This window comes from Morus notabilis, unplaced genomic scaffold (genome assembly GCF_000414095.1).
Source record: "Morus notabilis unplaced genomic scaffold, ASM41409v2 Scaffold43, whole genome shotgun sequence".
NCBI classification, from domain to species: domain Eukaryota; kingdom Viridiplantae; phylum Streptophyta; class Magnoliopsida; order Rosales; family Moraceae; genus Morus; species Morus notabilis.
Genome location: NW_010360031.1, coordinates 158187 through 219960, shown reverse-complemented (window position 1 = coordinate 219960; position 61774 = coordinate 158187). Strand labels below are relative to the sequence as shown.

Genomic DNA, 61774 nt, shown 5'->3' with positions numbered 1-61774 from the left:
AATTTTAGAATTACGGAATTCTAAAATTAAATACTCGAAAATAATTAATTGAGAATTAATTATTATTTAAATAATGTGATTATTTAAATTTGAATTTGAACACATCTAGATTTATCTATTTAAACTTATTTGATAAGTTGTTCAATTTAGAATTCAAATTAATTTAAGTGTGACTTAAATTAAAATTTGAATTTGAGTCACAATTGGACAACATGATAAAGGATGATTTTCTCTTCCTTCCCTATCTGAAAATTAGCGCCACACATGGATGAAAATCCTCTAAGGTGACCGGCCACAATGGATAAGGGATAGAGGAGATTTTGTTCCAAAATTCAAATATGAGATAATTAACAAGCTTTATCTTGGAGATAGAGATTGGATTCCTTCTAGAAGTTTGACTTCAACTCTATAAATAAAAGGATAATAGAAAATTGCGAGTGACAATTTTTGAAATAATTTTTCAGCCCTAATTGTTAAGGCTGGCCGAAATTCCCTTGGTAGAAAGAAGGAAAAAAATTTTCTCCAAAAATTTCACATCATGCATGCGTTGGTGTTTGTGAAAATTCGAGTGTTTATTGTAACCCATTTTGTCTCATGTGTGCCCACACACACGTCTTCGTGGATTCTAGGAATTGACGTGGAAGACATTGGTTTTCTAAACACAAAGCTTTGGAGCAAGGATTGTTCGAGGTCAAAGAACTCAAGTTCTCAACCGAGTCGGCCTTCAGGTATTTTTTCTAATTGAGTTCTTAATAAATGAATTAATGAGATTAATTTATTCGTGCATAAATTAATATAATCTATAGAGTATCTCAAAGGTTTTATGAAAATTTTTGTTATACACGATCCGACTCCCCGCCACGCTTCCGCATCCGAATTCGATTCGGAGACCAACATCTTATGCGTCAGAAATGCTGAGTAGAAAATGTGGGTTACTCTTAAATAAGAAATCACCTATGTGAGAGAGAAGAGGGGCCGCTTCAAAAGATAATTGTGTAGGCTCAATTATTTAAAATCTCTTGCAGAACCAGGGAAATGTTATGGCTAAATCAAACAGAAAGTAAGAATTGAAATGTGCCACAAAAGATTCATGTGTGAGTTATATCATCATTTACAATAACGGTAGAAAAGTTGAAGGACATTGCATCAATACTGTTTAGCCAGTAAAATAAATATATTCTCATAAGGGAAGATTCAAAGCTTAACACCTGCTAAATTTATGCAGGTTTCGACCGTTGAACTCTATCACCAATTTAAAAGTTTGATTTGCTTGCTTTGATTTGTGTCTTTTGTCAATTTCATTCATGTGGGGGATTGTTGGAAGAATATGGTTTATAGACCATGTTAAGTGTACATTTTGAGGCTAAATTTTAAGTGGGCTCCACTTGGTCTTTGTGGAAGATCAAAGTGGATTCAAATTCTTCTACGCGAGATCTTGAAAACGGTATATTATATCCTAAAAATGATGATTGGATGAATGAAAATTTAACGTTCAAAAGTGCATAAAAACTCAATATTTCTCTTCCAAAGGCACACACCCCCCGATTAAAGCATAAGCGACTTTCTTAATATTTCTCTATAAAACCGTGCTATAGAGTAAGTTAGAATGCGGCATTTAAATAAAGCTTCTTAGGCCTCTCGAGAATCTCTTCAAATCAATCTCCACGATTCTCTCAATAACATCTAACACCTTTTCTCTTTATCTTCTCAAATATTTCTACTAAAATCTCACGTGCATCTCACATGCATACCACCAATTACATATCCAAATCATATAACTGGATCTCCTTTTGAATTTTAAACGATTGCATATTAACCACTCTTTCTTCACAATATTTTTCTCACGCAAGGCACATATAGCAACCAATCCGTTTGCTCTAAAAGGTGTAATCAAAGTCAAACTTTTATCTCTATTACCTCACGTTGGCATATTCTAAAAGTAGCTATCCACTATATTATCTTCACCGCATTTGAATTTCAAACTCCTGGGCACCTCACTTCACGCACATACCTCTACGCACTATCTTTTCTTATTCGGATTAGATTCTTTTACTAGAACGTTCTCTCTCAAATCCGAATCATACAGCCATTTAAATGACCCATATGAGGAATATTTTTATGTGGACTTCCATAATCATAATAATTTACTCTATAATTAATTAAAATATCTTAAAGACAACTGTGTTAATGTGAATTAATAAATACATGTATATTAAATATTAGTCCATAAAGATGGAAACTTATTTTATTGACTCGCTTGAGGCATATGAACTCACTCTTTCTAAATATTTGGTCAGCTCATTAGGCTAAATTTCCTCTCTATCAATAATTTTGGTTGAGGTCTAACAAAGCCCAATTGCCTAAGGTTGCAGCAGAAAACCAGAGGGAAAAAATTTTTCCCCTGCCGTATATGTGTGTGCCCGTAGGAGTGGAGAGAGGCAGAGAAGAGAAAGAGTTCAAGAACTATTCAAGCCCATTTGATTTTTCAGGCCATTCAAGCACCAATTCCGGCCGGTCTTGAATGTTTACCGACAACCATGAACGACCCCGTTCTTATGCCATGTGGAGGAGGTAATCCTAGAACCATAGACTTTCTATATGCTTCAAAATCTATATGACAATGTATTTTTAGGTTTGATTGTTGTTTGATCTCATTTATGAGTATTGAGAACCCATTAGTTCCAGCAAATGGTATCAGACCATATCTCATTGAATTTGAGGCTGTAGCTTTTTTTCTTTTTTTGGGTTTGCTATGCACGTTCGTGCCATCCATGGGGCTGTGTTCTTAGTGGGCTTTTTTGATTGAAATTGATGTTTGAAAGCCGAAGAGAATGAAATTTGGAGCAAAACCCATCTAAAACGTCAAAAATGGACCACCGGAGCTCAATTTTCCGGCGGGTTAAGTCACGGATCCGATCGAATCTTTTCTGCAAAAACCAGAGCTCGGGGAAGCTCCAAACGACATGTCATTTCATCCTTGCAAAAAATAACATGTCATTTGCAACATTTAACAGTGGGTGTCGTATTGATGAATGACATGTCATTTCCTATAAGCCCAAAACGACATGTCATTTTTGGGGACCAAAAAAAAAAAAGGATGCGCTAAGGCGTCAGCGCGTGTGTCAGTCACGTGTCAGCGTCTAGGTGGCGCACATGGGACCCATTTTTAGGCCAAATTCTGCCCTATTTTGTGATTTTAACTCCGTTTTGACCGCTGTTTTTGCCGTTGTACTCCGTTTTTCATTTTCTACTCAATTAAATTATTTATTTTGGGTTTGGGCCACCATAAAATCATGTTTTTTTAATATTTCTTTTATAGTATTGATTGTATATTTTTTTATGGGTGGCCAATTCTCAGAATTTTTCCAAACAAATTTTTCCTGGGCTTTTTGTATACAATTTGTTTGATGATTGATGCCATAAAATTTACATTGTGTTGTTATTATTGTATGACATATTTAATTATGAGAATTCGATGATAGTGAATGTTTATGTACTCGTCCATCGTGAATCTAAACATGTCAAATTGTCTGCGTATGTTACGGAGTTCTCCCACAAAATTTAACATTTCCTTTTAAAAAAAGGCATTGGGATACACACACTCCTTACATGGATGCACATGAGCTACTAGAAAATATTTTTATTTAAATATTTTTTTATTTTAATAATTTTCATATATTTTCTGGGTAGTTTTAATTCTCATTATTTTGAGACCTAAAATTTTGGGGCATGTTTGTTACTCCATATTATATGGTCATATTTTATTTGTTCTCTCACATAATTTGATATTATAAAGCTTAAGCTATAAGTTAATCCATAATTTATTTATTATTACTTTCATTATTATTTGATATCTTGTTTTATGTGAGTATCATGTTTTTTGATTATGCTATCCAAGTAGGAGAAAATTAGAAACATTTTTTTAGGGATTAGCATAATCACTAATTCACATACTATTATCAAATAATAAATTGTGGGATTATATGGATAAACTTAATTTGTTGATTATGTTCTGAAAGTCCATACACGTAATGGAATTATCCTATCGATAGTTTTATTACTTAGAAGAACGCTTGAGTCTTGTTGGAGCGTAAGCTTGTTTACATATTATTATTTGACATTTTGTATTATATGAGTATTGTCGTCATTGATTATGCAGTCCAAGTGGGAGAATATTGTGAATGATTATGAGTCGACTTGCATAATCACTAAACTCATATTACGGTCAAATAATATATTGGAGTGTTAAGGATAAAGGTATGTATTTACCATATTGCTAAGATCCATACGGGCAATTAAATGATCCTATCGATAATTAATTGTTTGGTAGGATGCTTAGACCGGTGAAGGAAGTTTGTTGGATGTCATGAACCACATAATCTTTACTACCCTATTGGTGGTGGATTGATGCATTTGGTTGTAATGTTTGATGAATTGTCCTTACCTACAAAAGAGTTCTATCCTTGCTCAACAGACTCTAGCACACAATGATCATATTGGTTTGGATCATTGGGAAGGCTAAGTAAAGGGCAAATTACATGATCCTATTTTACATGCCTATTGTTGGTTGCCCATGTTGTTTTCTTTAGCCTTGAGCAATCCTTGCATCTCCGCTATCTTGACGTTAAATGGGACAAGTTATTATATATGGTATGAATCTCTTTATGAATCTGTTAATGATGAAATGGACATAGCCTTGAGAGTGGATGTGTTTCCTAGCTCCACTAATGTGTTGAGAAACTCTATGATGAGTGGGAGTGTATGGATAACATTGAGGCAGTAGCATCTCAATTTTATGATGAGACAGTCACTAAAATTAGCTTTATGGAGAATGTTGTTGAGAAATGAATATGTGTAAGGTCAGTGGGAGCAGTTGCATATTTATGTTTTCTATGTTGGTGACAACTTGCTCGCGCCTAATGATTCTGACCTGTTGGTTAAGACAAATAGCATGTTGCCTAGTCACTTCAGTTTAAGAATCTTATAAAAGCCTCTTATGTTCTAGGCATGTAGATTATCCATGACAAGGATACATGCATTTTCTGTTCGTCTCAGAGAACCTATATTGTTCTTGTTTTGAACAGGTTCAGTATACATCTTGTTCTCCTAGTAAGCATTGTTAGTTAAAGTGACAAACTCTCGAAGGTGTAATGTCCTTATGGTGAAGTAAGAGAGATCATATAAAATTGTCCCTTATGCTTACGTGTTTAGCATCTTGATGTATGCTCAAGTATGCACACGTCTTATTATTGTATTTGTTGTTGACGTGCAGATTCAGTACTTGAGTGATTGTTGTTGTTATTACTAAATTAACTGGGAATGAAGTACCAGATAGTTGTGGATCGGCGAACCAACACTTTTATTGTAGTTGGATCTCATGTTGCCGATTATGTAGGCTGCATAAATGATAAAAGGAGGAGCTACTTTGTTGAAAAGTGTCAAATAGACACTCGTCGCATCCTTGACTGTGATGCGGAGTATGTGGTGTATCATGAGGCTATTTGTGTGATGTGATTGTGGAACCTTGTTTTAGCACTAGAAATAGTTCACTCCATTTCTGGACCGGCTGAAACTGTGTTGTAAAAGTTCCATAATAGTATATTTCTCTTAGAACACAAGGAGTATTGTTTGCTCAAGCATAATGATAGTGTGTTCTATTTTGTTAAGAGAAACTGTAAAAGGCCTCATTGTTATTGAAAAGACGCATATAAACAACATGTTGGCAGTTCCCCTAAGGGCTTACCTATTAGGTGTTTTAAGAATACGCATCCCACTTGGTACTATAAGGAGCCTATAGTTCTATTGAGTTAGTGGGAGTTTACTGCCATTTATGTGTGACATGTTGTTATTGATAAGGATTGCTTATGCCTCAAATAATACATGCATATTCATGGATCTGTCACTTTATGTGTGATGTTGTGTTGACACACTTTTGTAGTCGGCAAAGTGATGAGTTGAAAAGAGACATCTAGTTGTTAGTCTCTATCATTGTTTTTGATCCATATATTAAAGTTGTCGTCATGCTTTGATGAATCTCTAGCGCCAGATTATGTATAATGATTGTATCATGTCGATACGTTATTATGCATGATTGTTTTGGGCTTGTGTTTATTATGTGAGATTCTTAGTTGATGCTTATGTTGTGATGAGTGAATTTTTGTTGTATGATTATGTCGTCCAAGTGGGAGACTATTGGAATATTTTTATGTGGACTTCCATAATCATAATAATTCACTATGTAATTAATTAAAGCATGTTATGGACAATTGTGTTAATGTGAATTAATAAATGCATGTATGTTAAATATTAGTCCATAATGGGATGGAAACTTATTTTATTCACTCGTTTGAAGTATATGAACTCACTCTCTTTAAATATTTAGTCAGCCTATTGGGCCAAATTTCCTCTCTATCAATAATTTTGTTTGAGGCCCAATAAGGCCCAATTGCCTAAGGTTGCAGCACAAAACCACAGTGTATGTGTGTGCCCGTGGGAGTGGAGAGAGGCAGAGAAGAGAAAGAGTTCAAGAACTCTTCAAGCCCCTTTGATTTTTCAAGTCATTCAAGCATCAATTCTGGCCGGTCTTGAATGTTTTCCGACAACCATGAACAACCCCGTTTTTATGCCATGTGGAGGAGGTAATCCTAAAACCATAGACTTTCTATATGCTTCAAAATTCATATGACAATGTTTTTTTAGATTTAATTGTTGTTTTATATCATTTATGAGTAGTGAGAACCCATTAATTCCAGCACCATAAAGCTATCAAATTATCCACAAAATATGCACATAAACTATATTTAAACTTGCCTCGAATTCCGAAGATAATCTGCCTGATATCTGATTCACATATCCCACGAAATCTTCACCAATGCGGATTCAAAGTTGTCCTAAATGCGGCAATAATTCCGGATCTGCATCCACGTGAAATATGATCTTGTTTTTCCATTTTATAACCAGTTGCCAACTTATTGCCAACTAAGCAAAAAACCTAACACATTCTTTCTAAAATAATTTAAAAAAAAAAACTTGATATTCATTATAATGATATTATCATCAAGATATTGAAAATTCTTTCTTTTTTTTTTTCGTTTTTGATCTTCGCTGGCTTTAGTATATTGATTACCATCACGTTTATTATGTATTATAGTCTTGATGTTCTTTTTTTCCCGTTTTCTATCTTCGCTGGCTTTAGTATATTGATTACTATCGCGTTTATTATGTATTATAGTATTGATGTTCATTATAAAAGTAAGAAATATAAATCCGAATCATACAGCCATTTAAATGCCCCATAAAGTTATTAAAATTATCCAGAAAATATGCACCTAAACCAGATTAAAACTTGACTCAAATTCCGAAGATAATCTGCATGAGATCTGATTCACATATCCCACGAAATCTTCACCAAAGCTTATTCAAAGTTGTCCCAAATGCTGCAATAATTCCGGATCTGCATCAACGTGAAATCTGATCTTGTTTTTGAATTTTACAATCAGTTGTCAACTTATTGCCGACTAAGCAAAAAACCTAACACATTCTTTCTAAAAATAAAAAATAAAAATAAAAACTTGATATTCATTATACTGATATCATCATCAAGATAATGATAATTCTTTTTTTTTTTCCGTTTCTGATCTTCGCTGGCTTGAGTATATTGATTACTATCACGTTTATTATGTATTATAGTATTGATGTTTATTATAAAAGTAAGAATTATATGACAGATTGTAACTTTATTTCTGATGTATTGAATGTTTCAGATTGCTAACGATCAACATGCACGTATGCAATACATAAAAGATTGTTTCATAATTGTTACCGCAAGAAATTCTAGCTTTAGTTACAAAACTTTTAGCTAAAAATTTTTAGTAATTTTTTGTAAAAAAAAAAAAAAGAAAAAACTTGTAGCTAAATGTTAATTATTATTTACAAATTATAATTTGTAGCTAAAATTTTGACACTAAATAATTAAAATTAGAATTTTAATTGAAAAAAATTATAAAATTTAGTTACAAAATCTTAACATATAGCTACAAAAGTGCTTGTAGTAAATCCAAGTTTTCTTGTAGTCTGTAATGAATGACTACAGCGTTATGAAATAGAATGAATATAAAGTTCACTAATACAATTTGGGCTATTTGCGACGACAATTGTCGTCGTAAATAAATAAATATTTACGGTAACATGTCGCCGCAAATATTTTTGTAAAACTGAAAAAATAATGTCATCGCTAAAAACTCACTCGTCGTCGCAATTTGCTTGGTGGCAGATCTTGTCTGGGGCGAACTTTTAGCGCCAAAATAACATTATTTGCGATAACATGTCGTCACAAATAATTAACTATTTGCGACGACACATGTCGGCGCAAATAAATTTTAATTTATTTATTTTACCCCGAGCAAAAAGGATTATTTTGGCGGGTGACAATATTTTTGCGACGACATTAATGTGTGTCGTCACAATAAGTGATTTTGTATTCCCTCAGTAAAATAAAAGGCGGAGAAATTGGGCGGGTCCCCAAAAATTATTTACAACGACATTATAAGTGTCGTCACAAATAATAATTCCAAAACCTTCCTTCTAAACCCTAAATAATTTAGTTATATTTGCGACAACATGTGTCGTCGTAAATAATTTTAAGTTATTTTTGTGACAACTAGTCATTCTTTTCTGTCGTCACAAAAAACTCTGTTATATGTCCACGAGCAGAGCCTCCTCCTCCATTTTTTTCTGATCGGCTTCTCTCTCTCTCTCTCTCTCTCTCTCTCGGCCTCTCACAGTTTTCTCCAATTTTCTGACCCCAAACTCTCAAAATCGCCTTGTATTCTCTTCAAAATCAACAATATTATAAGTTTTATTTGTTTTTTCATCCAAAAAATCCTAAAATCTCACCGTCAAAGTCCGCCACCGCCGCCCTTTGCCCCTGTTTATCTTGCCGTTCTCAACCCCTATTTCAGTCGGTTTGAATTTTGTAAGTTTTTCCATAGTTATTGCATTTTTTAGTTTAAAATGTATGAGTTTTTTGTTATTTGAATTGTGTATAATTATGGATTATAAATTTTGAAGTTTGATTTATAGATTTTAGAATTAGTATATAATTTGAAATTTGGATTATCGATTGAATTTTAGATTATGAATTTTGAGATTATTGAAATTTGATATTAAGATTGTTGAAATTTTAAGATTATAATTTCATTTAGGTTGAAATTAAAAGTTTTGGTAATTGTTCTGGGTGGCACATCTTGCAGTTATGGTGTGCCGAAATCTTTTAAAAGCTGTTTTTTTTTTTTTTTTGCAGGTTTGAATTTTTAGATAATAAGAAAAATATGTCGTTATGATACCGAAATTTTGTTAAAACCTATTAATTTTAAGAATTTATTTAATAAGAATTAATTTTATTAATAGAAAGAAAATTAAAAATTAATTATAAACATTATTAATTTTAACAATAATAAAATAACTTGTTCATAAAATTTGATAAAACTTATGAAATTGAAACATGAAATGTTAAACTTTCTTTATGAACGTGATTATATAGTCACAAGAAAACATGAGGTATGATTAGATGTGTTATTATTTTTCAGGAGAAGTACACCATGCTAATGTGCCTTGGATGATCCACATCTCAGGGTCAGGCGCTGATGAGCACATTGAACTGTCCATGTGGCTGAGAGCCCTCACAGCCCAGGCACAATGACGTAATTATCAGGGGCGCGCTCTACCACTGAGCTAATAGCTCGTCGTGCGGGCCTCCTGCTGGGGGCCTGCTATGCCAAAAGTGAGCGAAACCCCATCCCCCTCTTTCCTTTTTTACGACCCCATGTCGCCACACGGGAGGGACATGGGGGCGTCCTCCAAATGGGATGATGCCGGAAAGAATTTTTATCCAAACATTGATTGGCTGTGTATTAGTAGATTATATATATATATATATAGGATCACGATGCATTGCCGTTCGAAATCAAGATATTGGTATTGGACTTGTCAATTGATACATAACCTTTCAAACACAAACCATCTCTATTTGAACTCCCTTTACTTGTAAGAGTACATCTTGGATCTGTCGATTATGTTAGTCAAGATGCCAATTGACAAGAGTTGGATACATCTAAAAAATCGATTGTCTGATCAATATTGGGAAGGGTTGTCTGCGTTTATCAACCTTGCCAAAGACTATGTTGATGAAAGCGGTTGTACAAGTTGTCCGTGTCGGAGGTGTTTAAACCATAAGTGTTTTCTAATAGAAACAGTTAGAGCACACATACACCAATATGGTTTCAATACTTTATATACGACGTGGTATTATCATGGCGAAGATGATGTTGCAACCAATCCAATAAATGAATCAGTTGACAAGATGGTTGCAATTATACATGATGTTGTTGGAAATAAATCTGATCAAGATATGCCGGACGAAGTAGAAGTTGAGGTGTTAGGTGATGCACAGCACGATGAATTTAAAGAGTTGTTATATGAGCTTGAATCGGCATTGTATCCAGGGTGTACTAAGTATTCGTCATTAAATTTTTTGGTGAAACTCATGCATTTAAAGGTGATGTACAAATGGCCTAATGAGTGTATGAACTCTGTTTTGAAGCTGTTAAAAGATGTATTTCCTGAAGGGATTAAACTTCTAGATTCGTATTACGAGGCGAAGACGAAATTGGATAAACTCAGTTTGGGCTACAAAATAATACATATCTGTAAGTATGATTGTGCGTTATTCTGGAAGGAGAATGTAGATCTACAGGTTTGTCCAGTATGTAACACCAGTCATTGCAAGAGTAAAAAACCAAAAGGTAAAAGAGTACCTCAGAAAGTATTACGATATTTTCCTTTGAAGGATCGATTGAGGCGTCTGTATAGCTTGCGTCACACTGCAAAGGAAATGACGTGGCACATGCGGGGGCGTTCGAATGATCCAGACTTAATGTGTCATCCAGTTGATGGTAGGGAGTGGAGAGATTTAGATATGAAGTATCCTGAATTCGCTCGTGAACTAAGAAACGTTCGATTAGGTTTAGCTACTGATGGTTTTAATCCTTTCGACAGCATGAGCTTATCATATAGTAAGTGGCCGGTGGTTATTATTGCTTACAATTTACCTCCTTGGTTATGCACTAAGGATCCGTACAATATGTTGACACTATTGATTCCCGGCCGAACTGCCCCTGGAAAGGATATTGATGTATTTTTGCGACCACTTGTTGATGTATTTTTACTTAATCATTCACTGATATTACTACACTACAATAGTGACCACATTAAAGTTTTAGAGGAAAGTGGTCGTGGGCAGTCGTTTGATGTAATTCAGGCGAGGGAATTTTCAAGTTGGTTTTCTGACAAGGTATGCACATCTAACAAGGTTGAATTCCATTCCGAATTTAAATAACAAGTCTAATTTATGTGTTTCTTTTTTACAGATATACAATCTTCAACGACGTAACGTTTCAGAAGCCACCGATCAACTGGTTTCACTATCATCTGGTTCAAGCTTCTCTGTTCAATCCTATTCTGGTTGTGTAGTCAACGGAGTTAAGTTTCTAACATACAACTGGGACAAGGACTGGACCACTCAGAATAGTGACATTTGTGTTCGCAGGGCAAATAATCAGGTTTTCTACGGAGTTTTGGAAGAGATTTATGAATTATTATACATTAACAACAATTTAGTCTTCCTTTTCAAGTGTAAGTAGTTCGACACTTGGGCAGAAAGAAGAAGAATTCAACAATACAAGAATAGAATAAGTATCTTCGTTAAGGACTCGTGGTATGAGAATGAACCTTTCATTCTAGCTTCCCAGGCAGAACAGGTTTCTTACGTTGATGATTTATTTAATAGTCCGAATTGGAAAGTTGTGGAACATTTTAGGCATCGACATATATGAGATTTCCAGAAGAGGACATCAACGAGGTCACAATAGTTCAAGATACAGAATCATGAAATGTTGAGTTAGTAGTTGAACTACCTGAACTGGACAACTTAACATTTGATCGGCCTGATATCGAAGCAAATACTGTCACGTCTGGGACAAGTTGCCAGATAAAGATGACTTTATTGACGATGGTGATGAATAAACTGTGTTTGACTATATCCAAGATGACCTCGTCAAGTTTGAAGATGATGACGACGTAGAAAGTGCCAATGATGTTGAAGACATTCGTAGTGACGATGAATAGAACCAAAGTAGTTAATTTATATTTATGAATTTTTTTTATAAAATTTTTAAGAAATTGCATACCGAAAAAAGTAACAAATAAAAAAATTTTTTTTACGACATAGCGTCTCGATGTCTGGCCCAGTAGCTACATGCGCAGGCTCTGCATGAGGATCACAGCCTCCACCTGATCCGACGAGACTCCCGGCACATTATCAGTCAGGTATTATACGCTATAACAATATTAATTTGCATACTTGTTAAGTTTTTTTCACTTTGGCTTAATAATTATTCTAACACGTTCAACTTGATTAGGAAAATCCCGAGACCCATGAGCTAGGATCATTAATTAACAATTGGGGTGACATGCACCGCCATGGACAGAATTTTGTCAATCCGGACGCAGAAGAGGCATTTGTAAGTAAATTTTAAAATTATTTCTTTTTTCATATTTAACATAACATATTATACTATTTTTATTCATTTTTATTTCATTTACCTTTGCAGGCTCAGATGGAGGGGGAAAGAACCACGCAGATGACACAGTCTGCTAGCGAAGATTCATCCACGTAGGTCACTGATGAGGGGATTATGTCCCAAGTCTTGGACAAGCGCAGAAGACACACTAAGGGAGTGGGACCGACATTGCCATGGAGGAATCGTTCAAGTGCTTTCACCTCATCATCGCCTTCGTAATTAGACGGGTCGTCGTCGATTAATTTGCCCCAGCATGTCCAAACCTAGTTGAACAACATCTATGTCGAGAAATGTAAAGTGTTCGACAACCAACAGATGATAATAGAAGCCATGCGCATGATGAATCCTAACATTAACTTCTTGCCACTTAATCATCCTGAATCGTGGGTTCGTCCGCCGCTGCTGCAAGAGGGAGACGAAGAAGACGAGAATGAGCACGACGATGCGGATAATTTAGGAGATTAAAATATACGTTTTTATTTTTCTTATTATCAATACTTTTTTGTATGGATTGATTAATTTACTTTTTAAGACTTATTTTATTATTGTGTTGACTTTTTTGTATGAATCTTTTATTAGTAAATATCAATTTTATTGATTTATTTTATTATTAAATTTTCTTCTAATTTATATATTATTAATTAATATTATTAGGAAATTAGAGAAAAAAAAAAGGAAAACATTTTTTGCAATGACAAATCTGAAAAAAGTCGTCGCAAATAGTCTAAATCACTAGCAATAACATGTAACCCTTTTGCGATGAAGGAAAACATTTTTTGCGATGACAAATCTGAAAAAAGTCATCGCAAATAGTCTAAATCACTAGCGATGACATCTAACCCTTTTGCGATGACATATATCGTCGCTAAGACAACTGAACACGTCATTATCAACGACATGTTTGACGGAACATTCGTGACAATTTATTCGGGATGACATCTCAAAACTTTATCGTCGGTGACTAATTTGCGATGACATGTCGTCGCAAATATAATATTATCGACGACAACATACTCTTTTGCGATGAAATTCAGTCGTCGTAAATAAGTTTTTTTGTTGTAGTGGTTTGCAATGACTAGGCCAATATCAGACACAGAAACAAATGTGTTTTTAAGTGAACGAAGAAACACAAAAATTACATATTAAATAATTAATAGTTCACTAAAGTACTCATGATCAGATTATTATGAAACGAAATTCCTAGTAAACAAAATATATAAACTCATCAAAGCGAATTCATTATTATAATGATTTTATCATTATGAAATAAACTGAATATAAAAAGTATGCAAAAAGTCAATAACAATAAACACGCAAGACATGAATTCAAAAAAAGCGGCTATAATTACATGCAACACCTGGAAAAGTGTGGCTAGCGGAAAGATGCAAATTAGTTTGTCCATAATATAAATTAGGACAGGACAAATTAGGATGTCTATATTGTTTAATGCAAGTTGCTCGGTGTTGACATAATTATTATTTATTCCTTTTCTATAAAATAAAAAAAAATAGAGAGAATATAAAATGATTTTGATATAATTATTAGCCGTTAAAAGAGGATATCTGATCCACAAAATATAATTATTAGATTGAGAGGATCATCTCTTGAATTAAAAATTGAACTCGTGTTTGACGCGAATCCATTACTTATTGAAATGTATTGCTCGCGGATCATATAATATCCCGTTATGTTTAATGTTTATTGTAAGTTGCTCCTCAGTGCTTCTAAAGAAACTGGTTTGGTAACATGCTTCGCATAAGTTATCAAGTGAAACATAACAATAAATATAAGAATATAAAAGTAAGAAGAGAAGACAAAAGAGATATAATGCGGTTCAATAATGTGCCTACATTTATGAACTAAAAAAAGGAGAATGAATTCACTATAATAATAAAATTCTCTAATGCAAATAATGACAAAAATAGCAATAAGACATACTAATACATAAAATAGTAACAAAAAGAGATAAGAGGGCACTGGGCGCTGAGATGTCAATCGTCAAGAAGAGAGAATTAGGCGCGCGGCCTAGGATAACAAGCTTTAGTCATGGAAGATCAGTGACTCTAAACTCTTTAGAGTATGAGACTCCGATACCATAACAATAATTAAATAAGAAAATAAAAGCAAGAAGAGAAGACAGACAAAAAAGACTTAACGTGATTCGACAATGTGTCTACATTTACAGACTAAAAAAAAGAGAATAAATTCACTAGTGAGGAGTACAGTAAAGGGTGATCCATATAATTAGAGATTAAAATAATAAAATTAGGTAAGTTACCTAAGAGTATTAAAATAAAGAATTTTCCTAATACAAATAAAGTCAAAACTCACAATAAAACGTAAGAATACATAAAATATTAACTTTTCCTAATACAAGACACCTGAGCAGTATATTATTATATATAAATTTAATTACAAAAATTTTAGCTAAAAATTTATAGTAATTTTTTGTAAAAAAAAAAAAAAAAAAAAAAAAAAGAAAAAACTTGTAGCTAAATGTTAATTATTATTTACAAATTATAATTTGTAGCTAAAATTTTGACACTAAATAATTAAAATTAGAATTTTAATTGAAAAAATTATAAAATTTAGCTACAAAATCTTAACATATAGCTACAAAAGTGCTTTGTAGATAAATCCAAGTTTTTTCAGTGTGTAATGACTACAGCGTTATGAAAAAGAATTAATATGAAGTTTGCAATGATTAGAGCAATGTCAGACACAGAAACAAACGTGTTTAAAAAGTGAACGAAGAAACATAAAAATTACATATTAAATAATTAGTAGTTCACTAAATTTATGATCGGATTATTATGAAACAAAATTCCTAGTAAAAAAATATATAAACTCATCAAAATGAATTCATTATTATAATGATTTTATCGTTACGAAACCAAATGAATATAAAAAGAATGCGAAAAGTCCATAACAATGAACACACAAGAATACATGAATTCACAAAAAGCAGCTATAATTACATGCAACACTTGGAAAATTATGGTGAGAAGAAAGATGCAAATTACTTTGTCCATAATATAAATTAGGACAGCACCACATGATTAACGTTATTGATTATTTTTTCTTTGTTTGGTCCCCTGCAAGTTTCACACTCTTACGTACCTAATAATATATTCGTAGGTGCGTTTGACTCAAAAGTAAAGGAACAATTATTTTCAATGGCGCCTGGTGAGAATTATTATTGTCGCAGTATTGTTTAATCCTTTTCTATAAAAAACAGAGACAATTTAACCGTTGAAAGAGGAGATCTGATCCACAAAATGTAATTATTAGATTGAGAGGATCATCCCTTGAATTAAAAATTGAACTCGTGTTTGATTGTCACAGTATTGTTTAATCCTTTTCTATAAAAAAACAGAGACAATTTAGCCGTTGAAATAGGAGATCTGATCCACAAAATATAATTATTAGATTGAGAGGATCATCCCTTGAATTAAAAATTGAACTCGTGTTTGACGCAAATCCAGTACTTATCGAAATGTATTGCCCGCGGATCATATAATATCCCGTTATGTTTGAGGTTTATCGCAAGTTACTCCTCGGTGCTTCTAAGGAAACTGGCTTGGTAACATGCTTCGCATAAGTTAAGTGAAAAATAACAATAAATATAAGAAAATAAAAGTAAGAAGAGAAGATAAAAGAGATATAATATGGTTCAATAATATACCTACATTTATGAACTAAAAAAGAGAGAATGAATTCACTATAATAATAAAATTTTCTAATACAAATAATGTCAAAAATAGCAATAAGACATAATACATGAAATAGTAACAATAAGAGAGAAGAGGGCACTGGGCGCTGAGATGTCAATCGTCAAGAAGAGAGAATTGGGCGCGCGGCTTAGGATTAGTGACTCTTTAGAGTATAAAACTCTGATACCATAACAATAACTAAATAAGAAAATAAAAACAAGAAGAGAATATAAAAAAGATTTAACGTGGTTCGGCAATGTGCCTACATTCGTGGACTAAAAAACAGAGAATAAATTCACTAGTGAGGAATATAATGAAGGGTGCTCCATATAATTAGTGATTACAAGCATAAAATTAGGTAAGTTACCGAAGAGTATTAAAATAAAGAAATTTCCTAATACAATAAAGTCAAAACTGACAATAAAAGGTAAGAATACATAAAATATTAACTTTTCCTAATACAAGACACCTGAGCAGTATATTATTATATATAAATTTAAGCATCTTGTGTTTATTTTAAATTAATTTTATACATTCTTAATTGAAAAGAACTTTTGGTTTTAAACAACTGGCAAAAAAGATTGCTTCTTCCATATAGTTATGCATTTGGAAAAAGAAATATTTAGTGTAAGAAAATTAGAGAGAAAATTACTTAGGTGTATATATGAAAATTAGTATTTAAGAGAGTTGCAACAAATAGATGTTTAAGTAAGGATATTGATTATAAGTGCGACATTTAAATGCCTGCAAGAAAACATATTTAAATTGGAGCATATGTGGGGGAGGATGATTATTTTGATGTGAGGGAAAAAAATGATACAAAGAAGTACATTGAAAAAAAAAAAGAAAAAAAAAAAAAAACAATAGAGTAGCCTTTGTTAAAAGAAAAAAAACGCATTTGAAAAAAAAATTAATAGATGCAAAATAAGAAAAAAAAAAAACAACTCGACCCTTGTGTATCCTTATCACTAGAATATTGGGCAAGGATGGGGTGTAAGGATGGTAATATTTCTCTACGAGGACGTGCTCCGCTCCAAACGGGGTGAGGATGTAGGACAATTATTAAGGATGAGGATGAGGATGGGGACAAAATCTAATCCCTTATTCATGGTAAGGTGGGACCGGAGGAAGTACTCCATACTTCACCTCCGCCTTAATATAAATATGTAATAATGTTGTGTCAGGATCCAAGTTTTTTGAACTATGATGCTTGAAAACAAATAGCGTGCAACCATGCAATGAAGATTGAAGTTATTAGGAATAGAGAAGGAAAGATAATTTACGTTTATGTTTTGATGTTTTAAACTTTTATCACTTATACGTTAGTTATTACTTTTGGATTCAGTTTACAATATGTAAAGAATTGGTTTTTTTATGAAACCTTTGATTTTGGTTTAAATTTATAATGAAAAAACTCTATTTTTATTTTAAATTTCTATAATTTTGAAACGCATAGTGCTGTATAATGGAGAATTAGGCAGGTATTAAGGGATTCCCGACTCCGACCCCGTCCCTCCTTAAGCGGGGATAGAGATGGCTATAGGGATAGTTTAAGGGCCGGAGATGGGAATGGGAAATCATCCTCTACCCCCACCCAGTCCCTATCATGCCTATTAGGGTAATGCGCTCATTATTGGTAAGTAGAGTTTGCCCCTAAGATCTTCAAAATGACATTTTTGTCAGCGTCTGAGAAGCACTTTTTGTCCTCCCCAAACTTTTATTTATTAAAATCAAAATCAAAACAAAGGCAAAGAAAGAAAAAGAAGGCGGGAGGGATAGTAATGCAAGGTAGAGGGGACAAAATAGGGTTTCACTCCTTTTATACATGATATGTATAAACATCCTAATAAAAATGTTTATGTTAACCGAATATTACATATGTATAGAGAAGTAAAACATGTATGAATAAAATTAATTTTAACTCGTAAATTAGTAGTTGAGAGGGCTAGGGAAAAGATGTTTAAATAGTAAACATATTTAAGAAACATTATCTATACCCTTTATAAAAAAGGAAAATAGGTATTTACAAAAAAAAAAAAAATTATATTTAGAAAGGAAAATTTTCATTTTGGTACCTTGTGTTATGTAGAAATATACATCCGGTACCTTTTGTTTTTGATAATTTCATGCAAGTAGCTCAATGTTTTAAAAAACAGTTTTTTGGAACCCAAGGGTAATTTTATAAGATGTGAAATGTCATTTATACCCTTTATTTAATCTATTCAGATTTTTTTTAAAAAGCGTATTAAAAATATTTAAAAAACCATAAAATAAAATAAAAACTAAAACTCTATAACTTTTGATATCTTTAAAGTATGTTTTAGAATATGTTTAAAAAGTTTTAGTTTCTAATTACTTAATGATAAGGATAAATTTGACATTTCACATCCTAAAAAATGGCTTGGGGTACCAAAAGGCTATTTTCTAAAATGCCGGGGTACTTGCATGAAATTAACAAAAACACAGGGTACTAAACGCATATTTTGATATAACACAAAGTACCAAATAAAATTTTCCTAGTTAAAAAGGTAAAGGTTATGTCCATGAAAAACTGTTACAAAGGAGATATGTTTGAGAAGAAAAAATGTTTTAATTAATCATGGTCCAATGAGGAAAAAAATCATTTATGATATTTTTTAAAAAAAATAAGGATCAGACGAAAAAAATTAAGTCATTTGAAAAATTATTTTAGTATGAGTGAGAGAAGGAAAAAAAATATTTTACACAAGCACATTGGAAAAGGATTATACCTCAAGGGAAAAAAAAAAAGAATTATACCATTTAGTGATTGTTAGTAAGAAGGAAAAAAAGTAAGGATACATTTGAAATAAATTATTCTCATAAGGGCAAAGCAAGAAAAAAAATAGCTCAAATAAGCACATTGTATTAACTAAATTGTAGGAGACCTTTTGACCAAAAAAAAAAAGGAACAAAATGGATAAAAAAAACAAATAGAGAAAGAAAAAGAAAAATTTAGAAAAAGTAAAACAAAAATAAAAAGAAAGGAAAAAGTAAAAGAAGCTAGAAAGGAAAGAAAGGAAGAGGAAACTCGCCTGGTGGCAGCATGTGGAAGTGAAGAGTAAAGTAATTTTGTCTCTTTTTTGTATGTGTAAATGTATAGGTATAGATGTATAAATGTATTGATATGGATAGTTATAGATGTATACGTGTATGGATTCTCGAAGAACACAATTTTAAAAAGTACAGCAAGAATTAGATGGAAGAGCAAATGAGAATTGTTAATTGTCATTATTTTTCTATTGCTAAAAATTTGAAATTATGCTTACGGTGTCAAGACAAGACAATCTACCAATTATTATATTGGAAGTATCTTTGATTGAATAAGAAATTAAAATTGTGATGAAACTCAAAGTTCAAAATATTAATATGGTTATAATTGAGGGGCTAACAGCGCCAATAATCCTTTATAAATTGAGATCCACAAGTTTGGAATTTACATCAATTAAAGATTAGCTGAAAGGAAAAATGTCCAAAAGTGATGATAATGAAATGATGAGCTCTAGTGAGCTGCTTCAAGCCTTTTCCCTTTTGAGGAGTTGCTCAATAAGTCACATAAAGTCCATGTCACTGAAGTGCGCTATCGAATTAGGCATCCCATATATCATCCACAACCATGGCCAAAGGGCCATTACTTTCTCAAAACTCATTGAATCACTTCCTGTACACCCTTCCAAAACTCATTGCATTTACCGTATTATGCGGCTCCTCGTCCACTCCGGTTTCTTTGCAACCCAAAAACCCGATCAAGAAGAAGAAGAAGAAGCATACACTCTCACAAACGCTTCCCGCCTTCTCTTAACTGACACACCCGTGAATATGGAATCGTATTTCCTTCTCCCCCTTCTTCCTCAGATGATCGGCCCATGGCAATCCCTGAGCACTTGGTTACAGAGCAACGATCACACTCTATTCAAGACGGTGTACGGGGGGACTATTTGGGATCAACTAGCTGATGATCCAGAACTTAATTACAGGTTTAATGAGGCGATGGCTAGTGACTCCCGGCTTATTTCCAAGGTCATCCTAGACTCGGAATATATAAGAGTGTTCGAGGGTTTGAAGTGCTTGGTCGATGTGGGAGGCGGCTCTGGAACTTTGGCTAAAGCCATAGCCAACACTTTCCCACACATGAAATGCACAGTGTTTGATCTCCCACATGTTGTTGCTAATGTGCAGGGTACAACTGACAACTTGAGTTTTATTGGAGGAAACATGTTTTCTGACCCAATACCTCCTGCAGATGCAATTTTACTCAAGGTATATGCATATATTACTTAATTCTGTATTGTAAAAGTTTTTGCTTTGCATTAATCTAGATTATTTACGTTAATTATAATACGATAATTGTCTAATATGATTGAATTAAAATGAGAATTTAGATGATTATGCATAACTGGAATGATGAAGATGGTAGCAGAATATTGAAGAGATGCAGAGAAGCGATTTTGAGCAATGGTAACGGAGGAAAAGTTATTGTCATCGACACAGTGATTGGCAATGAAAAGACACAGGATTTAACTGAAACAAAACTCTGCAATGATGTGATAATGATGACCCTCACTGGCAAAGAGCGTAGTTTAATGCAATGGGAGAAGCTCATCTTGACTGCTCAATTCAGTCACTATAAAATTACTCCAATATTTGGATCTGTGAACTCTATCATTGAGGTTTACCCTTAAAACTCCTTTTAGTGCAATACACTGATCTAAGATATTTTTGTATGCTATATTAATATTGTTGGGATTAGACTATTTTAAAGCAATTTATGTATGACATTTTCAGTTTGATGAATTAAATAAATTGATGTTTTTGCTTATTGCGTATTTATTTATTTGATTATGGTAGTCATTTATAAGGTTTTCATAATCAAAAACATGTTTGCAACCATAATAAAAATTGGGCATGTAATTATGATAGTTGTATTAAAGGTCACAACTAAGTGGACGTTTGGTTGATCGATTCAGAATTATGATTCAGAATCATTTTCGATTTACGTGTGTTTTTTGTGAGAGAAAATACTATAGCGAACCATAAACCATGATTCGAATCATGACATGAATCTAACAACCAAATGCTAAATATATTAATACTCTCAACCTTATGTTTACTAAAAAAAATAAAAACATATATAGATGCCTGGATTTTACAATTCTTAAATTAAGTGAAAATTTATTAAACAATAGCCTCTAAAATTTGGAAATGTGGATATCTGTAAAGTGATTAATCAATATAACAATATTGGAATTTTCTAGCTCCTTTAGGAAAATAGTTGCACCTTAAGTTGTCAAATTAGTAATTCGCTTAATCTTTAACCAAAGTATTCTTTTTAGTGAGTCAACATACTGAATTACGCTATGATAATTAATAAAGCGATTAACAGGCTTAAGATCGAAAATGCAATTTAACAAGGTGAGCGAACATACCAAATTAACTATAAAAACTATACAAATGGGTAGAACATATGATTAGTATCTCATGGGTTACACTCTATGTGTTCTAAATTTGTGTTTTCCTATAAACTGTTTATCCTATCTAGAGTGCAATTTCATGTCTTTAATACAGTGACTATGAAGTTAATAACTTAATATGTAATTCATTGCATCAAAGTGATGATACTAGATTATATTAAATATTGGAAGCAAAATAAAATAAACCCGTAAGAGTCTTACGGTAGGTTAATCTTGTAATATTTTTTTCCTCTTGCTCCAATTAATGGACTTAATTTATAAGAAAGTTATGTATTTTGACACGGGATCAAACTCATAAAGTTATTCCCCAAATGTGTAGCATGTGGCTCAACTAGTATATACTAAAGGAGAATATGTTTCTCCATTTTTCAGATTCTCCTCTTAACACCCAACTTTTTGAGCCACTAAGTTTAGTATAAGAATTGAAATCATAAGTTTAATTTTTGAGTTAACTTAAGGAGGATCATAGATAGCATAAGATTAATTAGTTTAGATGTTTGTCTTATAAGGCTATACTATTTGTTAGAATGTATTGTTAATATTATTAGTATTAGTATTATTATTATTGTTATTATATTATTATTATTATTATTATTATTATTATTAAGTTTGAGTGGTATTAGTATGTAAGTAAATATATATTACTTTATTTGGTAATTATTATTGTTATTTTAATTATATATTTAGATTTTTATAGAGAGGAGAAATCGACTTGCCTATGTCGGCTACTAAATTAGGGTATCAATTACCTTATTCCTCATCTGATTAATGAGAGAAACCCATTACCTTATTCCTTAGTCTTTCTCTCGTCCATACTCAGCCAACTACCCATCTTTCATTATTCCATTTTTATTTCTCCACCTCAACCTCTGTTTACCTCCAACCTGGAAATATGCATATATAAATATATATTTATATTCCTCCACTACACAACAAAGGTAATAATTCCAATAGTTATGTTGTACGATTACGTTATTCATGTTTTAGTTTTAAGTTGATATGCTTATAGTCAGTTTACAAAGTTTATAGTTGAAGTTATAAATATAATATATATATATATAGTGTGTGTATGTGTGTGTGTGTGTGTGTGTGTGTATTAGATTTGTGTATTTATTAGTTAGAGTTTGATAATAGATTCGGGAGTAATTATTTTGATATGAAAGTTTGGGATTTATACAGATACAATTATATGGGATGATTGTGTTTAAGTATTCAATTAGAATTAGGTTAATATGAATAACTTGAAAAGTACTCATATGGAGATTAAGTTATTTAGGTCATCTATTATCTCTTCAAGTAGTAGCCACTCTATGATTTATATTATGTGTATTGATAGCAAGTCATTGACTTTTTAAGTAAATATACACCGCCATACGAGATAAGTAGACTTTCCACTGCATCATTTGAATAATAGTATATTTTCAGTTTATATATGTTATTATTGAACGGTTTTTGTGAAATTTTGAAAGTGTTTTCAAAGTATGATGTAAAATCTTGTGTTTATTATGAACTGAGATTTGAGAATGACCGAATCCTTGAGGAGTAAGAGATTTTAAGATATGAGCACATGAAAGAGGTTTTAATAACACAAAATTAACGTTATACAAGAGGGCTCTAAAGAATGGTCCAAGATCCCATGACGAGTTTAAGGATTCTAAGAGTTGGTGATTCTAAGAATTTTGTTCGAGAGTTGTTTCTATGATAGACATTATTTTTCTATTAAACAGCATGATTTGATTTTTAGTTAATGTTTCTTTTAAGCTGGCGGAGTTTTTAGTTACTAGTTTGGGAAGGGTGTTACATTCTTCTCCACTAGCGAAACGTTTCATTAGTGGAGTTTATTTTTTTTAAAAAGCTTTCCACCTCTTTTTATGTTTTACTTCATTTTTTTCTCTTTTCCTTCTATGTTTATCACTCTTTTCTCATTTTTATCTTTTTTGCCCTATTATAAATTTCTCTTTTTTTTTCCTTTCTTTTCAAATTGACCCTCATAAATTTATTTTTCTCTCTTATTCTTTGTGAAAATAATTTCTTTTTATGCATATCCCTGATCCTATTTTTTTAAACACTGTTCCCTACTGACGAAATGTTTCGTCCTAGGCCTTTTTTTTTTCCTTTTGTTTTCGTTTTTCTTGTCCTTCCTTCTTCTTTATTACCTCATTCGGTCTTCATTTTTGTTTTCTCTCCCTTTTTATTCCTTTTGTTTGTTGCTTCCTCTAATCTTTACTACATTGTTAAAGGAGAAAAATGTTATTCTACAGTTTAATCTTTTCGCGACGTCTTTTACTTTTACTTTTATTAAAATAATTTATTTTCTATTTATCTTTAAAATTTTTTGTTTGCTTTTTTTTTTTTTGGCCAAGTGCTACTCTACAGTTTAACCTTTTCACTAAGGGATCATGTTTGTGTTAATTCATTTATTAATCATATCAAAAAATATCAACTTAAATACAACCTATTTATTAAACGTGTCAAAAATATCAACCTAAACACAATTCATTTATTAATCATGTCAACCCGTATAACTCTTTTAAATTAATATATTAAATAAATAACTAATATAACAATGACTTATTTAACACGGTCAAGACAGGTTTAACATGTGTATTGGTCAATTTATCTTTTCTTTTAAGAAAAATAAATGAATTTTACCTACAAATATTAAAATTCACATTATTTGTATTTAATATGTCATATAAACTTTCATGTTATATCACATATCATTAGATTTCAGATGACACATATAGTTAATCGTGTCAATTCGTCACTTCGTGTTAGAAGATCAACCCTAACACAACTCATTTATTAATCGTATTAATCGTGTCAACCCGATTATGACCCCAACCCATTTATAGTAAACATAAACCCGCTAACTTCGTGCAGATTTTGAGTCGTATAGTCGTGTCGCTATCCGGATTGCCAACCCTACTTTTCACGGTGTATTTCAATTTTGTTTTTCTCACTTTGCTTTTATTAAAACAATTTTTTTAATCAAAAACTGCATTCAAGACGTAATTTGTCGCCACAAAGTGGGTAATCATTATCATCGTACGGTGGGTTGTCATTGTCCTCCTGTTGGGTTGAGGTCATCAACGACAAACAATAGGCCCGTTTACTTCGCTGATTCGAGTTAATATGTGATTTTATGTGAGAGATTTTTATTATAGTAAAAAAGTTAGATATGACTGTTTCTGAGAGCTTTTTACTATAGCGAAACTCGAATCGGTGAAATAAATGGAACCAATGTCTCAGACAGTTTTTGAGATTATTTAGGCTGCTTCGAAGATTAGGTGGTAATGAGTTGATATCATTTAATATTGAGCATTTTTAAATGGCTGTTTACAATTTAAATTTCATTAAAATTATTTTTTAGAATAACTATTTTTACAAATATTTGATTAAAATTAAAATTTGTTCAATATATAATTTCTCGTAAGAAATATCATAATTTAAATGCAATGAGATTTTATAATTGATTTTTTTTATTATAGTCAAAGAATATGTAATAATCATATTAATATTTTTTAATAATTTTTTTTTTTTACATTTTAAGGATTCACAAATCCCCCAATTAATAGTGTGCCCCCTAATAGCATACCACGTCAGTAAATTCGTGAGACATATAAACAAAAATAGATGGAGAGAACACTTTAAACAGGTTTTTTTTATATATCAGGTAGTGTTTTTGAACGATTTTAAAAAAATTAAAGACACTTTTAAAAAGAGTACACCCTTTAAAAGACATTTATAAAAATAATCCTAAATAAATTTTCTCAAATGTCTATCTAAACATTATTTCTTAATAAATATTTTTCTTCAAATATAACCCTAATAAATATGTTTATTTAATTGCCTCGCTGGTATAATTTCTTCTTCTTAAAAGTCTCCCAATCAACACAGTAATTGACAATGAAAAGAAAGAGGAGTCAACGGATTAAAACAATACAATGACATGATAATGATGGCCCTCCCTGGCTATGGGCGTAGTCTAATGGCATGGGAGAAGCTCATCTTGGCTGCTCAATTCAATCACTACGGGTGCGTTTAGAATTGATTTCAAAATGATTTTATTTTTTATATGAAAATGGAAATAAAAACGTTTTCATTTTTATTTTAGAATTATTTCTGAAAATGCGTTTGGTAGTTTTATTCAGAGATTGATTTCAGTTTTTTAAAAAAAAAAACTAAAACTGCGTTTGGTGATTAAAATTTTGAAAACCGAAAATGCATTTAATAGTATTTTAAATAATATATTAAATACTTTTTATTGCTCATTGCTCACTAGTATCCAACAAACAAAAAATCATTTTGCTTTGGACGGTGGCTGAAAACATTTTGCAGAGAAAACATTTTACAGAGCCAGATTTCCCATATCTCTGAAGGATCAAATGAGGGGCAATCTCTCCTCTTCTCTCTCTATCTCGACAAAATCTCTTTATTCCCTCTATATCTCTCCATTCACCCCCTTTCCCTCTCCCGTCAGCACAACCTCCTCTTTCTCCTCGACCTAAATCCGGCGAGCCAACTCCGCTGTCACCAGATCCGGCAAGCCAACTCCGCAACGCCTAAATCCGACGAGCCAAGCTTCGCCACTCCCAGATCCCGACGAGCCCAGCTCTGCCACGTCTAGATCCTGAAGAGCCCAGGCCCTAATCATGTCGCAATTGCGCCAAATCCAATCGGAATTTCGGATTTAGTCGCATCAAGAGAGAGTTTTCTTGAAGATTTACCATTTTCATTTGTTTGGTTTTGTTGATCTTGATCTGTTGATTAATTTCCCGTTTGATCTTGATATGTTTGGTTTTGATGATCTGGTTACCTAAATTAATGTTAGAGAAAGGAGAGGCGGGTGGTGGGAAATCCGTTTTTAAAAAACGAAAACGAGAAAATGAAAACATCTTTTTTACGTTTTCAGAATTTCACAAAACGACAAAAACGGTTTTGTTTTTGTTTTTCAGAAAAACTTTCACCAAACGCGTTTTCAATTTTTTACTTCGAAAAACGTGAAAAATGAGATTGAAAATGATAACAAACAGGCCCTATATTACTCCAATATCGGGATCAACTCTATTTTACCCTCGAAACTCTTCTTAATACTAATCTAAAGACATATTTAACATGTCGTATTGTATTTTATCGTATTTTATCCTCTTTATACAATATATTATTTAGTTTTGTTCCATATAAACTCGTAAATGTGTCTCAATGCCTTCGCATAATGTACAATTCAAGAGTGCATTTATTAAACTATAAAAGAATCTAATAGAATAGGTAATGGGATCGACTAAAATAAAATAAAATAATAAGAATGAATGTCATTGATTTTCCGTTCATAGGAAACAATCCAATTTTCGCAAAACTTGACAATGGTAATATTGTCAATTAATTACAAAAATTTACTTTTATACTCATCGACTAACATGTGAACATAATGAATCTGTAGAAGCAAAATTTGACAATCATTCCTCTTGACAAGAATCAATACTAACTGATTAACAAACAACTAATTAGATGTGAAATGGAATCATTTTTCACATTTCCTTTTCCTTTAATTGTGAAGTAAACGCGTCTTAAATGTATTGTTCACGGCACAGGATCATAGATTGTTAACATATTGACGCCATAAATTATTTCATTTTACGATATTACATGTATAAACTGCCATATATGATTTTTTATGCATGCATACGTATAAACTATTGTTTCTGATCAAAAAGCACATCATCAAGTGGTTAAGGTATAACATATGTGGAACATCAAAAAGAGAAATTCAAGCGAGTTCAGGTAAACATAAATTAAAATCTTCTCACAAAGAGGTTGTCTAAGGTACAATGAAGTCAAAAGAATATTTAAAATGGAAGCATCGGTCAGCAATCATGATGCTTCCCCCAGAAAGTATGAAAAAGCATACGTCACAATAGTAAAATGCATCCCCATAGTTCACAAATATCCGGGTCTCTTCTTTGTTTAATGGTAAATAGAGCTAACAACTACCAATCCAGAAGAAGGGGTTTGGGTGTCAAGAGCCTTTCCTGTCTGATACTACATTTCAATTTCTGGATTTTATATAAATGCTGTCGTTTGGAGCCAAAAGGTGCAAACCTGTTTGGATTCAACTTTGTATTACCTGAAACTTCGAAGATTCTTCAGATTTTGGTGCACGTTCCAGAGGAACAAAAACAGCAGCTGGTCACTGTAGAGATTCCATCTGGGGAATCAAGAGAGTTCAATCTTTGTCCTCGGGACTTCGTCGTCGGGAAAGAGTTCGACCGCGTAAAAGAACCTGAAACAGAGGCAACGTTGAGAGCTTAGTTATAAGTATAACTAGTGTAGTACTGATCTGCTGAAACCAAATTCTAAAGGCACCCAACGTTCTTTTTATTCAAGTCATCTTTAACTAAAAATCTGAAAATGTGTACTATGACCAAACAATCAAAAACACAACTTCTCCAAACAAATACATAAAATTAATAGTCCCTAAAAAAATCAATATCTAGCTCAAGGTAATATGGGTTGCTCATTCTGAGAGGAACTAATTCATGCCAACTCGACAGTTCGTCATTTCCTAGCAAAAATGACACCAATATGTTTCATCAAAAAATGCAGTTATATTTTCATGCGGTGAAGTCACAAATTCTCTCTTGGCTCTTTGAAAAAAACAACACCACAAAAAGTTAGTAATTGCGTTGAAGTTTCTCTCCATGTTTAGCAATAACATTCTTGACCGATCACAAGCTTTTGAATCGTGAAACTACCTAAACAGGTCATGGTTATACCAACAAAGTATTGACTTGGCCTTTTTTTTTTTTAATATAGAAAGCTATTTTCTATTGCATTTCCAAAGCTCCCACCAGCGCCAGCGTACTTTTCAAGTGCAAATAACGTTGATAAAGAATAAGATATGAATAGTCCAGAATTCACAATGTGAGTTCATCTACTAAGATTATTCAAATTTATTTTATTATTTGGTCATGTTTATCTTAGGATTAATTTTAAAAATTCCCCCTGAACTATGCCCCTTGTAACACTTTGCTCCCTGAATTTTAAAAGGTAACATTCGTTCCTCCCAAACTTTGTTCCATTAACAAGTTTTATCCTTATGTTACAATGAGTGACGGAATTGCCACGTGTCACTTATTTAGTGAGAATTGAAAGTGCAATTATGCTTACACCCTCCTAATCAGATAATTCTCCATTTTTATTGAAAAAATTCACCGTCTTCATTCTCATTTTGTGTTAGGATCCTAGCTCAGAAAATCAGCCAAACACCAATACCACACTCACACACACCAGAAACAGCAAGAAAATGAGAATATTTGGAGGGAATTTTATTAATCTAATCAGCCAAGAACACCAAATTACACTTAAATGTAAATGATAGAACGAAGAATTTGAGTACTATAGGAACTCCTAATTTAGTGGTATTCGAGAGACCACCCGTCTCCCTAATCTCAGTTTCTCAAAACTCTCCAAATCACAACATACCTCTAGTAAGCTATTAAGCCCTTTATTTATACTAATTCCTACTAACTATACCAGCCCACTAACCAAACAAGTTCCTAAGTCATTAACGGATCCTAACATTACCCCCGCCCTAAAGAAACACCTTGTTCTCAAGGTGTTAAGTAATCACAGCCGTGTGTCTCCACTTCCTTCCGATTCCTATCACACTAATTCCATTCACCCCCCTTATGCCACCCCGCTCTTTGTAGATCCGACCCCAATCGGATCAAAATAAGAAGACCCAGTCCAAATGTCACTGGAATTGTCCTTAATCGCGTTGGAAGTGTGCAGCCCAACCTTAACGGCATCGGAACCAACCCAAATCACGCCGGATTTGAGAAACCCAGCCCTTGGCTCGCCAAAATATGCCCTAATCACACCATAATCACGAAGCCCACCCCCAATTGCACGGAAATCAGCCCTAATTGCGCGGAAATCAGCCCCAATCACGCTAGAATTCCAAGACCCAATTCTAATTGCTCCAAAATCATCCCTCATGACACTTGGATTCTAAGTCCCAGCCCTCCCATCAAGAGACCAGCCCCCAAATCGCCAGAATTGATCTTAATCGCGTCGGAATTGTAAATCCCAGCCTTCATGGCGTCAGAACTAGCCCTAAGTACACTGGAATCAACCCCTTTCACGCCGTAATCGTGAGGCCCTATCCAAACAGCAGCCAACTCGACACACCCAGCCTCCGTCGTGCCGGGATCTATCTCCGTAGCACCGGAATCAGCCCCTTTCACGCGGAATCGCGAGGCCCGGTCCAAATCGGTCCGAAATCAGCCCCAACCGTGACCGAAACAGGGATGGGTTCCCTGTTCCGAGGGTACCCATGCCGTCCTAGCCCTGGAGCAAGCCTCTCCTCCTCTAACTCCGGCTCCCATTCTGTTAGACCTCCGGTACGAAAGGTTTACGTGAGGAGGGCCAAGAGAGGAATTGAGATGGGCCCAGGCCCAATTAAGATGGATCGGGGAGGGAGCGTGGCAAGCACGAAGGGCCCATCTGGGGAGATGCGCGAAATTGGTTAAGAGGACCGGTGAATATATGGGGAGCATCGAGGAAGGGTGTGGGGAAGTCGAATTTGGTGCTGGAATTGTCCACTGGGAGGTTGGGGATTCCTCAAAAATCCCTTCTTATCTTTCTTTTCCTGTATTCCTTGTATTTCTCTTCATTTCCATTATCTTCAGAGCTCCGCTGAAGCTCTTGATGTTATTACAGTAATTGGAATTCAATAAAGATGGCAATTGCTAATTTCCAGTCACTCTAGTTAGTTCATTCTTTTGCATTGAGGACTAGAATCCTAACATTTGGTATCAGAGCCAGCGATCCATGGCTCACGGTGCGCCGGCGACGAACACCACGGAGCGCATCTCTGGGTTGGAAGGTGATCTTGAGGCGATCAGAGATACAGTACGTTTGATGAGAGCGATGGTGGATCACATACCTCAGCTACATGAGGACGTGGAGGCCTTGGGAATCCAGATCGGGGACGTACAGGGTTCCCTTCTCCGACTGGAAACTATGTTGGGTCGCCATCTCGAGGCCCAGCCGCCGATTCCCCAGCGGCGGGAACAAGTGTGTGACCGGGAACGGCGGATGCAGAACGAGTCGCAAGAACGGGGCCGCGGCCGAACGGATCATCGGGGAAGATGACTTGAGGTGCCGATATTCCAGGGGGACGACCCATATGGTTGGGTGTTCCGCGCAGAACGCTACTTCACCATTAACGGAGTCGAGGAGGGGGAGAAGGTAATGGTTGCTTCGATTTGCATGGAGGGAAGGGCCCTCGGCTGGTTCCAGTGGCTGGACTCCCAATAGTCGTTTGCCGGTTGGTGCGACTTGAAGACAGCTATCCTCCACCGCTTCAGCCGCACGAAGGACGGCGACCCGACAGAAAGGCTGATGGCGCTGCGGCAGGCAGCTCGGTGGCCGAATACCGCGATCGCTTTGAGCCTTTGGCAACGTCGATGAGAGGTATTCCTGAACCGATTTTCTGTGGAGCTTTTCTTAATGGGTTACGGGAAGATGTGAGGGCTGAAGTAAAATTGCACCGGCCCATTAACCTCCAAGAGGTAATGGACTTGGCCCAACAAATTGAAGATAGGAATGAGGCCATAGAAAGACTTAGGAAAGGGAAAATGGGCCGGGGGTGGAGATATGAGGAATTTGGGAAGGGTATGGGCTTGTGTGAGAAGCCCAACCCCGTTCTATGATCTACTGGGAACTCCCTTCAGTCCAACCTAGGAAAGGAGTCGGCTCCCACCCACCGACCCCGAGTGTGGCATTCGCAACAGACAGGGACTTTAGAAGGGGGTGGGGCTAGTTTCAAGAGGCTTACCGATGATGAGGTCCAGCGCCGACGGACCAAGGGGCTGTGTTATAGGTGCGACGAGAAGTTTAGTCCAGGGCACCGATGTAAGAATCGGCAGTTGCAGGTGCTACTGGTGTCAGAAGAGGAAGGGGAGGAGGATGAAGATTCGGCCAAGGCGGTGGAGCCACCCACAGAAGAGGTCGAAGGGATGGCGGGCATCTCGCTCAATTCACTGATAGGAGTTTCGTCTGCCAACACCCTGAAGCTGAAAGGGACCATCGGAAGCCGCGAGGTGATGGTTTTGGTGGACAGTGGGGCTTCCCACAATTTCCTGTCTCTACGGGTTGTGAGGGAGCTGCAAATTCCCCTAGCGACTACAAGCACCTATGGAATTCAGGTAGGTAACGGCACCTGTTTTAAATGACAGGGAGTGTGTAAGGGGGGTAGAGCTCAGAATCCAAGGGTACTCAGTTTTGGGGGATTTCGTTCCTTTTGAACTGGGGTGTGCTGAGGTGGTTCTGGGGGTGGCATGGCTACAAACGCTGGGGGAGGTCAGGGCTGACTGGCAAAAGTTTACCCTGAAATTCAAGTCCGAGGCGGGGTGGATTTGTTTAACGGGGGACCCGACGCTGAAGTTGGAGCCTGTGAGTTTAAGGACTTTAACCCGGACATTCCACGGGGATATAGCAGGAGCGTTGTTAGAAATATATGCTATTGAAGGGGGGGTGGTTGACGAGTCCCGAGCCAAGGAACCAGAGGCTCTTCAAGGGGTCTTGGCTCAATTCGCTACTGTGTTTGAGACACCGAGTGGTTTACCGCCAAACCGGGCACGGGATCACCAGATCGTTCTCAAACCAGGGGCGGAACAGCCCAACATTCGGCCGTACAGGTACCCCCAAGTGCAGAAGAGTGAGATAGAAAAGCTCGTGGCTGAAATGTTGGCTTCTGGGGTTATTAGGCCGAGCAGTAGCCCCTTCTCCAGCCCCGTTCTGTTAGTCAAGAAAAAGGACGGAAGCTGGCGTTTCTGCGTGGACTACCGAGCCCTTAACCAGCTCACGGTCCCGGACAAATTTCCCATTCCTGTCATCGACGAACTTTTGGACGAATTACATGGGGCGGCAGTGTTTTCGAAATTGGACCTAAGGGCATATATCATCAAATCCGAGTCAGGGAATTTGATGTGGAAAAGACTGCATTCCGTACACATGAGGGGCACTACGGATTCTTGATCATGTTGTTCGGCTTGACAAACGCCCCAGCCACGTTTCAGGCGCTCATGAATAAGGTTTTCCAGCCTTACCTGCGCCGTTTTGTATTGGTATTCTTTGATGACATCTTAGTTTACAGCCGCACTTGGGAGGAGCACCAGGAGCATCTCGCTGCAGTCCTGCAAGTCTTAAGGGATGAGCAGTTATTCGCAAATAGGAAGAAGTGTGCATTCGGGCAACAACAGCTGGAGTACCTGGGACATGTAATCTCGGCCGCTGGAGTGGCGGCTGATCCGGCTAAGATCGAGGCTGTTGTGGCTTGGCCCACACCCAAGAGCGTCCGTGGGGTTAGGGGATATTTGGGGCTAGCCGGTTATTACCGGCAATTCGTTCGCAATTTCAGACAATTGGCGAGACCTATGACCGAACTACTCAGACAAGGAGAGTACAAATGGACTCAAGAGGCAGGGGCTGCATTTGACGCCCTTAAGCATGCCATGACCACCCTGCCGGTCCTGGCAATGCCAGATTTCTCAAAGCTTTTCGTGGTGGAAACAGATGCCTCCGGCTCAGGTTTGGGCGCCGTTCTAATGCAAGAAGGGAGGCCCATTGCCTTTGTCAGCAAAGAGCTATCGGGGACTACACGACTCCGGTCGGTTTATGAGCATGAGCTCATGGCAGTCGTATTAGCGGTGCAAAAGTGGCACCACTACTTGCTTGGGCGCCACTTTGTGGTGCACACCGATCAACAGAGCCTAAGGTTCCTTATGGATCAACGGCTTTTGCCTCCCGAACACCTCCGCTGGGCAATTAAGCTTTTTGGGTATGACTTCGAGTTGCAGTATAAGCAGGGCGCTTCGAACCGGGTCGCTGATGCGTTGTCTCAGCGTGGGGAAGGCGCAGCGATGGAGCTGATTGCTCTGTCCATACCGCAGCTAGTAAACTGGACTGAGATTCGGCAGGAGCAGCGGCAAGACGAGTAATGCGTGGCATTAATTGGTAAGTTAGACAGGGGTGAGAAAGTAACATCCGGATTCTCATTACATCAGGACCTCTTGTGCTACCAGGGCAGGGTCGTTTTACCACGTAAGTCACCTTGGATACGCAGGTTGTTGCATGAATTCCACGATTCCGCCTTGGGAGGACACTCTGGTTTTTTGAGGACATATAAGAGGGTGGCAGACAATCTGTTTTGGCGGGGAATGAAGGGCGACATCCGAGAGTATGTTGCTAACTACTCCGTTTGCCAACGTTCCAAATCTGAGGCACTGGTTCCTACGGGGTTGCTGCAACCATTACCTATTCCGGCGAGGGTGTGGGAGGATATTTCCATGGATTTTATATGTGGCTTACCTCGATCGCAAGGTATGGACACAATCCTAGTGGTAGTCGATCGCCTGTCGAAATACGCTCATTTTTTGCCTTTATCTCACCCATTCATAACCAAGAGGGTGGCTGAGGTGTTTGTTCGGGATGTGGTAAGACTCCACGGCATCCCATGTTCCATCATCACGGATCGCGATCCGCTCTTCATGAGTCTTTTTTGGCGTTAACTGTTTCGGGCACAGGGTACCCACTTGAGTCGCAGTTCCGCTTACCACCCCGAGTCCGATGGACAAACTAAGGTTGTGAACAGGTGCTTGGAAGTATACCTCCGCTGTTTCGTTAGTGACAAACCACGCAGCTGGCTCCAGTTTCTGCCGTGGGCTGAATTTTGGTTCAATACTACCTATAATGCTTCAACGAAGCACTCCCCATTTCAGGTGGTCTACGGGCGGGATCCACCTACAGTCTTTAGATTCCAGGATTCTCCCTCAGCTGTAGAAGATGTCAACCTCCAGCTTCAACAACGGAATGCGCTCCTGGACGTCCTCAAGGGACACTTGGTGCTGGCTCAGCAGCGTATGAAAAGGTTTGCGGACGCTCACCGCCGAGAACTATCCTTCTCTCCAGGGGACCATGTTCTCCTCAAGTTGAGGCCCTACCGCCTCAAATCCTTGGCACGGCAGCCGAATGAGAAGCTGGCTCCACGTTTTTACGGACCTTTCGAGGTCCTAGAGAAGATAGGTGAGGTAGCATATCGCCTGCAGCTCCCAGCGGAGGCTCAAATTCACCCGGTTTTTCATGTTTCCCAGTTGAAACCATTTAGGGGCAGTGACCCCAGGTGTCAACCTCTCCCACCTTAGCTCTCGGATGAATTGGAACTGCAGGTCGAACCTTCCGAGGTTATCCGAGGCCGGTGGACCTCCTGGGGTGGGAAGTGGCAGAGATTTTGGTTAAATGGAAGGGACTGCCGGATTGGGAGGCTACGTGGGAGCACCTAGATGTGTTTCAGGCCCAATTTCCCCACCACAACCTTGGGGACAAGGTTGTCTTCGAAGGGGGGAGTGATGTTAGACCTCCGGTACGAAAGGTTTACGTGAGGAGGGCCAAGAGAGGAATTGAGATGGGCCCAGGCCCAAATGAGATGGATCGGGGAGGGAGCGTGGCAAGCACGAAGGGCCCATCTAGGGAGATGCGCGAAATTGGTTAGAGGACCGGTGGATATATGGGGAGCATCAAGGAAGGGAGTGGGGAAGTCGAATTTAGTGCTGGAATTGTCCACTGGGAGGTTGGGGATTCCTCGAAAATCCCTTCTATCTTTATTTTCCTATATTCCTTGTATTTCTCTTCATTTCCATTATCTTCAGAGCTCCGCTAAAGCTCTTGATGTTATTGCAGTAATTGGAATTCAATAAAGACGGCAATTGCCAATTTCCAGTCACTCTAGTTAGTTCATTCTTTTGCATTAAGGACTAGAATCCTAACACATTCCGATTCCCGTCACCGAACAAGCTCCACCGCCCTCTCCCGTCATCGAACAACCCCTCACGCTGCAGATCCGGACCACCCAGCCCCAGATCGCGACGGATCTCGCGCTCCTCCATGAGACCAACATCCCTCTCGCGGCCTCGATCTTCGTGAATCGGCGCTTCCCGGCGAAGATCCGCCCGATTTGGCACCTCCACTCCGCCTGGGTCGACGCGATCTGGGCTCTCCTCGCCCCGACTCGGCCTTCCCGGCCATCGGCCGCGCCGCCAGCAGTGCCTCCATCCTCCGCAGCACCGCCTGCACGTCTTCCATCTGAGTCCGAACCTTCCCCACCTAGTCCCGGAACCCCCCGATACTCCCTCCAGAAACCTTGAGATTACCTCTCAGAATAGCCCTAAGTTTCTCTCTTAACTCAAAAGGCTCTATGGATCGTAGATGCTTTGATACCCTTGTTAGGATCCTAACTCAGAAAATCAGCCAAATACCAATACCACACTCACACACACCAGAAACAGCAAGAAAATGAGAATAATTGGAGGGAATTTTATTAATCTAATCAGCCAAGAACACCAAATTACACTGAAATGTAAATGATAGAACAGAGAATTCGAGTACTCCGGGAACTCCTAATTTAGTGGTATTCGAGAGACCACCACTCTCCCTAATCTCAGTTTCTCAAAACTCTCCAAATGACAACATACCTCTAGTGAGCTACTAAGCCGTTTATTGATACTAGGTGCTACTAACTATACCAGCCCACTAACCAAACAAGTTCCCAAGTCATTAACGGATCCTAACATTTTGCTTCTTTTTTTTCCTCACCTCCTCGCCTATGATGATGGATGGGATGCTTTCAAGTTGGTGAACTCAAGATCATGGCTTCAAAGCAAAAAGGACTCAAAGGTTCATATAAATTTGGCCAGTGACAGCTCTGGTGGAAACATTGTGCACAATGTTGCTTTAAGAGCAGTGGAATCAGGAATTGAAGTATTAGGGAACATCCTGCTCAATCCAATGTTTAGTGGGCAAGAGAGGACTGAATCTGAGAGAAGGTTAGATGGGAAATATTTTGTTACCCTCCTCGACCGAGACTGGTACTAGAGAGCTTTTCTCCCCGAGGGCGAAGACAGGGACCATCCGGCGTGCAACCCATTTGGTCCAAGGGGTAAGAGCCTAGAAGGACTCAAGTTTCCCAAGAGCCTTGTTGTGGTGGCTGGTTTGGATCTTATTCAGGACTGGCAATTGTCTTATGTTAAAGGGCTTGAGAAAGCTAATCAAGAAGCTATATCTGGAGAAGGCAACAATTGGGTTCTACTTGTTGCCCAACACCGAACACTTCTATACCGTGATGGATGAGATAAGTAACTTTGTGAGTTCTGACTGTGAATAGAATTTGACTTTACCAATACCAACAGGCAGCCATATATAATAGAAGCTTGACATTCCGACCTGGGGTAATTAAGGATTGCTTGATAGTTTGTAAGGTTGTGTAGTAATACTCTACTTACTGTTCGCTGTTGTATTGATTTGCCGTGGTATATATTTAGATCCTTCAACGCTGGAGTCTGGTCCTTAGTTGTTGGATATATTATATACAAAAGGGTATTAGATATTGTGGAAAAACCCAAGTGATTGGAGAGGAATCCGGTTACTTTTCTTATTTAAACTAGTGTAAATTAGTTTCCTGATTTCTAGAATTATATTAGGTATGTTTCTAGGATAATTAGAAATATGTTTCCTCTTTTAGTTTAGGAGAGAATCACCGGGATCTCACCTTGGGTGATTAGGGTTCTCAATTCTTCTCTATTTAAAGAGAAAGAATGATCGTAAAACTGTGTAATATGAAATAAAGAAATTTCATCTTTTCTCCCAAATACCTTTATGGCATCAAAGAAGGAATAATACTTTATGTGAAAACTGCCATGACAGGGGCTTCTCGTGAAGCCACCTCCGACAACCAGCGAGCACATCTCGCCAACAACTCAGAACTCCCAAGGAGGATCACAACAAATCATCAATGTCAGTGATAGTCACTCACTGCAGATCACGCACCACAAGTTAAACGGAGCCAATTATGTTGAATGGTCCCAATCGGTCATCCTTGTTATTGATGGAAAGGGACGGCTGGATTACTTAACCGGAGAAGCAAAACCGCCTAAAACAGGGACACCGGCATACAATAAGTGGAAATCAGAGGACTCAATGGTGAAGACGTGGCTGTTAAACTCAATGGAACCTACCATTAGCCGAGTATACCTTTACTACAAGACAGCGAATGTGATTTGGGAGATGGTAGAGGAGATGTATTTAGATCTTGGGAATTCAGCCCAAATCTTTGACATAAAGTCAGCCTTAAGAGAAAAAATGCAAGGTAATCTTAGTGTCACCGAATACTATAATGAATTACAAGTATTGTGGTAGGAATTGGATTTGTATCAGGACTACAATTAGAGTTGCTCCACCGATAGTGCAAAATTCAAGAAGATGCTTGACAAAGAACGAGTTTTTGACTTCCTACTCGAACTCAACAAGGAACTAGATGAAGTTCGTGGACGTGTGCTCGGTTTCAAACCATTCCCCAAAATTAAGGAGGCATTTGCAGAAGTGAGACGTGAAGAAGCACGACAAAGAGTGATGCTTGGCCGAAAGGAGAAAAACGTGCAACATGTTATTGAATCGCCCACCAAGAATCAACATTGGTTGTTAGAAAAAAGTCCTAGTTCCAGTGGAGATGGCCAAAATCATAGGAGGAATGATAGACCATGGTGTGACCACTGCAAACGTAATGGGCACACAAAGGACACATGTTGGGAGATTCATGGGAAGCCGCCAGACTGGAAACCAGCAAGAGAATGCTAGTGCCAGCGACAACTTGGTGAAAACAGAGGCTTTGCAGCCTCATCTGGAGGAAGCGAAAAGGCTGCAGAAAACAGCACTAGCTCAGCATTCAGTAAGGAGCAGTTAGAGCAGCTTCAAGTGCTCTTGTCACAGCGAGCATTGGCAACAACATCCTCCACAGGGCCAACAGCAACAGTAGCGCAAAAGGGTAATTTTCTCTCCGCTCTAACAACCAAAACTACGTGCAAAGATGTTTAGATTGTTGATTCAGGAGCTTCAGATCACATGACCAATTGTACGAGTCTTTTCTCAGAGTTCAATACTAGTAACGATGGTCTAAAGATTAAAATTGCTGATGGCTCATTAGCATCCGTAACAAGAAAAGGAACAGTGAGGATTTCGGATTATATAACATTGCACTCTGTTATATATTCTAACTATTGCTTGTAATCTTTTGTCCATTGCGAAGTTAACAAGAGATATGAATTGTTTGCTAAGCTCTCTCATTCTTTGTGTGAGTTTCAGGATTTAATTTCGGGGAAGACGATTGGCAGTGCTAAGGAATGTGATGGGATATACCTATTCGAAGGTTCTCCACTTTCCAAGAATAAACAAGTTCAAGCTTTAAGTTGTAATTCTGCTTCTGTTTCCAATGAAATTATATTATGGCATAATAGACTTGGTCATCCTAGTTTCCTACATCTAAAAAAGTTGTTTCCTTCATTGTTTGTCAATAAAGATGTTCACTTGTTTGTATGTGAAATATGTCAGTTTGCAAAACATACCCGAGTTTCCTATCCTTTACAAATTTATTAAATCTCTAAACCTTTTTCACTCATTCACAGTGATGTTTGGGAGCCTTTAAGAATAAGTAATATATCTGGTGCACGCTGATTTATAACCTTTATTGATGATCACACTCAAGTTTGTTGGGTATTCCTTTTGAAAGAAAAGTCAAATGCCGCACTGATTTCCCAACAATTTCATAAAATGGTGCAAACCCAATTTCAAACAAAAATCTAAATTCTTCGTATAGATAATGGACGAGAATACTTTAATAACACTTTGAGTCCTTATCTAGTAGAAAATGGAATAATTCATCAAAGCTCTTGTGTTGACACCCATCAACAAAATGGTGTTGCAGAACGCAAGAACAGACACTTACTTAAAATGGCTCGTGCACTCATGTTCACTAATAATGTTCCCAAATCTTTCTGGGGTGATGTAGTTCTTACATCTTCCTATCTAATTATAGGAGAATACCGGGGACAGAAAGAGAGAATAGCTCTCTGTATTTTTTCTTATTCATTCCAGAAAATAGAACACATTTAAATAGAAATAGAGAATACACGATAAAACCCTAGGATCCCACATAATCAGGGATTTTATTCTAATCTTTGATTCTTTCCTAATTTATTCAAAAATCAAATCCTAACTTCACAATCCTGATTTGCCGACACTAATCAATCATCTTCCATCTCGTGTCCTTCAGTATCAAACACCTTTAAACATTCTTCGTCAGTCTTATCCTCAATCTCACCTATTTCATAATCTTCCTCTCAAAACTTTCAGGTGTACTATTTTTGTTCATTCAATGTCCCCTCTGCTGAGCAAACATGATCCTAGAGCTGTCAAATGTTATTTTCTTGGGCTACTCTCCAAATATTAAAAGGGTTTAAGTGTTACTGTCCAAGTACATGGAAAGTATACACATCCATGGATGTTTCTTTTTTCGAAGATCAAGCTTACTACCCCCAAATCTACCCCTTTAGGGGAAGAGTGACAGTGGAAGGCAGCTTTGGGATTTTTCCATTGAGTCAGAATTGGAGTCAGAGTCTCTTACCCCACCAGTAAAAAATCCTGTGTTACCTATTGTGCTATCTAATGATTTGGAAACAGGTGGAGAATCACACGTGCAAAGCACACAAAATGAACCACAAAAGGAATCACAAAACGAACTTCGTGTTTATTCTAGGCAGGGTGGACAATCTCAAAGACAACTGAAGCCTATCACTACTCCAGAGCACTGTCAAGAGCCTGATCACACACAAATGATTGAGACAAGTTTTGTCCCTGAGGAATCTGGAGTGGAGGAAAGTCAGTCAGTTGAGCTAGAACAATCTCTCAGTGATCTTGATGTCCCTATTGCTCTTCGGAAAGGTACCCAGACCTGCACTAGCACCCTCTCTACAACTTCATGTCATTCGCTCATCTATCTTCTACTTTCCGAGCTGCAACCGAGAAGATTTCTAAAGAAGAGACCCCTAGAAGTATTCATGAGGCGCTGACAAAACCACTGTGGAGGAAGGCTGTTTTAGAAGAAATAGAGACCTTAAAAAGGAATGGCACGTGGACAGTTGTTGAGCTGCCTAAAGGGAAATGTCCAGTTGACTGCAAATGGGTGTTTACTATCAAACATAAGGCAAATGGTTCGGTAGAAAGGTATAAGGCAAGATTGGTAGCGAAAGGTTTCACACAAACCTTTGGAGTTGATTATAACGAGACTTTTGCACCGGTTGCCAAACTCAACACAATCAGAATCCTACTCTCATTGGCTGCTAATCTCGACTAGCCTCTGCATCAGTTGGATGTCAAAAACGCATTTCTGAATAGAACTCTTGAAGAAGAAGTGTATATGGATTTACCTCCAGGTTTTGAGGGAGAGTTTGGTTGTAATAAGGTGTGCAAATTGGAGAAGTCTCTCTACGGACTGAAACAGTCCCCTAGAGCATGGTTTGATCGATTTCCTAAGGCAGTTAGGAGTTTTGGCTTCACACAGGGACAAGCTGATCATACCTTGTTTTATAAACACTCTGGTGGTAAGGTTTCAATTTTGATAGTTTATGTGGATGATATCATTCTAACATGAGACAATCTTGTGGAGTTATCTGAGTTAAAAAAATGTGATGGCTAAAGAATTTGAAGTCAATGATTTGGGACAATTGAGATACTTTCTGGGAATGGAAGTGGCTCGCACGCTAATAGGTATTTCTTTTTCAAAGAAAATACACTACTGATCTCTTAAAGGAAATAGGTAAGCTAGGGGCAAGACCATCCGAGACACCAGTGGAAGTGAATGGATTTGGAAAGAAAAAGAAGTTAGGAGATCTTGTAGACAAGGGGGGATATCAAAAGCTGGTTGGAAGACTAATCTATTTATCTCACACCAGGCCTGACATAGCATTTGCAGTTAGTGTTGCGAGTCAGTATATGCACTTTCCTCATGAAGAACATCTCAATGCAGTCTACCGGATTCTAAGATATCTTAAAATGACACCAGGCAAAGGCATGTTCTTTGGGAAGACTAATAAGAGGCACATTGAAGCTTTTACTGATGCTGACTGGGCAGGTTCAATTGAAGATAGAAGATCAACATCTGGCTATTGTACTATGGTTTGGGGAAACCTTGTTACTTGGAGAAGCAAGAAACAGAATGTTGTGGCTCGCAGCAGCGCAGAGGCTGAGTTCAAAGCTCTAGCACATGGAATCTGTGAGGCTATTTGGATTAGAAGAGTGTTGGAAGAATTGAGATTTGAGAATAGATCAACTTTAAAGATCTATTGCGACAATCAAGTAGCTTTGTGTATAGCTCAAAATCCAATTCACCATGATCACACCAAACATGTGGAGATTGATAGACATTTCATCAAAGAGAAGATTGATGAGAGAATAGTGGAGCTTTCTTATGTTCCTTCGTCCCAATAAGTAGCTGATGGTTTGACCAAGGGATTATCAAGACAACTTTGAATTTCTAGTAGACAAGTTGGGAATGATTAATATATATTCTCCAGCTTGGGGGGCAGTGTGGAAAAAACCGAGTGATTGGAGAGGAATCCGGTTACTTTCCTTATTTGACTTAGTGTAAATTAGTTTCCTGATTTCTAGAATTATATTAGGTATGTTTCTAGGATAATTAGAAATATGTTTCCTTTTTTAGTTTAAGAGAGAATCACCGGGATCTCACCTTGGGTGATTAGGGTTCTCAATTCTTCTCTATTTAAAGAGAAAGAATGATTGTAAAACTGTGTAATATGAAATAAAGAAATTTCATTTTTTCTCCCAAATACTTTTAGATATGCATATAGCTGGATTGGGATGCCTTTCTGTTGGTGGAAAATCTAAAATTTCTGGATTTGGATTGAAGCTTAAGTTGCAGCAAGAGCTATTTGACTAAGTTTAGCAATTCCCACGGAGAAGATGGTGAATTTTTTCAATAAAAATGAGAAATTATCTTATTAAGAGGGTATAAGCGTAATTGCGCTTTCAATTCTCACTAAATAAGTGATACATGGCAATTCTGTCACTCATTGTAACAGAATGATAAAACTTGTTAACTGAACAAAATTCGGGGGGAACAGATGTTATTTTTTAAAATTCAAAGAGCAAAGTGTTACAAGGGTCATAGTTCGGAGGAAATTTTTGAAACAATCCCTTATCTTATTATTGCGTTTTTATGCATCTATAAGTACACACGTATTTTTCTTTTTTACTTTAGGTATTGATGATTGTTATTGAATATACAAATTTCCTCTCTATTGTTCTCGCTTCTTTCTAAATTCTTCTTCTTCTCTTAGTTCTTCTCTTTTCCTCTATCTCTTTCTCTCTTTCTCTTTAATCCATCTTTGGCCCTACATCAAATTTCTAAGAAAAGGAATAAGTATGCTCTGCTCTGTGAAAGACGCATAATTGTTCCCAAACATTGTCTCTTCTAACTTCTTAAGCGCATAAATATCATACTAAAACGTAGAAACAATAATCACAATTATTTCACTGAAAGCATATATGTCAAACATCTATTTCTCATAGGAGCATATTGTACTATTTGTTGCAACCAAAAATAAATAATTAATTAATTATTCGGATAACCAAAGAAACGTAAAAGACAGAGTATAACCATTCAACGATGCTTTTTCATTCAAATGAAGGCAGCTAAAAACACAACCGCGGACCATTTCAGCCACTGAAAATATCGATAGACATGTGTTAATGCCACCATACAATGCAGGCACACTCGTGACGAGTGTGTGCCAGCATAGGACCTAATCGACAGCTTAGATGATTCTCATTTCACAGATACCAAAGGTATCTTTCCCCTCCTTCCCAATCCCTCAATGGCTGGAATTCGGGACTGATTGACTCTACTTTTCTTGCTGTGGATTCTGAGGTTATACAAAGCATTCCAATGGGTGTTGGGAGGGATGACGATTGTCTATGTTGGCACTATGATAGGCGAGGTAAATATACTGTGAAGTCAGGATATTTTGTGGCTATGCAAGCGCTAATTTGGCTGACTGTTCGACGGGGTGTGCAGATCGTAACTGGCAGAAGTTACTATGGCACTTAAATATCCCCCATAAAGTTAAGCTCTTTGTTTGGAGAGCCTTTCATAATATTCTCCCTACGGGGCAGAATTTAATTCATTGAGGCATTGGCAGTGTTCGTGGATGTAGACGATGTCAAGAAGGATTAGAGACTGGTTTTCATGCTTTAGTCTGCTGCACAGTTGCATGGCGGATTTGGTCAGAAAGTGTTTTTTGGAGTAAAATTTCCCGGTTTAAGGGAGATCAGGATGATTTATTTCTTCTGTTCATGTCTGCTGCTCTTAAACGAGAGGATCTTGAACTGTTTTGTATGGTCCTTTGGCTGGTTTGTAAGGACCGAAATCTTTTGATTCATGAAGGGAAGAGTAGTGAAGCTCGCATAGTCCTAGAAGGGCTGCGTCATGGCTCATGGAGTTTCAAGCTTTTCAACGTGCAGCCTTGACAGATAAGGTAAGCCCTTCTATTACTTCTCGTCAGTGGAAACCTCCAATAGGGTCGCATCTTAAGTTAAATGTGGATGCATCAGTTTCTCCAAATTTTGCTCTCATAGGAGTCGGGGGTTTGATTAGAAACTCGGCTGGTGTAGTTTTGGGAGCTTTCTCAAAGAAGATTTCTGGTACATTTAGTGTTCTTGTTGCTGAGTGCTTAGCTTTACGAGAGGGCCTGCTATTTGCTCGGGATAGTGGTTTATGGGTTAAAGATGTTGAAACGGATTCCTCGGAAGCAGCTGAATGTATTGATAATTCAGGCATCTTGTCTGAGATCGGGACAGTGGTAGATGACATCAAATCTTTGATGGTTGAGGCCGGTGGTGGTCAATGTTGCTTCATCTCATGTAAGTGTAACAAGGCAGCACACACACCAGCACATTTTGCTCTTTCATTAGATTCTGAAAGGTTTTGGTTGGAGGAAACTCCGGATTGTATTGCGGATGGTGTTCATGCCGATTAAGCTAATGATTGAGTAATAAATGACATTTCACTTCAAAAAAAAAAAAAAAACTGAATTGCTCATCACTTTCTGTTCCATGGGACTCGATTTTTCTATCAGTTACTGAGTGGTTTCAGAAAAAACTCACAAAACTCGGTACTTTTTTTTTTCTTTTCATGCAAGCAAGCTTTGTTAAGTTGAGTTGGTAAAGTCTAAATAACAAATACATTAATCTCCAAACACCTCCATTCCAATAAGACACTAACTAAAAAATCCGCAAAAAATGCCTTTTTCTTCACCAGACTAAACTTCATGGACGCAAATAATTAGCCGCACAATGCTTCTCTATACTTTCAAATCAAACCAATAAAAAACCACAACTAAAAACTCACTGTAGCTACCTCTTTCTAGTTCATACTTCCCAACTTCTTCTTTTTGCGTGATCTATTACCAAAAAGGAAACATTTCTTAAGCAATTGATATTTCATAGCCACAAACAAATCCTTATTCCATAATCATTTATAGCATCACTGAAATGAAAAGCACAAATGGAAAACATCAGATTAACCCAAAAAAGAAAAGAGCAAACAGAACTTACCATCAGCTAGAATTCGGCCGATTCATCGTCGCCAGATCCGAATGATCACCGCCCTTCCTCATCCTCTCATGCCCACCACCCGACTTGGGCCGCCGCTCTTCCCCGTACCGTCCCGGCGACCCGAAATTTCTCTGGCCCGTCACCTCCGGCCCAGGCCTCTCCTCTCGGCCCACGAATCCCGGCCTGAGATGCGGAGGCACAAACTTGTCCGGCTTCGGCGGCGCCACCGGAACCGGAGCTTCCCTCTCCTGGCTTACAACCGGCGATCCGCCGCCGGTCCTCCCCAACGGCCGAAGCGAAATCAAGTCAGAACCGGGCTCGGCCCGGGCCGGATCTCGAACCGGAGCTTGGGGCTGAGGCTGGGGAATGGAAATGGGTTTTGGAGTGGGTCGGGTTAGGACGAGCATTCGGCCGCCATGGGTCTTGTTGGAGGAGGAGATCGCAGAGTACGAGAAAGAAGTCGATGAAGAAGAAGAAGAAGGGGTTTTGAGATTTGGGTTTGAATTGGAAGTGGAATTGGCGGGGAGGGTTTTCTCATAGATGTGGTTGAAGTTTATGGAGGTGTACTTGTTAGTTTTTGCCATCCACCACCGCCACTGCCACCAACCACTTTCTTCTTCTTTTTCTCTTTTAAACAGGAGAGAGAAACAGAGGGATTCGGGGATCTCAGTAATGAAAAAGAGGACGCCAAAAATAGAGGGGAAAGAAAGACGGACGGACGGTACGTCTGTGACTCTGTGGGCTACTTTTTGGTTTTCTATATTTTCAATTTTGTAATTTTATCTGCAACGTAAGATTGGAGAACCTTAAATATATATTAAAAAAAAGAAAAAGGAAAAATATATTTTGATATATTTGGGGTTTTTGGGACTCAGTTTTGTGACGTGGTGAAATTGAGTTGATGGGTTCCTGAAAGACGTATGATTTTGTACAACTTGTGGTCTGGAAGCATCCATTATTGGCGCAACACTTGTTCAATAATTACTAGAGACAAATTGAGATCTCAGTTTTAATTATGTCTGTCCGGTGCATAAGACTGTCTACTACAGTCCGGTATTGTCTCAAGTCCCATAGGCCGTGTTTTTCACGCTGGCTTAAATAGGATTATGAGGTTTGGAATAGGTTGGATATGATTGGATTGGATATGGCTAAATCCAACTTTGTGCTTGGTAACTTCCGGATTAGACAGAAACTGAAAACCGAAAGCCTCATTCTCCTTCACTGTTATGATTACGGAGCATACAAAGGGTGGCGATCGACCAGATCCCTGGTGGCGTGTGAGGTTAGCGGCGGAGATTGGAGAAGTACGGAGGTTGGGCGGCGAAGTATGGAGGTTGGGCGGCGAAGTATGGAGGATGGGTGGTCTTAGGCGATGAAGATCGAATGTGGAAGGATGGGGTCACAAGCAATGGAGATTCAGGGAATGCCGGAGGGTCACCGGCGGCAAAGATTTGGGGTGGGTCTTGCGATTGTGGCCTTGGGTGAGGGAGTTTGGGGTTGGGGGAGAGCGGCGTGCAATGGCGGCTACGAAGATCTCCACGAGTGGGGGTGGGACGGCGGTAGACATGGGCGGGCGACGGCAGTGGGCGTGCGACGATGGTGACTCCGGCTAGCGGCGGCAGCACGCTTAGGCAGGGGGTAGCAGATCTGTGGGGGAGAAAGGGTTAGGTTTTGAAAAATATTTCTAATCCTAGTTCTGGATAAATAATCCCACATTTATAGAGGGACAAATAATCCAACAAAATTGGTACTATTTTTTGGCCAACAGACAAGTCATCCGGTCAATAATTGTCACCAAACATGGGATTGGAACTATTTATCCTAATCATAATCCATATCCCATGTACCAAACGAGGCTATATGGTCTAGCAAATGTAACTTTTTAGTATAGGTATCATTGATTCATACATGTAACACTCAATTTACTTAAATGTAACATTGAAAATATTGTAGTTAGACACATACATATAGCATTAAGTGTTACATTTAAACAATAAAATATTACACATACGTAGGAATATTGTTATATGGGAATACGAAAAAAGTTACATTTGCTAAACTATATGAGTATTGGATTTGAGACTTTCGGCCCTTTTGAAAGATGGGTTCAAATTAGTGATTTGAATAACAATTTAAATTTTACGAAAGAAAATATTAAAACATAAGTTTTTTTCATTGAAATTTTTTTATAAGAAAAACCACTACTTACACTAAAATCATGTGAGTTTAAACTCATCCTCCAAACTAGACACAGAGCTACATGCACAAGGTGTAGGGACACGGCCCACTGAAGAAGTGGAAAAAAATATATATAGTAATACAAACTCATGAGACCTCTTCTATTAACGGCCCGTTTGGTTGGGAGATCCTGATCAAAAAATTGGAGTCATGTGCTCAACATCGTGTTTGGTGTCGCATGGATTAGGGTCAGAGACTTGAGTTAGGGGTCATTTTTGGGGTCCTGATTCAGAATCAGGCCCCCCCTGATTCAGCCCAAAATTTCAATCCTTGCACAATACTTTCACTGTGCTTCGTGTGAGTTAATTCTCACCGCAACACCCAACTATATGCCAGAGAGCACGTTCTCTGCCAGAGGTCCTTCCAGCCTTCGATCGTGGCAGAGATTCTCTGCTCTTCCTTGGTTCTCCTTCTCATCTTCCCTCGTCAGTGTTGTGTCCTGTCTTGGCAGAGACACGCTCTCTCCTTCTTCCAATTTTTCACTCCTGTCATGTCTTCGCAGAGATTCTCTGCTTCCTATTTCTTCAATTTTTCACTCATCTCTTCCCTCATTTCTTCGGGCAATAACCGTGTAAACAACCCAGTTGATCTTCACCTCTCTGAGTTAATGAGAAATGCTTCACGTAAAGCTCTGCTCGTGAACAAACGACCGAGGCTTCACATTCGGTGTCAATTTCGTCGATTCTACAAAAGGTTTCCCACTTCACGCCTTCGCCGGAGAGGAACAAGATGCTCATCGGAAAAATACAAAAAACCTTCATCCGCGTTTGGTGTTTTGCCGGCAGTGACGTTAATCTCCTCCTCAGATTCGAACAATTTACCGGTAAGTGATCCTCACATAGACTCTGGTTGATTTGCCTATTTAGGGATTAGGGTTTCTGTCAATGATTGTTTGTGTTCCTGAATGGTTGTTGTCAGTAGAATTTAGGGCATTTTGTGGAAATGGGATTTGTAGAACATAGAACACGGTTGCATCTTCTGTTGTAGCATCATGTCTCACTTTCCATTCTTCACATAGGTAATTGATTTACACACACAAAAAATAACCACAGTCAACGCCTTTTGTGTCCAATGTTTGTTCCCCTGATACGCTTGTAAGCAACTAATGTTATTAAGCAACTAATGTTAGTACGCTTAAACCAGTTTGCCTTGCATGCAACTAATGTTGGTAAGCAATTTGATTTGAAATTGAAGCAGAAACTCCATTAGCATTAGCAAATGTTAACGGGAAATGGTATGATTCTTTACTCCTGAGTTTGCTATGCCAGTAGAGTAATTGTAACACAACACCTTCCATTTCATTGTTGTATTCCACCCTAAACACACCTTCCTCATCTTTTCCAAGCTTCCCCGCTAGCTGGTAAGCAATTTGGTTTGATATGTGTTTTTTTTAGATTTTCACCTTTGATTTTTCCATGGCTAGTGAAATGATGATGATGATGAGATACAAGAGAAACTTTTTCACTACTTATATTGATTTATATATAAAAGGGTTGAGAGTTTTAGTGGGTAGAAAATTTTGAGAGGAATTGTAGTGTACTTATAGTCATATAGAAGTGGTTCCTTCTCGTGTAGTTGGCTAGCATTTATGGGTTTCCTTGCAAGTAGTTGTGGCCAAGTCGGGATGGGAAACACGCATAGAAGCTAGTATTTTGCAATGTGTAAGGTAACGACATAGGAAATGATAAAAAAAAATAGTGTTGAATTTGATGGTCAGTGCAACGAATAAGACTTAAGTCATGCATGCATTTTAACTCGAAGACAAGGAGAAAAGCAAGGGTTTCTTCCTCTATGGATTAGGAAGAGAAAGGATGGGGAAATTTCAAGTTTGGAGGTGTGGACGGTGGTTTTCTTGTAAGGGGTTGAGGGAGTTGCAGCAAGGGGTTTTAATTTTTTTTTTTTTTTGACTAAGTTAAAAGACTAGCCTTAACTAGGATTTCATCCAACTAAATAGACAATTCTACAGGAAATAATAGAGGCTGGAAATCCCATTCAGCAACCTCAAACAATTGTAAATTTTGCATTTTTAATCCAGGATTGGAGTGGCCCTTGAGTGTTTATTAGCAACTATAGCTAGTAATTTTTAGGGCATTTTTCAATCCCTATTGTTATGTAGATAGACCATAAGGTTAAAGCTCCAAAATACACACATAAACTCGATGCATAAGATTTATTTCTTTTGGTTGTCATATGCGTTTGTAGATGCCTAGGAAAAACGCGGATGAGAGGCCATTGTATTGGAGCGCGGATTCGGAGGTGTTCCTACTTGAGTGTCTCTATGAGTACCATTGTGCCAACAACGGGAAGCAACCGGAATCTCGTGACTACAACCAATGGGCTATTCAGATGGCCACTTTTTTTATGGCTATGTACCAGCCGGTGAGCGCCTTAAGGAGAAACGCCGCCGACTTAGTAAGGTGTACGCAGCATTCAAAATGTTGCAAGCCCATACTGGAGTTGGGTGGGATTCTATCAACAAAACTTTCACATGCTCGGAGGATATGCGGAAAGATCTTTCCAAGGTATAATGTGTGATTCGTTATTGGTCCCTCATTCAAAAATATGGCAGCGTACATTTTATGTAATAAGTGTAAATAACTTATAATTTTGTTTAAAATTTTGCTAGAGAAACCGTGAAGTAAACACAATTTTCAGTAACGGTTGGAAGCTTAACGACATGCACTTGGCTGCCATTTTCCCCAGTCGAGTTGTCGCTACTGGTGCAAGATCATTCCACCCCTCCATGGAACAAGAACATGCGGACAGTGTCCCCTCGAATGACGTTGGAGCTAGGATTGAGGAACCACAGAACGAGCAAAACTCTCCGTACCAAGACATTGATGATGATGACATTCGAGTGGAGTTTGGCCGCCGCATGGAACGCCAACGAATGGAAAATGCGACCAACGTCGCCTCATCATCACGTACGATTCGGAAGAGGTCGACAAGGTCACGCAAATCCAATGACAATACGCGAGAGGAGATGCTTGAAGCGGTGAAGGACATGCGCAATGATTTGCGAGAAGATATTCGAGCAAGCAAAGAGACCCTCCCAAGTAACAACACCGTCAATGGACCAAGTGAAGTGAGTCTAATACTAGAGTCGCTGGTCCAAATGGGAATTGATTCGCGTACACGTGTCCATGCGATTGAGAAAATTACTAAGGACGACACATGGCGTCCACTTTGGGCGGAGCTTGATGATTCGTCGAGGAGAGCCTTCTTAGATGACTTTGTTCAACTGCCCCAAACCCCTTTTGTTCCTAATCGTTATAGTCAGCCACCTCAAAACTTCTCGCAAGTACCTAATCCGTATAGCCAGCAACCAACCCCCTTTGGACAGCCCCCAAGCTCCTTCCAACATCCACCAAACCCCTACAACCAGCAACCACCCTCCTTTGGACAGCCCCCGAGCACCTTCACGCATCTACCTAACCCATATAGCTGTCCACCAACTCCTTAGGAAGCATTGTCACTTGTAGAGTCTTCATTTGTGTGTTAAGTATGTTTTTTGATAGGTCGAGTTGTAAACCCCCGAATTTGAGTTTCTATTAATTTGTTAGTCTTCATTTGTGTGATTTCGTTACTCTACTTTCGTTCCTAGACTGTACTATTGTTTTAATTTGAGTATGATTTTGTACCCCGGATTTATGTTTATACAATATATGGCACTTTCCCCTTCATTTCTGCGAATATAGCAAGAATTCTTTGTAGTCAAAGTAATCGTTGTCAATGTGTTTGGTTTTGCTTGAAGAGAATTTAGTTTTGTGCCCTCACTCTGTTTGTACTTGGATATAGGTGTTCTAAAAACTCTGAATTACTGAGTTGTATGGTCATTGATACTTTCGATGGCATTACTGAATTTGTTTGTATGAACGTTTGCAACAGACTTCGAATATGCACTCCACCCAAATGACATGCAAATGTTGTGTACAGGTTAAACCGTGAAGCTTCAAGATGCAGGGAGAAAGATCCGGACATGCAAATGATGACAACCAGAGAAGGGCACATTATAGACGGCGACGACGCTTTATGGCTGCAATCGCAACTACAATTGCCAGTGCCGAGTTTTTGGATAGTGACACAGTACCACGGCCGGTGCACATTTCTTCTCTGACGGGCATCGATAAGGTAAATGAGTTGTTATCAAACAATAATGAAGCCGCTATGTTTAACAAGGTGCGTATGGGACCACGTGCATTCATGATTCTCTGTAACATACTAATTGAACGCCGATTGTTACAACCCTCTTACAACATGAATGTACAACAACAATTATTTGTGTTTTTAACAATCGCTTGCCAAAGTCAAACTAACCGTGAAGCTCAAGACATATGGCAACATTCTGGGGAGACAATTTCATGGCGGTTTGGTGATGTTCTCGATGCTATATGTGCACTACATGATGATTTTATTAAACCCCCTAACTATGAGAGAGTGCATAATTTTTTACGTCAGAATCGTCAAAGATATGGAACATGGTTTGACGTGTGTTCTCTAGCTATATTACCTCGGTCTTGTGTTACTCACTCCACTGATTGTTCTTACTTATAATATCTACAATCTAATATTATTGTGCAGGATTGTGTAGGCGCAATTGACGGAACTCATATTCCTTGTACACCGATTGGAGTTCCAAATCCTACAGCGTACCGCAATAGGAAGGGAGTGAACTCCTAAAACATATTGGCAGTCTACTCCTTCGATATAAAGTTCACGTACATGTTATCTGGATGGGAAGGTTCAGCGCACGATGCAAGAGTGCTAACGGAAACGCACTCCAATCCTAGGTTCAAGTTCCCCCGTCCCCCACCAGGTTATATTTCATAATGTATCTGTAGTTATAGGTATTAATAGTATGGGGCATAAATTACATCTTAATTTATATAACTTGCGCAGAAAAATACTATCTTGTTGATGCGACGTACGCGAACTCTAATTGTTTTCTCGCTCCCTACAGAGGTGAGACTTACCATTTGCCTGATTATAGAAGGAGAAGTGGTGGATTTCAGGGAGGTAGAGATATTTTTAACTACAAACACTCGTCGCTACGTAATTGTATAGAGCGAACGTTCGGGGTTTGGAAGGCTAGGTTCCCTATCCTAAGGCGCCCCAATAATACGTATTCAATGGATAAACAAGAGAAGATTCTTATTACTTGTGCAATATTGCACAATTTCATTCACATGTTTAATGAGGGGGACCCCCTTCTAAATCAATACTACTGTGATGGTGTACCGGTAAGCGAAATAGATCCGAACAATGATGATGAATTTGATGACGATGACACTGATAGTAATGTCCCTGAAGGGCCAGTTGTAACAAGAGGTAGTGTTAATCGTATAGAGATGGGTCGTTTTAGGGATCACCTTGCGAATGAAATGTGGGTGGAATATCAGGGAAGCCGTGAGAGACACGTTTGATACGCGGATTGAAGCTGAAGCTTAATGGGGTAGTTTCTTTACTTCCACTCATTTCTGCATTATGTTTTTGTTCCTACCTTTAATTTGCTTTGTTTGCACAGAGAAGTTTGCACACTTGTGTATTTTAATGAAGAGAAATTTGAATATGGCAGAGGAAGTGTTTGGAATTTATACCTTAGCTAACACACCAACTACAATGTAAAAAACCGCATATAAAACAGTTCTTGATTCTAGTCCAACCAGCAACTCTTCTTAGAAATTAGTTAAGGTAATTAACTTTTGGCTAGTAAGTTTTGTTACGTTCTTGCTTTGTTTGAGTATAGTTGGACTTTGGTTTTGGGGAATGCATGATGTGGATGTTCTTGATGATGTGGGTTTGTAATTTGTGCTCTCCAGGAAATACTACTTTGCAAGGCTATTTTCAGAAATGAGTTTAAATATTACCGAGAACAAGCTGCATATTTGGCGTCCTAATCAACTAGAAGACGGTCTTAAAGATACTGCAGTGGAGTTGATGATTAGTATGTTCTTTCCCTACCTTAATTGTGTTATATTTCCTATTTGAGGGACCTACTTCTAGTTATATACAATTACAAATGCATCATTTTCGGATTATTGGTTTTATTTGTTAATATGAAAATTCTAAACAAATGCCATAACAGATATCTTCACATACAACTGTGAAGGGTATAATACATACAGATTCCATGGTGTACCAAAGTATCAAATAATCTTTGCCATGAACTAATGCGTGATAGATAAATACAACAACCCTATTTAACTTACGAGCAATGCATAATACCTCTATCAATAGAGCTGAGCAGTGCATAATACCTCTATCAATAGAGCTGGAACCGCATCTGCAAGCCCAAAAAAAACAGTGTTAAAATGTCTGTGGACATAATTCCAGGGAGGTTTCTGGATAGCAAAGGTCATGGAATGTCCGGGATAGTTCATGGAATGGTGGCTCTCAAAGTTACTTTGGCAGCCGTCTGCTATAATAAACGGTCATGATGTAGCAGAAATTGTTCATGGTTTGATTTTTGCCATACATTTTTTTAGGTCCCCTATTGAGTTTAGCTACCCAGAAGGCAAGAAACACCATTCCTATTGGGAATGCTGCTTTTTAAACTAATCTGCCCAATGAAGTGTTCATTGATAGTAGGATGAAGGGAAGCTTGTAAAGTGCAAATTCGATTTTAGTTGACACTACGAAGTGTTCATTGATAGTAGGATAAGTAAAATCTTGGACTTTTCTCCTGCATACGTTTATTCCTTTTAAGATCTAAATCATTAGTTTTTTTGTGCTTCATTAAACATGGTTTTTTTGTGCTTGAGTATGTGAAGTTTGATCATTTCTGCTTCAGTATGTTACGGCAAACTGATGCTGTAACATTGTTTGTAATATGGTCCTCTTTGTCTAAGTTTGAGATGGAAATGGTGAATGATGTGCAATAAAATGCTTGGCCAGGTAGTGACCTGATTGTGGCTAATGGTATCCCTTAGTGCTTATCTGATTGTTCTACTCTCACGGATTGGGATGCTATGTGTAAACTTGATTGCATCTGGATACTCCTTTTTGAACATATTTTTCAATGAGGACACTTGTTGATGCCAAACGAAAAAATGGCAAAGTTGGTATAGCTCCTTGGCGAAGTAAAGCATTGGAAGTACTAATGCTTTGCTATATATTGGATTCCCCCAGTTCTTCTGTTCTGTTCCCGGTCAAACCAAATGAAAAAAAAGAGTGATGGTTCTACTGTCCGTCAGTGTCAACTTGGATTGCATCTGGATTCAATTTTTGTTCCAAAAAGGTCACGTTTTGATGCCAAAGAGAGCAAAGTCAATATTGCTCCCTGTCAAAGTAAAGTAAGGGACGTACTCAATAGGAATCTTACATAGTGGGAGTATATATACCACTTCATTACTATGAAATTTTTTTTGAAACCAGAACATAATATCCCATTTCCAGCAAAAGGTAAAGTACATAACGTAGAGAATTCGAATTTTCCTAGTTATATCCCTTTGGCGTCCATCTTTTATATTCACATTGTTGTTGTTCTTGACTCGACTTTATTTTTCATATTGTGATTCTACAGATCCTACAACATCATCTTCAACTTTTACAGAATCGTAAACCCAATGAAGTCACAAATACCGAAGCCGAATAATCCTTCGGCAGTAGCCAGGAGAAGAATGTAGCATCTGTTTCAGAATGCCTTCGCCATGGCAAGATTGATTTACTTGTAGCATTTTCAAAATGTACTACTACAAAATATCTCAACTAGTAGACCCAAAAATGTGCATATAGGGGAAACACAAATAGATAAAAGAAGGTGCTGCATTGGTAATCAGAGAACCACTGTCGTTTGACATATGACAGGGTACTGAGCAATGTGGTATTGTTTATTGTTGCCACGAACATGTGTTGAATGGTTTATGGCTTCTTACTGGATCTTGATGTAACTTGTCCATTTGTAGTGCTAATTTGCACACAATTTCATTTCCTTTTTCTTTTCCTTTTTTCCCCTCTTGCTGTTTAGTTTTGAATAATTTGGAGTGGATAACAGCAAATATCAATTAATGTACTAGTTGGCACCGAATGTTCAATAGGGTTGAAATATTTTTCCAATCATGATCAGATTCAGTTGAAATCTTTCGATCGAGTGATTCGTGTTGCGTCTTGATTGTATGGCATACAAACAAATCATTTTTTTCTAGTAATTGGCTTGTTATACAATGGAACCCGTGGGAGACAAGTTTGATATATGCTTGGCTTGTTATATAATTTTATTCACATTTTTTTCATTTATTTCTCACTTAGCTTGTTATAATTCTGAGTTATAATTAGTTGCATAATTTTTTTTTAGTACTTCATTTTTTAATTATATGACGAATTATATTTTTTTTTAAATTACACGTAACGAATTATATTTGTTATATAACATTATTTTGGTCATGATTCAAATTCAGAAAACAAAACAACCAAACACTGGTTCGAATCACATTTCATGTTAGAATCGGAATCATGCATATACACATCCAAACGAAGGTTCTAATCACTCTGAATCATGATTCAAATCATGAATCATGATTCAAATCAAAAAGACTCAAATCACATTGATTTCAATCCTTATACCAAACGGACCCTTAATCTGGTTTTTATGCCCCAATGAATGAGCCATTGAGCATATCCTTATATAATAAAATTGGGCTTCAATTCTTCTCAAAAGTCTTTAGTAAGCTTGATCTAGCATGCTTTTCAATTCTCTTTTTCTTAAGCATTTTCTTTTTATTTTTCAAATTTTAAATTTCTTTTTTTTATTTGGCATGCTTTTTAATTCTCCTTATCTTAAGTATTTATTATTCTTTTATGAGGGCATGATAATATTATTTAATACAAATGTTAGCTTTATGAATAAATATTGTTGGCTCTACTTTATTTTATTTTTTATTATTATTTTAGTTCATAAGTTTCATCTTTATTTGTGCCCCCACTGGATTAAAATCTTAACTCTATCACTGCTCTAAACGGATTCTTTGCCTCTATTGTATGTTATTTTGGGAGATTAAGACTGCTTTTTATGCGTGTAATTTTACAAAATGAGAATTTTGTTTTAGGTTTTTAACAGTTTACGAGAGTTTTAAGGAGACTGTCCTTTTTTCATATGGAAAGTTTTAGAGAGATTGCCACCCCTAAGGTTCCAATCCATAAATTAAAGTTGAAGAAAGAAGCTACGGTGGGGATGTCTTGTATTGAATGACGAAATGTCCTTGTACCTATTTGATTTTTTATTATCCGAACATGATATACGTTTCCTTTTTTGAGTTTCATATGAATCTTATTTTTGTTCGGGATTAGACTCATTATGTAATAATTCTAGCATTTGTATTTTTTTTTCTTTAATGCAATTTCTCTTCCAAAAAGAAAAAGAACCCTACTCTTTATTATCTTTGCAAATTGAGCATATTAATCATGGTGAAGAAGGTAGAAATCACATGACAAATGCAATGTAATTGCGTAGGGTTAAAGGAATTGGGTAACAAAGTTCAGTGAACTTATGTCAGCCCATACTCTCATTTCAAGGTTCCAAACACCTGCGAAACAGGGGCATTTCTACAAACCAAATCATTTTTCCTTTCGAACACACCATTTTTAAATTTTAAAATATCAAAATCATCGTCGACTCCAAGTGGCCATCAATTGAAGTTAAAACCTAATTACAAGGTCTCGTCGTGACCACAACATGTAAATTAAGATCCTTGTTCCGACCACGATAATGAGATCTTAATCGTTCTTCATTTATCGGTTGTTATCTGTTGGAGATTGATGACGAAGGACCACAGCAAACGGCGTGAACGGTAAGGTCCAATGACGGACCAAGGTGTGGCCGCATGGAAAAGGGAGGCCGTTATCGGCGTCACGTGCACGCAGCACAAGGCATCTCAACCTCGTGCATAGAAGGTGGCCGGAGATGTCTCCGTGCACACCAAAGCTGATCTCCAAACTCCTTCGCTGAGCTACACCGATCTTCGGCCTCCTCCGAGCCATGCCAATCTCCGACCTCGTCTGTGCCATGCCTATTGCCGGTGGATTTCATTGGAACCTCTTTTTTTTTTTTTTTTGGTTTTTTAGAGAGGAATTGCAATATTTTAACAAGGGAAAAGTCACCTTTTTGCTGTGAGAAATGTTATATTCCTAAATAAGTTAAAGATAAAGTAGGGACGAATATATGGGTTATGAAATGGACTGAAATCTCGTAAAAGTTGTTAAAAACACCAAAGGAATATCTCCTTTATGCCTTTACCGCACAAGGTTTCACCCTCACTTTTATTTCTTGAGATTTAAAATAAAGAGTAAAAATTTTAGAAGAATAATACTAAATTATTCAACAATTCTTGTTTGTTGTGTGACACATGTTATTTCTTTTAAAAAACAAATAAAAGGGGATTTTTCGTTATTGTTTCATAGATTGAAGAGAATAAATATTACATATTAAAAATGGGAAGTACATTGTTACAAGAATTAAAATTGAGGAAAATTTTTGTAATTAATTCTCGTGAATTTGCCTCGTTCGTTTCACTGATTCGAGTTTAGAATTCGAGTTGAGATGTGATTGTCTATGAGAACTTTTTATTGTAGTAAAAAAGTTAGAAGTGATTGTTTGTGAGAGCTTTTTATTGTAGCAAAACTCAAATTTTAAACTCGAATCAGCAAAACGAACGAGGCCAGTTCGCCCACCATGAGCAAATGCTAGTGTAAAATATTGAAAAATATTTGGAAAGTGCCACCGCTTGGACTTTTTGGATTTTCACTTGGAATATCGATTGGGTTGTTTTATAATCAATTTTCAATACAATGACATGACTGTATTGAAAACTTCGGCTATTGGAACTAAAATTACCCCTAGATAACCAAAAATTTGAGTTATTCACGAAGAAATTAAAATTTCAGCCATCGATATATTAAAGTAAAATTACCCCCAACAAACTATTCAAGAGTAATTAGGTGTCAATTTCCCAAAGTATCCTTGTATGTTATAATCGGTGAACCAGTAGGAGTCTGCTGGGTGCCGGCGTAGTCGAGTAGGCTACACCAGTAATCTGTTAAGCTACCGCCAGTCTTATTATCATGTCACGTTAGCATCACTTGTGACTTATTAGTCTCATAACACAACAAACTAGTGACCATCTGCTCAAGAAAACCTGTCAATAAAACCTTCAAGAAAGGAAGCTTCCTTGGCATTTCCTTTTCTTCTGTTTCCTTTCTTTTTTCTGTCTCTCTCTCTCTCTTTCTCTCTCTTCTCTCTTTCTTCTCGTTTTTATTAGATTTGTCAAAGGAATGGCACTTATTAACAATTGGGGCGGCTCTTGTGTTTTGTCGGTTATTGAATAGGATTCTAGCTCAATCAGACTTTAGAATCTTAGCAAAGTAATATCTTACGTAGGATTTAGCATTTGGCAATATTATATATTCAATTAGAAAACATATATGGATTACGTACGGTGGTGAACGATCAGTTCAGATTACAAAGGTTAATTGACTGGTGTTGTTTATTATCTACGGATCATTTTCGGTTTCACCATAAAATATTTGAAAAAAAAAACAACATATATATTCTGCTAATTTAGTATGACAAAACGACAATTTGTTGTTGTCTTAAAAAAGCTACAACCAAAGTCAAATTTGCTTCCATAATTCGAAAGCTAGACTTAATTTTTTGGATTCAATTAATTGAAAAACATCCTTTTCTATAAGAGTTCTTGTAGAAGTATCGGTCGTGTTTAGAATTGATCCCGTTTTTATTTTTTACGTTTTTTGAAGAAAAAAATGAAAACGTTTCCAAAACGGTGTTTGGCGCAATAAAAACAAAAATTAAAAATTAAAACGATTTTTTAGTTTAGTGTAAAATGAGAGAGAAATGAAAAATATTTTATTTTTTATTTCCGTTTTCTCCTCTCTCGAGCACAGAGAGAGATATATTAATAAGTTTTTTTATACTGAAAATAATCTCTTGATAAAACTACCAAACGTATTTTTTAAAAAGATTTTTGTCTGTGATTGAAAACATTTTCATTTTCATATTTATACAAAAAATAAAATTATTTTGGAATGAATTCCAAACGCACCTATCAATTCTTGTGATCTGATAGAAGACTTCGATACAAAATCACAAAACTTCCATACAAATTATAGTTCTTCAGGAGATTAATTTAATCCATGTATGTTTTTTATCCATTTACTAATACCACTCATTGATTAATTTTGATCTCTCATATTTTTTTTAGGTCATGTTTTAAAACTAGAACCATTCTTCTTCTCCTCTTCATCTCTTTCTTAACCTGCATTATTTTTCTGGTGTCTAGCAATGCAATGTGCGTATAATTACTAATTAGGTTCGTTCCATATGATAATTCTTCTTTTTTTTTTTTTCCTTTCAAATTTATAATCAAGGATATAATTATTTGACTAATTATAACCTAACACGACTGATCCTATAACCTCACAAACTTAGCTTTGGGGGAGGTCTATATATAGTATTTACCATCAATTTGAATACTTGAAAGCTGAGATCCTAACTTTGAATCTCTCATCCTACACGGGGGATAGATACAGTTTCAAACAAATTTTTTTTAAGTTTTTTTTGTCTTTTTTTTTCTGTCTTTTGTTTCAAAATTTTTTCCCACTTTTGTCTTTATTTTTTTTATCCTTTATTTTTTTTTCTTCTTTTTTTTTCTGACAATTTGTATAACCGTTGTTTTAAACTAGTCGCACATGTTTTTAACTAGTATATAATTAAGGACCATCTTTATTTGCCAAAATTGTATTCGTTACCACAAAGTCGTACTGATCGATGCCAAATAAATATACTAGCTACAAATTTAACCAACAACCAGATCATAAACGTGTAAAACAATATTTTTTGATTAAATCAAGATTATATCATATCATGTAATTAACTCTCCCTCTCTCTTATATGTCAATTTAGAAACTAAAAGAGGGGCATTAGATTAAGTTTCCTGTTCGTATATATGTTAAAAATAAAAAGTTTACGGAATGATAACCAATGGTACGTTCTATGTTCTATATATATTTATATCATATGTTATTTGATAGATTCAGATTATCTGTCAATTTTAGTCTTTAAATTAGTATTTAATGCACCATATTATGTCAGGTTATTTAAAAAATTTAAAATGCTTTTTTTTTTTTTTGGCTGAAAGGAATGGTCTTTATAGATTTTGATCATATCATCAATCATCAATATATAAGAAAAGCGAACCTTGTGTACATAGCAATGTGAGTAATAGCATATATATGCATGGCAGCATCATCCCAACGATATCCGTGTGTCAAGCTGTTTAATCAGGACAGAAATGATAAAATATATATTTGTGAACGATTGAGATATGAAAAATAAATGATATAAAAATAAAGTCAGAACACTTTATGTTTTTTAAATTGCTAGGCAAACTGATTAAAAGGTTCTAGATATGACTGTCTAGGCTTATACATCTGTTCACTTCAATGAATCCATTGAAAATATGGTAAAAAATAAATAAAGGATCAAGTTGGACTTCATAAGATTAACGAATAATAATAATAATAATAATAATAATAATAATAATAATAATAATAATAGTAGTAATAATAAAGTTGGACTTTATATGTGTCCGTGATCTTCGGAATTAACCACGTTGGATATGATTGCTGAGATAAGAGACTTTGGAACTCTGGATACCTTGATTAGCAAAACAATGTTAATAATATATTTTAATTAGATTGTGTGTAATTTTAACATGCATTGCACCTAAACAATTTGCTTTCTTTTTGACTATTTGCTATTATTATTATTATTATTATTATTATTATTATTATTATTATTTTCAAAAGAAACAGACATACTTTGTCTCATTCTACAATTTCTTGCATCAGCAACCCAAGAATTGAAAACTCAATTCGTTGAATGATTCAACTAATGTAAGAAAGGATGACAAATTATTCTTCTTATCAACGTAATTTCCAATTCTTTATCCTTTTCACTGGACTTGTGTCCATTTTTTTTTTCTTTTCTTATGTAGCTGTGCTACAATTTTTTTCTTTTTTAAAATTAATTTAGATTACCAGATTTATGTTTTACAATTATTTTAGGGAATTAGTATGTTTCGTAAGAATTTTTAATGGTAGGATTTTATGTTGATCATTTCTGAAATCTTGTAGTAAAAAGAAAATGAATAAAAATTATAC

The 61774-nt window shown here is 36.9% G+C and overlaps 3 protein-coding genes across 4 annotated transcripts; 2 read left to right on the top strand and 1 right to left on the bottom strand.

Moving 5' to 3' along the window:
• The first annotated feature begins 19840 nt into the window (after positions 1 to 19840).
• On the top strand, positions 19841 to 21052 carry LOC21393832 (trans-resveratrol di-O-methyltransferase). The gene is made up of 2 exons (XM_010095673.2): positions 19841 to 20630; positions 20753 to 21052. Exons 1-2 carry the CDS (start codon positions 19863 to 19865, stop codon positions 21050 to 21052), a joined length of 1068 nt encoding a protein of 355 aa, XP_010093975.2. The 5' UTR covers positions 19841 to 19862.
• A 7034-nt stretch (positions 21053 to 28086) lies between these two features.
• Positions 28087 to 47275, bottom strand: LOC21393830 (histone-lysine N-methyltransferase SETD1A). 2 transcript variants are annotated; one of them, XM_024164029.1, is made up of 3 exons: positions 45365 to 47275; positions 45168 to 45210; positions 28091 to 28124 (listed from the first exon to the last, which is right to left on the bottom strand). In XM_024164029.1, the coding sequence occupies exon 1, from the start codon at positions 45946 to 45948 to the stop codon at positions 45367 to 45369; it is 582 nt and encodes a 193-aa protein (XP_024019797.1). In that variant the 5' UTR covers positions 45949 to 47275; the 3' UTR covers positions 28091 to 28124; positions 45168 to 45210; positions 45365 to 45366. The 2 variants fall into 2 exon arrangements, with proteins under 2 accessions (XP_010093973.1, XP_024019797.1); XM_010095671.2 differs by lacking the exon at positions 45168 to 45210 and having other exon boundaries at positions 28087 to 28124; positions 45365 to 47272.
• Positions 47276 to 52324: 5049 nt separating this feature from the next.
• Positions 52325 to 53025, top strand: LOC112091144. The gene is made up of 2 exons (XM_024164023.1): positions 52325 to 52418; positions 52502 to 53025. Exons 1-2 carry the CDS (start codon positions 52325 to 52327, stop codon positions 53023 to 53025), a joined length of 618 nt encoding a protein of 205 aa, XP_024019791.1.
• The last annotated feature ends 8749 nt before the right edge of the window (positions 53026 to 61774 follow it).

Coding starts and splice junctions, on each gene's coding strand:
- LOC21393832 (XM_010095673.2), top strand. CDS start 19,863: ATGATGAGCTCTAGTGAGCTGCTTCAAGCCTTTTCCCTTTTGAGGAGT. Junction 20,631..20,752: donor CAGATGCAATTTTACTCAAG/GTATATGCATAT, acceptor ATGAGAATTTAG/ATGATTATGCATAACTGGAA.
- LOC21393830 (XM_024164029.1), bottom strand. CDS start 45,948: ATGGCAAAAACTAACAAGTACACCTCCATAAACTTCAACCACATCTAT.
- LOC112091144 (XM_024164023.1), top strand. CDS start 52,325: ATGTTATCTGGATGGGAAGGTTCAGCGCACGATGCAAGAGTGCTAACG. Junction 52,419..52,501: donor GTTCCCCCGTCCCCCACCAG/GTTATATTTCAT, acceptor TAACTTGCGCAG/AAAAATACTATCTTGTTGAT.